Source organism: Phycodurus eques, chromosome 7, assembly GCF_024500275.1.
Source record: "Phycodurus eques isolate BA_2022a chromosome 7, UOR_Pequ_1.1, whole genome shotgun sequence".
Taxonomy (NCBI): domain Eukaryota; kingdom Metazoa; phylum Chordata; class Actinopteri; order Syngnathiformes; family Syngnathidae; genus Phycodurus; species Phycodurus eques.
This window is the reverse complement of record NC_084531.1, coordinates 6,862,304-6,914,047: the sequence shown is the minus strand read 5'-3', so window position 1 is coordinate 6,914,047 and position 51,744 is coordinate 6,862,304. Positions and strand designations below refer to the sequence as shown.

General features: G+C 42.2%; 1 protein-coding gene across 1 annotated transcript; it reads left to right on the top strand.

Annotated features, from left to right (window-relative positions):
* The first annotated feature begins 3,822 nt into the window (after positions 1–3,822).
* Positions 3,823–42,382, top strand: LOC133405012 (gap junction delta-2 protein). Its single transcript, XM_061681619.1, has 3 exons — positions 3,823–4,471; positions 4,591–4,800; positions 34,459–42,382. Exons 2-3 carry the CDS (start codon positions 4,730–4,732, stop codon positions 35,306–35,308), a joined length of 921 nt encoding a protein of 306 aa, XP_061537603.1. The 5' UTR covers positions 3,823–4,471; positions 4,591–4,729; the 3' UTR covers positions 35,309–42,382.
* The last annotated feature ends 9,362 nt before the right edge of the window (positions 42,383–51,744 follow it).

Below are 51,744 nucleotides of genomic sequence, written 5' to 3'. Positions count from 1 at the left end.
AAAAAGCGAGAAGTTAGGGGCACAAATCAATCAAAATATGGTACTTTCAAAACGATACCTTAATCTTCAATTCTTGGTTGGGAATCCCTTGGCTTGAATTACTGCCTGGATGCGCCGTGGCATTGAGGCAATCAGCCTGTGGCATTGTCTGAGAGTTATGGAAGCACAGATTTCCTTGATGTTTCCTGTCAGTTCTTTTGTTGTTGGGTTTGGTGCCCCTCATTTTCCTCTTGATAATTACCCCATAGATTCTCAATGGGGCTTAGACCTGGCGAGTTGGCTAGCCAGTCAAGCACTGTGATGGCATGGGCATCAAAGCGGGTTTTGGTGCTTCTGGCAGTATGGGCAGAGGCCAGGTCCTGCTTGAAGATGAAATCTGCATCTCCATACAGATCCTCAGTAGAAGGAATCATGAAGTCCTCAAAAACATTCTGGTAGATTGTTGTGGTTACCTTGGATTTAAGAAAGAGAATATACGGTTGCATTCGTACGTGAACAAAACAGCACCCCAAAATTATTAAATCACTAATTTAATAGGCTAAAAAAAATGCTTTTTTATTACGGTGTCATTAATTAAAATGCTACCACCAGAGCGCCATGCCTTGGCTTTCAAAGTCCACATAAGTCACACAATTCCAACACTAGAAAAAAACATTTAAATGCAAACGCCTGTCACATCATCCATCCAAACTCTGATCAAACATCTTAGCGGTATTAGTGATGCAAACAGTTTAACATTGAGTTTAAGAATTGCAGTGTAAAGGTGGAAATCTGCAGTTCCTTACCTCATGTCACTGTCTCCCCCCCCCCCCTGCAATGAGGCATTTCGATTGATTTTAACAAAGCAAGCCTACTGAAATGTATTACACGGGTTTTGTGATATTCTCATTCTTGTAAATCTTGTCATGCCTTGTGTTACAGGGTGCACTTCAGTGGAATGTGTGGTGAGGCTGTAAGAAATACAGGGCAGTCTGAAGATTGCAAAATTAGTATTCATCCTCCTCATTTGTACACACGGTCTCATGGCTTCTAATTTTGCAGCAGCTGTTCACTTTTAACGTGGAGCGGTGGTGCCAACCATTCAATTCTGCCATCACTACATTCCCTAAACCAGAAGCTAGTAATAAAAAAGAAAATCCACTGGAATTGGGACTTTGTAGGACAAAAAAAAAAAGTCATTAAATCCAAATGGTGGTGCTGCTGCGCACCTCACAAAGTTGTCTGATGGTTAGGGGCATATGTTTTTATTTATTTATTTATTTGTTTGGTTTTGTTTGCTCATGCCAGGCAGAAGCAGATGGGAGCTATGTTGTTTGTGTTTTTTTTCTCTTTTTATGTGAGCGGCACAGTGCTGCCAGATTGATTTTGCATAGTGTGTGTGTAGAGTCGTAGTTATTCATGACCAAATAGAATCAGATGCCTCTCTCACCTCCGGACTGTGCCGGGTTCACAGATGCTGTGCTGGAGTTGGGCACACTGGAGCACATCGCCACGCTCCAGATCTCCAGCTGAGGTCACGTATTGCAACACAGTCCATGTCAATTTAAACACACAAAACATTTGCTTGGAGAATACTACAAATAGTACTAACATCTTCTCATGGTCTTGATTACAATAATCATAATTCTGTTACGCTAAATCTGATATTACGCACAAAAATCGTTGAAGTTTAGGGTTCATCTGCAATTTGCTGACAGGAAGGGGAGAAAATTTCAATATCACTGCACATGCACAGTGTTTCAGAAAAAAAAAACACTCACAGGACAAGCTATTTGTTACATGAACTGTAATAAAATAGAATCTACCTTTACAGAACTAACTGCACAGTTTTGATGTGTTAATTTGACAGTGTGCTTATTCTTGTGGTTGTACTTTAACTGCACTGCATCCATGGAGTTGTTTGTAATATTTTGATTGCTTCATTTGAGAGTCAAGATAGCTGTCCGTGTGATGCAAGGCAGTACTTCAGCACTGCAAGTTGCAACCACAATAACATTTTAATTAATAGATCACTGACAGTGTCAATCACTGAGCATTGCTACCTTTTATGAGGGCACAATATTTGATCCAGCTCTTGTAATGGATATCATTTTAGTGGTTCTCATACTGCGGTCACTGGACACCCGGGGGTCCTCAAGCTGTAGCCTGGGGTCCACCAAATCATTTGCAATAAATTATCTTGTATTATTTAAAAAACAGTGTGGGTTTTCGCTGGGTGCTCCGGTTTCCTCCCACATCTGAAAAACATGCAGGGTGGGTTGATTAAAGACTCTAAATTGCCCGTAGGTGTCAATGTGAGTGCGAATGGTTGTTTGTTTATATGTGCCCTGCGATTGGCTGGGGTCCAGTTCAGGATGTACCCCACCTCTCGCCTGAAGATTGCTGGGATAGACTCCAGCACGCCCGCGACCCTTGTGAGGAGAAGCGGAACGGGCGATGGTCACATTCAAACCCACGTTAATTGGGAGTCAGCACACACCTGCCATTATTCAAAGTTCCTCTGATTAACCCCAAATAAATTTCAGGTGTTGTCAGCTTTTCCCCCAAAAAAATGTTTGCTTTCTAGCAGAAGACTACAGGAACACTGACTTCCATTTCAAACTATTAAGAATTCCTTCCATCATCCAAGGTTGAACGTTTGGCCATAATTCGAAATGGTATGTTTAAAGCAAACAAATCACTGCTTATAACCAAAATAACACCATGCCTACAGTGAAGCATGGTGGTGACAGCATCATGATTTGGGGCTGTTTTTTTTTCTTCTTCCACATTTAACTGAACTTAAAGAAGGTGGTAGGAATTGTGAGCAGTTCACAAATACCAGTCAGTGTCAACACTAAACAAAACAAAAAAGTCAGGCAAAGGCTAGGAGAACATCTGAACATTCTTTTGCACTTTAAATGGTGACAGGTCTGTGCTGAATTCCATTTAACTTCAGATTGAATGTGTCCATCCATCCATTTTCTATTCAATTTATCCTCATTGTGGTCACAGATGTGGGATTACGGTTAGTAGACTGTTCACCAGCCGATCGCAGAAGAGTTTGAATTTAATTTTGACCACAGCTACATCCCAGTTATAGAAGAGTGTGCACACTTGTGCAACCACATTATCTCAGTAGTCTATTTTTTTTTTTTAACTTTGCCTCTCCAATATATATATATATATATATATACATATTGAATTGGACAGTTTATAGGCTATATTAATGCTGGAAAAAAGTTTTAAAATTTATCTTGGTCTCATTTTCTTTTTTAAAATCACAAAAACATGGCATTTGAACATATGTTGACTTATAGCCACTGTATATTATATACTGTATGTATTTCCTTTATACACTATATCTTTGCATTTATTATTAAGCGAAATGTCTGTATTGTGTTAGAGAGCATGGGAACTTCAGTCACAGCCAAGCATCATTAATGTTTATGACTAAATCTTAATGAGTGCTTCTAATTTCATTGTCATTCCACACACAGTCAGTCATTTACTCACTCACATTTTCTCTCTCTCATGCTATTCCCCTGTGCCTGCTCAGTATCCTCGCATAGCCTCGTTGTGGCTCTGGAAGTGAGTAAACAGCAAGCGTTGCCTTTGCAGTGAAGCAACGATGCATGACACAGCGTGAGGGATGGTGATGAGAACTGTCAGAAAGCAATAAATAATTGTGATGAGGAGAGTGTTATTCGAGAAAGGAGTGGTGTAGCTGTACGAGATACTGTACATATATGTGTGTGTGTGGGGGGGGGGGTGCTTGGGGGATAAATACAGTGATGAAGAGTGAGCGAGAGGAGGGGGAGGAGCAGAGAGATGAATCCTTTCTGTAATCCTCTAGACACACGCTCGGTCTGGCTGCCTACTAGCTCTGAGAGAGAGAGAGGGAGAGTCAGGTGGAGGATGAAAACAGAGTAACCAAGTGAGAAGGACAAAAAGATGAGGTGAGGAAAAGAAAAGAGCAGCCTCTTGAGACAGAGAGCGAGAGAGAGGCAGTGAGGTTGGCAGAGGAGAGGAGAAACCATCAAAAGACTCGCACGACTTCAAGTGGAGGGAGCAGAAGCAGTGGAGACAGTGGTGGAGGGAGCAGGAGCGGAGGAGACTGTGGCGGAGGGAGCAGGAGTTGTGATGCTTCTCTCGAGCGCTGCCTAAACTACAACCAGCAGAGAGGGAGGGACTTACTCAAGCTTGGATGAGAGGAGAAGAAAATGAAGAGGATGGGCGAGATAGGCATATCTCGTTTAATTCAGGCTCACACGTGCGTATTGACATGACCCCGGTTTGGTGTGACAAGCTGCTCTTAATGAGTGTGAGGAGGCAGAGTGTCCATGTTTGGGAGATGAATGCACGCTGGCACTAATTGTGGCTGCTTCTTGAAAGTCATCAGGAGACGCGCACTGTTCTGAGTGTGTGCGTGTGCGACTGGACGCACACGGTTGCACTCCCAGGAAAGTGTGAAGAGCCTTGTGGGCAGCAGGTAAGGATGGATACGCACGCGCACGGATGCACAATTTTGATTAGAGAACATTCTCAGTCCAAGTGTTTCATTGAAAATCATATCTGATGTTTTGTGAATGGGTTTCTCTGTTTTTTCAGATTCACAACACCACCTTAAGCTCAGTTTCGCCTTCACCCTCAAGTGGACCTCGAACACCAACACCGCTGTCTTATCGAAAGGTCGTGGGGGGTCAGCCTTATCGTCCATTTCCCCGGTGGATGCCTCCAAACTGCAGCCATGGGAGAATGGACCATCCTGGAGCGCCTCTTGGAGGCCGCCGTGCAGCAGCACTCTACTATGATAGGAAGGTGAGTCTTTGCACAAATTAATATATGCACATTAAGAACAAGTCACTTCATGCGTTCATTGCGAGCATACTTGTTGCATGTCCTGAGCAGGAATCCAGTCCTGCTTCTTGTTAAGTGATTTCTGGTCCAGAGGGGCTGTTGGCAGAGCCAGGGGCGCTTTAGCTTCTTTAATCCTCCTGAGTGACATGATGGAAGATTTAGGCAAACAGGAGAGACACTATTAGCCCACGCAGAGGCTTTGGCTATTGCTGCTAGCTGGGCAGTGCGAGGACATCTCGCCTTTAAAGTCCACTGCCTTCATTCACATTCTCCACTGTTGTCATACTCCAATGCCTCTCCTTCTCTAAACACGTCGTCCGCCTTTTCCAGTCACTTGATTATGTCATTCCTAAATATAAATAAAAACGAGTCACTTTAGTAAGGTCATGGCGCTTTATGATTTATATATTCGTCTACATGCCGCGATGTCTTTGTTTTGAAATTATTTATGAGCGCTTAAGCCCCACAGGCACATCAGCTCAGTAGTCAGTATAAAACACTATTTTACAACTAGTCAGGGACTTGGAACATTCCTGACTTTGGGGTTTTCTTGGGACATATTTAAAAAAACATGCAGGTTCACCATGCATTCATTATTAGCATGTATGAATTAGCAGTTTAAATGAATTCCCCCCCATCCCGAAAGTGTACTGACTCACTGTGTTTAGTCCAAATTATTCAGTGAATACGTACGAGGCATTTTATGATGTAAATTATGTGTAAAAAATAAATGTTCTGCTCAGAGTGTAAAATGTTCTTGAGTCAATTCATGAAGCACATAACTTGACTTTACTCATGTAACCTGTGTTAGACATTCCTACCTGTCCCATTCAGTTGATTAAATTCAATGATGTAATGATTTCAGTCATTCACACTCTACGACTAACCTTGGCTTATTTCCAGTTGCGTTTCATTATTTCACTTAGGCATTGAAAGTCAAATATGATCTGTCAGCGGATTGTTTGGTTTTATTTTGCTGCTGTTGTTAGGTCAGGATTTGCTTGCCTTCCTTCACGAGAACTGGAAATCCAACAACTTGTCACACTGCTGTAGGCTCTCTGTGAGACTGATATGGGAAAAGAGAGTGAAAGGAGGTGTTGCTAAGCAGTACGAGCACCAAGTCAAACTGAGAAGAAACTCAAGGAAAGTTGAGACGCAAGAGAGAGGGAGAAGTCGAGCTGACAGGCTGCAGTATGTGTAAAAGACGGCGAGTAGCTGATGGAGAAATAGGCAAGGTTGAGGCAAAGGGAGCGAGGAGCAGTTATTCACAGACACGCAAGCAGACACATGGCTGCTGTCTGCAGGGCGTTGGGAACAAGCCAAGAGGACTGTCTCGTCACGAGATGGTGCTGTGTCGTGACCTCCGCGGGGCGCCCAGGACATCCAGAGGCAAAAATCCTCCCGTTATCTTTTGCGGTTTATTTTTGCTGCCCAGACAGCTGCAATGTTAGTATAGCGAGTGTGTAAGAGTGGAACCTTAAATATTGAATAGTGACATAATAAAATGGGCAATTGGACTTCTGAGGGAACAGAGTTACTGCAATTCCTTCACCTTTGGCTGTCTAGTTTGTAGAGCCATAGTTTTTTTTTTTTTTTGTCCAATAGTATGGTAAAACTGAATAATAATGTATCAGGAATAATTTTCAGAATAGATGAAGAGTTAAGAGAATGAATGAATTGGGTGCCACATTTGTGCCACAATATGACAATGAGTCACTTAATTATTGGTAATAGAACTCCAAATGCCCCAGTCTGCCATTTCTGCCAATCCGTCAGCCAATCACGTTCTACTAGCCACAGTGATACACGCTATATTTAAGGCTTTGCTGGGGATGCGATCAGTGTCAGAGTGTCCGGCAATCATACATGCAAGAGTTCTGCCTTATCACTTTTGCCTATTGCCCGGTGCTGTTGGGGATTCTGCTACAAGGTCAAGGTGTGAGTTTCCCCATTTCTGCTCTCTGCGAATCCATTACTGACCTGATATCTGTGGATTACGGAGCATTGTATCACTTTCGTCCAAGACAACTTCCCTAGCTTCTAAGCCTGACCCTCTCGACTCTGAAGTAAACTGCCTATATCCTGGCTTTGAATTGACCTGTCACAGTTGATCTTAAATTGATTATTAAAATCCTTTCCAACTTTTCCCGTGGTTTGGTGTTTTGCACTTACGCCCTTCACCGCCACCACCAAGGCCCTATATGTTAATAGAGAAGGAATCACTTAACTATTCCAGTATTATATTCAGTGTGGCGTTTCACAATAGGTGGAAACGCTAGGTAAAACCATTTAATCTCATCCATCAGTGCCTTTTTAAAAAAAAAAAAAAAAACGGTCACTTCATAATTCCTAAAATCTATTTCTCTATTTCACTCAATGCATTGGTCGTGCGGAAACATGTTTTGGGCAGGTGGTGTCATGTCACTGTGATCCATGACAATATCACAACAGGCACACACACATTATAATACGAGCTGATAAGGGAAAACTGTGTGTGTATGCGTGTGTGAGACTTCATCAGATTGTGTAAAACGTGTTTCAATGCATTTACTGAAACTAAAATAGGTTTCTGTGCAGGAGTTTCTTCAGAGTGTATTGTGTGTGTGTGTGTGTGTGTGTGTGTGTGTGTGTGTGTGTGTGTGTAAGAGAGCCCTTGTGTATTCACCTGTTACCCATGATTTATTTCTGCCATTATTGGCTGTGGTCCAGGTGTAAATCGACTTCCACGTGACAAACTATGGGACTCTGTACCCGTTGGTACACAGAGTCTTTGAGCATCAGCATTCTCTACCTAACCGCTGTCAACACATTACTCATGATGTATCTGTAGTCTTGCTCCTTCTGGTCTGAGTCTCATTTGTGAGCCACTATTGGTCAATGTGGCAGTACTAAATATACAAATCTGTCCTCCCACTCAACGAATATTGATCTTCAGTAATGGCATAGGGAGTGGAACTTGATAGAAGATGGGACACTTAATAAAATTGTATTTGGGTTTGCCCGTTTGCATTACAAATGTCCTTATGGGTCACTGCAAATGGAATGCTAAATGAATAATTAACGTTTTAAGAAGCTCAAGGAAGTTTAAGTCATCAGTGCTTTACAGAGCAGGTATTACCTGTATTAACGTTCTTATTCTGTGCTATCATGACGTGTGATTTTGTTAATTAATAGTATTAGTATAATAAGGTATCACCTTCACTTTCCAATATTAGATCAGATATACTTATACTAACAATAAACTTTGTTACAATTTGGTTTAATGAGCAACAACCACAAATCCTCACTTACTGTATTTCTACCAGGTTTGTTTTTGGGAGTGTGTTATGAGACTAACTTTATTTTTTCTTTTCTTGCATGCATGTCTGTGCAATTTTATGCATGCACATGGAACTTCACAAATGAAGTGAGGTTCCGGTTGCTGCAATAAAGACAAGTTCAAACATATTAAATTATCAAACATTTCTTTTTTCATTTTGCAGTACATTACTGCTGATTAAATTCACTTATAGGACATAATTTATTTTACAATAATAATATTCATAATTAAAAAAAAACATGGAGGACAAGCGTAACTTCCCGTGTTTGACCGATGATTTGAGCTTTGTGGTCTTATATACTGTATCTTTTCCTTTTACATAATTCTTGTATTCGAGCCACTATACTCATGAAGTACGATAATGCCTCAATGATCCCCTACAATAAAAATAAAAATAGGAATATCTAGTCACTGATGGTGTTGTGGTACACTCGCCTGACTTTGATGCGGGTAGCGTGGGTTCAGTTCCCACTCAGTGGCGGTGTGAATGTGAGTGCGAATGGTTGTCCGTGTCTATATGTGCCCTGCGACTGACTGGCGACCATTTCAGGGTGTAGTCCGCCTTTCACCCTGAAGTCAGCTGGGATAGGGCCCACGACTCTGAACAGGATAACAGGTGTTGAGAATGGCTGGATGGAATATCTAACTTTGTCAACAATCAGCAGTGGCCAAATGAGTGTTCTCAGAGAAAAAGTGGTGGAATTGTTTTTAAGCAAACTTGTGTGGGTGTTTGCTTGCAAATTGGGCATTATACTTTAATTAGGGCCTATATTTGTTTAAAACAGAAATTTATGATGTCATTAATCCCCATACCATATTACTGTCGATGATTTAAACCAAGGGCTAGAGGCTAGGACTAAAGTATGAAGTATAAATACATTTTGCCTGGGACAATTTTGAAGTCCTCCGTGATTTTTAGGAGATAGCATTTGATAAATTTAAATATGAAGCAGGAGGTAGAAGACATGAAAAAGAGACTCTGACGACAAATATCTGTTTGTGTCTTTTTTGGTACACTTCTGTGCAGGTGATCAAGAGCGTGTCTGTTGTTTCTTACATAAGATTCTTTTTTTAATCAGGACATAGACTGACCCCCACTGCATGCTGCGTGTCTGCATGACTGAATCAAATGGGCTTTGTCACTCAGGTATAATCGTCCATCGAGGAAAGCATGCATATACTCATGTGTGCGTGTTTGTGCCACATGTCCTCTTTCAGCAGTGCTGTGCCACACCGAACTAAGACTAATATTAATCAGTGAGTGGTATTTACACGCGCCTCTGTGTGTGTTTGTTGACCGGCACAGCTCTGTCGTCACATGACCTTTAGATCATTACGTGCTTTTGTTTTGCAAATCCCTCTGAAGCACTCACCCCCCCATTTAAGGTGATTGATGATTATGTTTGTATGACAGGAAGCTGATCTGGCGAATGTGTGGAGAGAAAAGGGGGGGGGGGAAAGGGACGACACCAGAAATAGGCTGTGCTGTTGGTTTGCTTGTGTCCAATTCCCTTGAGTGATTGTTAAAAAAAAAATGTGACACTTACAGAAGTAATAGACTTCTTTAATAGTAAAAGTAATAGAAATAATAGTCTATATAGTGTTTGTAGGCTATATCGATCGAAAGTAAAAATGTAATGGATAAAGGCAAAAGTGGGCGGTCAAAGTTCACCTTCCAGGAGGAGCTTTCTCCTTTAGGGTGACTCAGCAAAGCTTATTGGTTTAGCATTAGGACCTTGTAGGTCATTGTTCGAGTAATACTCAGATGTTATTTGAAGCTGGGATGTATTAATGCAGGAAAAAAAAAAACTTAGATGTGTGTGTATTTCACAAGGATTTTGAACTAGTTTGTCACATTAAATTGAGTGGTCAATGAGTTACAGTATATGTGGGACTCTACATTTGCTGGACTCTACATTGGACAGTCTACTGAACAATCTAATTAGAAGACAATTTTAGAAACTGTTACCAAGTGCCCAGAGTTCTGGTCCTTCGACCAGCATTCACACTCACACTTGAGGTGCTCTTGAGTAGCGTACATAACTTTCTTAAATGCACTCTGGTGCTGATGAGTAATGTTGTTTGTGATGATTTGCAGCAAAGGAAAAAGAAGTTGCAATGCTTGCAAATAAGTGCTCATGAAAATAAGGGGTCCTAGTCTTACTGGGGGGAAACACAGACATTGCCCACTTTTGAATAACAATGTCAGACAGGTATTAATTTAACAATACAATTTATTATTGTAATAGCAGTCTTTAGTGGTGTGAATGGCATTGTTTTATACTCAGTGTTTCTAATAGTTTGTCCTTCTCATGTAGCTAAATGAGGCACTATGAGGCATAAAAGGCGCAAGTTTGGTTTCTGAAGTGTGCAGCCAGCCCTTCATCCATCCATCCGCTACTTTCTTGATTGTTGTCGCTTCGAGTGATATTTGGGGAAAGATCTTTGATGACTGCAAGGGCACATTTGACATCAAGATGAAGAATCACCTGTCAGCATCTTCAGTGGGCTATCTGTAAATCCCTATTTGAACACGACACCATGAAAAACAATTCAAGCTGTCTTCTTTAAGGATGAAATGAGGCATTTCATGATTTAACAGGTTGACTATTTACCAGCTTGTGTTTCACTAAGAGGCCAACATACCAACAAAATGGGGTTTTATTGGACTTGGTGGAGATTTGCACTCTGCAGCAGCCTGTATGTATGGTCATTATTGCATTTCTAAATCTAATCTTATGCTGGCCTCTGAGTTTTGCACAGTATATACATTTTTGTGTGTTGATAATTATAAGATCTTTATTTTAAGTTTGTGCAAATGCTAAAAGTTTCTTAATATATATTTTCTTATCTAATATATTTTTTCTGGTATACAATTTCCCTTAAATTACTATAGATATGACAAAATGTAATTGAAGTGAATAAATACAAATGTTCGATGCACCAATGCTCAAAATGCATTTACAGTGTATTTTATTGCTTATTAGACTGCAGGCTCCCATGAAATCTTTCAAATTTCTGTTAGCAGAGCAGACACCAAATCTGCGATAACCTTGATGAATCGGAAACAACCGCAGATTTATGTCCATGTGGAAAGCACATCCAGAGCCACAACAGTGATTATATATTGTAGCTGCTGCTGACATGAGACACCCCCCCCCCCCCCCACCCCACCCCATCCCCCAGAAGCAATACATGAAACACAGGAATGATGATAGTTAACCAGTAATATGACGTGTAGCGCAACTAGATTAACAGTGGTGTTCATGCGCTGTATATATTTAGTTCGTCTTAATATTTAATGCCACAGAGCACACATCGTCCTCGTTTTCTGAATTTATTGTAAGCAATAGCAAAAACCATGCAGTCACCTGGCATTTCAGTAGGAACATTTTACTGAGATCATGAATTCCAAAGCCTTTATAAAGATAATGATGCCAAATTTATTTGACAACATCCTAGAGCTCAATATGGGCACCGTTGTAATTGTTTGCAGGGCAGAACATCATACTGACAGGCATTTCTAGATTTTGAATACCACATTTAGCTATATGAAAGAAGCAAAATACACCATGCAGTATTGAAAAAACTCAATATGATGCAATGCAGTTCTACACCACTGTAAACAACAACCACAATAATAAATTGATTGTTAATACTGATCCTTTTTTTTTTTTTTATATGTACAGGTGCATCTCAATAAATAAGAATATAGAGGAACTTGATTTCCATGTAGTTCAATGTACAGTATGCCTGTGTAAGGTTTGTAAAGCTTAACTTGTCATTCTACTGTATGCTTGTATGCCAAGCTGCAGCTGTTGTATAACGGCGCCTGTGCACATCTTCGTACATCGGTCAAACATTTGTTCAAATTCCCAACGCTGCCCCATTATAGTTCTACCTCGCCTTGATTTACAGTATTTTGCTTAACCTCACTCTGCTCAACTCCCATCATTAGCGGCATCTTCCCACTGGGGCCTCTAATGAACAAAGATTTATTTAGGCTATTAGAACACCAAACACATTGTCGTGTGCGTGTGTGTGTGTGTGTGTGTGTGTGTGTGTGTGTGAGTGTGAGACCACTTCCTCTAGGGCCGTGTCATCTTCTCCGCAGTGTGATTGACTGAACATGAATAAAAAATCCAGAGTAGGCCCTGAACACCTTACACCCTGCTAAAACACACACCATCTCGGCCAGGACCAGCATACTGAAACGAGTCATCTGATTCACTGCACCCTCCCTTCTCTCTCTCTCGCTCTTTTTTTTTCTCTCTTTCTCTCTTTCTTTCTCTCTGTCTCACACACACACACAAACAACCACATGGCCATCCAAATATATAAGTGTTGTTGTCGTGCACGTAAGCAAACTAACAGCGTGCTTACTATATTTGCTCATTACTTGGGGGCAAAACAGACAGACATGCTCTGACTGTCTGTCTCTCTGTTTCTCTGTCTGCCCGTCTCTCTCACTCTCTCTCTCACACTCTGTCTCTCTCTCTCACACACACACGCACACACAAAATCCCATTTGCTTGCTCTTCAATTAAGTAGCGAATTTGCAGGAGTGTGTTTGACTCCAGGCAATATGTTACATTAACACTCCCAGCCAATTATGGGGAGCTTTTTGGTGGGCGCTGCTATGATGAGACAAATATGTTTTGGTTTTCATAAATTTAGGTTTAACAGCAAAACTTGGATACCTTTTTAATTGGACATCCTGTCTGGCTGTCAGGCACAGTAGGTGTCACTGTAATCCATAAGTGTGAGCCAATCAGAATCCTAAAGAAAATATCTTTTTGAAAAAGGCACAGAGCAAGATATGACAAATTGTAGATATGGTAGGATACAATCATGTGTAGCGAAATAATTCTAAATATCACACTTTAGAAGGTTTGCGGGAAACGTTTAAGAAAAGTAAATACATTTTACTTCTGTGACATATCACAAACACTTTTGCATCACAACACACCCCTCACACAATCACCCCTTTACTTCACATGTTCTGATCTACTGTATACGTACATTGTAGTTCGATTCCTGCTCCTTGTACGCTAGCGTTTACATTCACATTCAGTAAGTAAGGGTGAATTAATAATAAAATGAGATGTCATGGTGATGCCAAAATGGACCATACAGTAAGTGCTAGTGGTAGATGAAGATCCAGTATTTGCTTTTGGGATGAATGTGTGTGTCATGGAGGCTCCCTGCATGTGCCAGAGCGGCTGATTTGGGTTGTAGCTTGGCACGGGAGATCCACAGTGGGTGGGGAGTTGGCATGAACGTGACACTCTTGACTCGGGATTGTCCAAAACCCAGTTTTAATCTGGATTACGCCCATCATTTCTCTCTATCTGTGTTTCCCTCCATCGACTCCCTCCGCATGCTTGCCTCCCAGGCTTTTGCTCTCTTCCTCTTTCCTGCTGCTCTTTCTCCTGCTCCTGCTTCTATCTCGACCTTACATGCAAAACGCTAAACCAAGAACCCACTGGCTGTCATGTTTCCATAGTGACGCATCATTTCACTTGTGCTTATCACGTGTGCCATTGATCTCCTGTGAATGAGCCCTCGGAAGTAGATTTTAGCAAGTCTATTTTGGGTGTCTATGTTTCTATTTTTATCACTACTTGATCCCCTAATCTGTTTCCAAGGTAACTGCAACAGTTTTTATCTTCACAGAGACCCGGTGTACAGTGTTACTAAATGTTCCTCAGAACAAAGCCTTTCACTATTAATCTGCCATCCATTCATCATTACACCAACCTCAGTTTATAGCCATTAGATAACTCATGTAAAACATTCTCCAAATAGCTCATTTCATTTTGCTGATACCGACACTGGTGGTATTTTCAGTGTTTAACTAAACTATCGATGTGAATGTGGCACATTCATATTACTCACAGTATTTGTCTGGATATGACACAGAAATAGAGATGTCCTTCATACAGTTATACATTAAATACGTAGCTGCAAACAGATAATGGGAATACAAACCCCAATTCCATTAAAGTTGGGACGTTGTGTAAAATGTAAATCAAAAGCAGTACAGTGATTTGCAAATCCTTTTCAACCTGCAGCATATTCAAGTGAAATCACTACCAAGACAATATCTTGTCTTTGACTTTAATGTTCAAACTGACAAACTTGCAAATATTCACTCATTTTGAATTTGTTGCCTGCAACACATTCCAAAATAGGTGGGACAGGGAAATGTTTACCACTGTGTTACATCACCTTTCCTTTTAAAACCACTCAATAAGCGTTTGGGAACTGATGACACTAATTGTTGAAGCTTTGTAGATGGAATTATTTCTCATTCTTGCAAAAAGATGTACACTTTTAGTGTTATATATTGTTGTATTTTCCATAATGCGCCACAAATTTTCAATGGGAGACAGGTCTGGACTGCTGGGAGTCAAGTCTAGCGCTTACACTCTCTTACTACGAAGTGAAATAAGCAGGGACGTCCCTGAAAAAGACGTTGCTTGGATGGCAGCATATATTGCTCCAAAACGTTTATGTAACTTTTAGCATTAATGGTGCCTTCACAGATGTGCAAGTTACCCATGCCATGGGCATTAATACACCCCCATACCGTCATAGATGCTGGATTTTGAACTTTGCACTGATAACAATCTGAAGGATATATGATCGATATTATCGACCGTAGATGATAAAAGCCCTACATTCCTTTGAATTGTGCATTGAGAAATTCTTAAACTGTTGGACTATTTCCTCACGCAGTTGCTCACAAAGTGGTGAACCTTGCTCCATCCTTGGTTGTGAACAACTGAACCTTTCAAGGATGCTCCTTTTACACCCAATCACGGCACTCACCTGTTACTAATTAACCTAGAATGTTCAAACAGGTGTTTTTTGAACATTCCTCAACTTTCCCAGTCTTTTGTTGCCCTTGTCCCAGTTTTTTTGGGAATGTGTTACAGGCATTAAATTCAAAATGAGAGAATATTTGCAAAAAGCAATACCGTTCATGAGTTTCAGCATGAAATACTTTGTAGTGTATTCAATTGAATGGAGGTTGAAAAGGATTTGCAAATCATTGGATTCTGTTTTGTTCTTTAAATTTTTACACAACATTCCAACTTGGATTGTTTGTAGAGGGGTTTGTTTGACAAGTTTGTAGAGTCAAATATATCATGATCAACAGCATTATGAGCTGTCATATCCACTGTGAAATTGGTAAAATTTTGTAATTTTTTTAAATGAGAATCCTGTAATTCAAGTAACAACCTTCCAAAACAAACAGTTAAATATACAGTACCTTATTTAGGACATCATATCTTGGGGAGTACACTGGAATGGTCGCCACTCTGGGCTCTATTAAATGAGCCCTATGAAATTTAGTTAGTCATGGATTTTATAGGATACAACAAATTGGATGGCGCCCAAGTATACATTTTATGTAATGTGTAAATGTGGTAATTTTCTGTCATTTGAATTATGGCTGGGTGATATAGCTTTCAATTTGTATCACGGTATAAATGTAATCCCTTCACGATAACGGTATCGTGACGTACATGAATTGTATAGGTTGTAATGGAAGCATTTCTGAATAGGTTAAATCAGTGGTGTCCAAACTTTGACACGGGGGCAATTTGCAGCCTACCATAAATTTTTCAACGGCTCGTGGCATATATTAAAAATGACATTTCACATGGCCCGTAATGCCTGTAAAAAAAACGGGTGGAATTGGGCAGCGTGAGAAGTGTGAAAGCCACATCCCTTGAGTGGGGGGGATGTGGTTGATGGGGACTACCACTATTAATAATAAATAGGTTTTCTATACTGTAGAGCTTTTCTACATAAGCAATGATGTATGGGGAGATATTTGTCTCAAAATGATTTACACAAATATATCCGTGATTGACACGTTTTTCAGTTCCACAATTACCGTATATCTGCGATTTACGTGTTTTTCAGATCCACAAATACATCCACGATTTACACGTATTTCAGTATTGCGTCCAAAATAATAAATATACAGTAACGGTGGCCGACTGGTTAGAGCGTCAGCCTCACAGTTCTGAGGACCCGGGTTCAATCCCCGGCCCCGCCTGTGTGGAGTTTGCATCTTCTCCCCATGCCTGCGTGGGTTTTCTCTGGGCACTCCGGTTTCCTCCCACATCCCAAAAACATGCATTAATTGAAGACTCTAAATTGCCCGTAGGTGTGAGTGTGAATGGTTGTTTGTTTGTTTGTGCCCTGCGATTGGCTGTCAACCAGTTCTGGGTGTACCCCGCCTCCTGCCCGATGATAGCTGGGATAGGCCCCAGCACGCCCGCGGACCCTAGTGAGGAGAAGCGGCTCAGAAAATGGATGGATGGATGATGTCAACTGAGCAAATGAGATTATTTGGAGCAACCTGATAGAAACCTCATTTGAATTAATGTTACCAGTATTATACCTGAATGAGTTCATTTCTGCCTGATGAATGTAACTGGGAACGCGCTCATTCTGGCGTCAAAGAACGGTTTTCGAGCGAAAGTAAATTTTCATTTAAAAATGGCAGGTTTTGTTAGGGACTTCTAGGAAAAACCTGTCCAAACACACTATGTACTACTATCCTTCATATGTCGGCGGATAAACGCTGTATTTGACAACCGATTCAGTGCGGCCACGGCCGCCATTCATGGCAGTCGCAGCTGCGTGAGAAAGCGAGGTGCGTTCAGGGACGCTGCGTAAATGGGAGCTAATGTGTTTTTTGGCTTGTTTTGTAATGCAGTACATCATTGTAAAAATGGATTACTAGAAGAATGATTACTTGTATCAGAATGCTTGAGTTAAAACACTGTAGGCAACTCGGGCACACAGGCTGCCATGAATGGCGTTTGCAAAATATGGCGTTCATCCCCGACATATGAAGGCTCGTATATAATATATGAAGACGAGATTGTCCTGGAAGTCCCGAGCAAAACCTGCCGCTCTTGAATGAAAATGAACGAATATTGCTCACGAACGCCAGATTGAGCGTGTTCTCAGTAACATTCCTCAGGCAGAAATTAACTAAGTTCAGTTCACCCAAATATAAACTAGTTAATGAACGTTCGCTCATTGAACTCATTCATGTACAACACTGCTTGTGTGCACATGTACAGGTAAATGAAGAGGTGTCCTTACCTTGTAACAGATATATATTCATTCTCTTTCACGCAAATATGCTGCATTCCTCTCGGGATTTGGTGTAATTGTGCCTGTGTGCGTTTGCGTGCCTACACATGCCGGTTAGGAAGGTGGCCATGCAGTTATGCACGTCTGTCAGCAGGAGAGAGTGCCCCCACCTCACTCCTTCCATCACTGGCCTCAAGCCCCGGAACATCCCTGTGGGTTTATGAGTGTGTGTGTATGTGTGTTTGCGTGACCATAGCTCGAAGCCAGATGACCTGCTGTGAACTATGAGCTATTGATAAACCACCCCAAAGGAATATACTGGAGTGTCTGAGAGAAGCTACGATGAGAGTCCATATTTGACGTGACTGGATGAGATGTATTGCTATTTTGTGTTTGAATGATGACCACCTGCATTCATTCAGGGGCTTAAATAAATTCATTTAAATGACAGTGCAGTGTATATTTGTTTGGATAAAAACACAATTAATTTAGGAGAAAAGAAGAAGCTGGAAGCGACGCCTGTGTTACTTCCGGTTTAGCGTGATTTTACATTTAAACGTTAGAATCAAATTATTTTATCTCGAAAAGGGGCACCAGGCCTCTTTTTAGATGTGTAAAACTTCAGGACAAAGTGAAGAAAATCTCTATGTCTAATAATCTGAAGGTTGTTACAGGAATTAGATAAGAGTTCTTGATAACCAGAGGTCTTTTATCGAACCCAAACACACACACAAATGATACAGATTGTGACTTGTAACAGAACATTTTATGAGATCTAAAAGGGGAATCTACAGGGGAAAGCAAAGCAAAGGACAGACAAACATTGGGAGAAGGATGCTGAACTTGGGTTGGTTTCCAGCTTTGCATTGTCACGCACACATCCTCTTTAATCCCTGTAATGAATGTTTCAATTGTATGTGGTTGTTGAGAACACTGTAATATTTGCAATGTGGCATTTTTGTTGTGTGAGGTGAAACATCCCATCTGGCCCAGGTGACAAACAGGTTTGGCATCAGACATTCAAATTTGCAGAAATACAATCACTCGTGGTGGTGTTGTGATGGTGAACAGTGGGAACGCTCATGCAACGTTCTTAAAATATCATGCAATATTCAAATTCAGTGAAGATTGTGATTAGTTCCCTGCAGCTCTCCGCCGCCTGTGGGTGTCGCTCGTGTCCCATCCATTGTCCCAGATGTCTTAACGAGTTGCAGAGGACAAATGGCCTTTTGAACTTTTATCTTGGCATGCCTGGGAGTCCAGGTTTCTGGGGTAGCTGCTAATTGATTTAAAGTGAGGAGTCAGAATTCCTAGTCTCCGCTCTGATGAGCTCCTTCGGACTGGCTGGTAATTCATTTAGCATCCGTGTGAGATAAACCAGGCATGCCCATGGCCGTCTGTCTTGGCGGGGGAGCGGAGACACGGAATGCAGTCCCAGTCCGAGGTTGGGGGTCATGGTGCCATGTGGTGAGAGCATGTCCGTTACATATCACAGAAATAAACTACAGTGGTCTGCGATCACAGCCAGCAAGGTTTTCTCTACTGGTATAAACTCTGTCAGCATTGACCTCCATTGAGAAACTGAATTCGAATACGTACAGTTTTTGTTCCATTTGGCTGCACTGTATATGTATGTGGTTGTTGTTATTTTTTTTGTCTGTTCAATCAGATCTCAGCCTCTTTGCGCCCCCATGTCAACGAAAAGCTACGCTTTAGTTGTTCCTGGCGACCACGGTGCCCTGAAACAGGGCTGGCAAGATGCTCATGAGACAACAGGTTGGGCAAACACGACAGGCCGTGACTTACGTGGATGCCCCGCAAAATGTTTTAATGAAAATACTAGTCGGCCGTTGTAAAACGGGGTGCATATAATGAAACCTGAAAGTACGTAATAGGGCGTAACACAACTTGGTGGCAGTCCATAGTGTGACAGAATCATATTTATTCGCCGGGAACTCAAACTGTCCGCAACTCTTTTCAAGCTAAGCCATGTGTTTAATTTACATACAACTGCAACAATAGAGAGAGCGCGAGAAACTCTCTCTTACAGCATAAGCACACTTTGCAGCGTGAGTATGAATAACTGTCTCTTTTGCATTATTTTTGTATAAGAGATGAATTAGTTGTTCACAGAAAATTTGTATTATCAAACATTTAGTACATAGTATGCGCCCTACACTGACACTGAATACGAAAACAGGCCTGGCAGGGGAGCTTCGGTCGACTCTTCCACAGCCACAAACGTGCTCCAACACTGCCCAATGACCACGTTTCAAACGTATAAACCTTGACAGAATGTAACAAACATGAGGGACCCTATCTGAAGGTGACGGGGCCGTGAATGAATGTACTGACATCCATGATAAACTGAAACATTTTGTACCTTTAAGCCTCTGGGAATCAGCAGTCCTGTCCTCCCGTGGCCCATCACGGATACAATGAAAGTTTGGCATGGACGTGTAGCATTACTGTGTGCAAATCTTGTTTGCTTGCCTTATGTGCGCATGAGCAAGATGGCGCCTACCAGTGTGGTCGCCTCGGTAACGCGCTCTGTAGTATTGTTTTTGTTTTTGTGTTTTTCGTCCGTCTTTGGAGACCTTACACGACTCACTTACACAAGGGGAGACCTGCTAACCATCAAGGAGGCTACTCCGGACTTTCTGTCACCAACTTTCGCAAATCCGCTCAGTTCTTTCTCCGAGTTACTCACCGGAGCGGCGTCCGCGGTTTTCGGCGCATGGAGACGGAAACGGCGCCACAGAGGGAAGCGTGGCGGCATTCAGGTGAAACTCCGCAAGAGAGGACACAGATTGGCGTTCCCGTCGATCCACCTCGTGAATGTACGCTCCCTACCCAACAAAATGGACGAGCTTCATCAGAATCAGAATCAGAATCATCTTTATTTGCCAAGTATGTCCAAAACACACAAGGAATTTGTCTCCGGTAGTTGGAGCCGCTCTAGTACAACAGACAGTCAATTTACAGAACAATTTGGAGACATGAAGACATTGACAAAAAACAATTGTGCAAAAAGATGCAGAGTCCTCTAGCACTTAGAGCAGTTCCGAATGACTAATATTGCAATAGTCCGGTGCAATGACCATTGTGCAAAGGGCGCTGAGACTTCAAGGGGTGTATGCAGTTTAAAGTAACGAGTAGTGCGATCATCTGGGACAATGTCGGTTGTGCAAATGTTACAGATACTCCTCAATCAGTGTGCAAATGGAGCAGTTGCTACTCTGGCATGAGTGGCCAGTATATGCAAATAGTGCAGCATGGCGAGACAACTACAGTGAGTGCACGAGTAATACATAATTGGCCCCACAGAAATGTGACAATGAACTCAAGTCAAAAAATTTCCAGCTTGTTGTAATGGAATTATAGGTTAGGTGTTTCAGAAGTTGATCACAAGAGGGAAGAAGCTGTTGGAATGTCTACTAGTTCTAGTTTGCGTTGATCGGTAGCGCCTACCTGAGGGAAGGAGCTGGAAGAGCTGGTGACCGGGGTGCAGACGGTCCGAGAGGATTTTGCACACCCTTGTCTTAGTTCTGGCAGCGTGCAAGTCCTCAATGGTGGGTAGGGGGGTACCGACAATCCTTTCAACAGTTTTGATTGTCCGTTGCAGTCGGAGTTTGTCCTTTTTTGTAGCAGCACCAAACCAGACTGTGATGGAAGAACACAGGACTGATTTGATGACCGCTGTGTAGAACTGTCTCAGCAGCTCCGGTGGCAGGCCATGCTTTCTCAGAAGCCGCAGGAAGTACATCCACTGCTGGGCCTTTTTGAGGACGGAGTTGATGTTGGTCGCCCACTTCAGGTCCTGAGAGATTGTAATTCCCAGGAACTTGAAGGTCTCGACGGTTGACACAAGGCAGCTGGACAACGTGAGGGGCATCTTCTGTTAAAGACCAGTAAAGACTTCGGACGTTCCGCGGCCATGTGCTTCACGGAGACCTGGCTTTGCGACGCTGTACCCGATGGCGCCGTCATGCTTCCCGGCTTCCACATTCATCGAGCGGACCGCGACATGGAATCATCGGGGAAAACAAAGGGCGGCGGGATATGCCTCTATATCAACGAAAAATGGTGTACGGACGTCACAGAGCTCAGCACACACTGCAGCCCGCATTTGGAGTCGCTGTTTTTGAACTGTAAACCATTCTACTCGCCACGTGAGTTCGCATCATTCATACTGGCTGGAGTCTACATTCCGCCTCAAGCTAACACGAACACCGCATTGCTAACGCTCGCCGAACAAGTCAACGAAATTGAAAAAAAACACCCGAACTCACCCCTCATTATTCTCGGGGACTTTAACAAAGCTAAACTCAAACACGAACTCCCTAAATACAACCAGCACATCGACTGTCCTACCAGGGAAAAAATATTTTAGACCACTGCTACACTACGGTAAAAAATGCATACCGTGCTATACCTCATGCAGCCCTGGGCTTGTCTGATCACTGCTTAATTCACTTAATACCGACGTACACGCAAGAACTTAAATGCGTGAAGCCTACAGTGAAAACAGTGAAAAAGTGGACCAATGAAGCAAAGATGGAACTTCAAAGCTGTTTAGACTGCACAGACTGGAGTGTCTTTGAAAATTCAGCTGGCAGCCTGGATGAATATACGGACACTGTCACATCCTATATCAGTTTCTGTGAAGAGGTTTGTGTACCAACAAAATCATTTTGCACATTCAACAACAACAAGCCGTGGTTCACTGCTAAACTTAAGCAGCTTCACCAAGTTAAGGAGAATGCATATCAGAGCGGGGCCAGGGCCCTGTATAATCGAGCTAGAAACCAGCTGACTAAAGAAATTAACATTGCAAAGAGGAACTATGCAGCAAAGTTGGAAAAACAGTTTAGCGCGAACGACTCAAAATCAGTCTGGCATGCATTTCAATCGCTGACTAATTACAAGCGACGATCCCCCCAAGCTGATAACAATAGCACACTAGCCAACGACTTGAATACCTTCGACTGCAGATTTGAAAAGGACAGTTTCAACAAAAACAAAAGATTAACAAAGCGGCAGGCCCAGACCATGTGTCCCCATCCTGCCTCAAAGTCTGCGCGGACCACCTCGCTCCAGTCTTCACTCAGATCTTCAATAGATCTCTGGAACTGTGCGAAGTTCCATCCTGTTTCAAACGCTCCACCATCATTCCAGTCCCCACGCAACCTGCAAGCTTGGGTCTAAATGGACTACAGGCCTGTCGCTTTGACATCTGTGGTCCTAAAGCCCTTTGAACGTCTTGTGCTGGACCACCTCAAGAGTGTCACAGGTCCCCTGCTGGACCCCCTGCAGTTTGCCTCCCAAACGAACAGGTCTGCGGATGATGCAGTCAACATGGGACTGCACTTCATCCTAGAACACCTCGACAGTGCAGGGACCTACGCGAGGATCCTGTTCGTGGACTTCAGCTCAGCATTCAACACCATCATCCCTGAACTCCTTTCATCCAAGCTTCTCCAGCTCAGCGTCTCACCTGCCATCTGCCAGTGGATTTACAGCTTTCTGCTTTATTAATTTATTTTTTATTTTTATTTCATTTTTTGTCAATGTCTTTCTGTCTCCAAAGTGTTCTGTAAATTGAATGTCTGTTGTCGTACTAGAGCGGCTCCAACTACCAGAGACAAATTCATTGTGTGTTTTTGGACATACTTGGCAAATAAAGATGATTCTGATGATAGACAGTGTTAAAACTTAGCAAGACCTTCCATCCATCCATCCATTTTCTGAGCCGCTTATCCTTACAAGGGTCGCGGGCGTGCTGGAGCCTATCCCAGCTATCATCGGGCAGGAGGCGGGGTACACCCTGAACTGGTTGCCAGCCAATCGCAGGGCACATACAAACAAACAACCATACACACTTACATCTATGGCGATAGTCACACATTAATACATAATTTACTGATGAGTATGACGTTTATTTAAATGTTATATTTTTGTCATGTTATTGATAAATATTGATTCTCAACTGCATTGCATAATGTACGTGGCATATAATGTGATTGTGTTTCCTACTACCCATTAGTCAGGAATGCAGTGCAACTTAAGACACTGAGAACCCGGGTCAAAACTTCCCCGAAAGGCAGTAACCTGACATTCACATCATAACGTCAGTCACCATTTTTTGAGGTTGGACCTTTTAAGCTCCAAGTGTGCTAAACCTCCACACTGCCAAAAAGGCGCCATTAAACGTTGACTCCAAACAACAAGCAACTGACTCTTGGTAACTGAAACACTGACGGAGGTTAAAAGTGGGAGTCCGAAATGGTTTAACAGTTCCCCCATAACACTGAAGAGGTTTAAATCAGTCAAGAGCCGCCAGCACAGAAAAATTGCAAATGATAGCACCTCCACTAAGTGAAATACTGTACCTGATTCAATTTCTTTTGAAAAGAGCATCACTATCTTGAAGTTGTCTCATCATTAAGTTTCCAGCAGGTTTTCTAAATATATTCTGTATAAAGTAAAATGAGGGCAATAGGGTCTGTTTTTTCCTCTCAAAATCTTCAAAGCATCTTCTACAACGCTGTCAACCAGTAGCGTGCAGCTGGTCCAATCGAACCTCAGCAAAAACAAACTGTTTTAGTTTACTTTGCTGCTCGGCGGCACACTTCTCTCTCCCCTCTCATGTCCTTTCTGCTCCTCGCCTGTTGCCGTGGTAACTAGCAGAAGGAAGTTGAGTGGAGAGGGGATTGAAGGGAGGAGAAACCAGGGTAAAGGGGTGGGGGGTTGTGATCGGGTTTCTGGGTAAGGAACCTCAGCTGCTCTTCTCCCCTTTCATCTCCACAGCCACATCTGATCTCTCATTGTTAATGACTTACTCTACTTTTCCCCACTTCTCATTTTTTCCCATATTATTGCATTGCCCTCTGTTCATTACTCACTTGAATTTAACCTTCATATAGAGCCAATATGGTGTGTAGGTTTTGTACTGTTTGCAGAACTGCACACCATCATAATAAGAGGTGTGTCTAATGTATTGACTATAGTGTAACAAAATAAAATAAATTGTACAAAATATTACCAAAGATTAGAAGCAACCCTCAGCGTGATGCAGTACAGACCACAATATTAAACCTACATCCAGCCATTCTCCAAACCGCTCATCCTCACTAGGGAAAGTAAAGTGTGCTTTTCATTCGGGAATCAAGGTCCAAGGGTTTGGAGGAAGACTGCTGAAGAATAGAACCCAAGCTGCTTCAGGTCCAGTGTGAAATATCCACAGTCAGTCATGACTTGGGGTGCAATGTCCAGTGCAGGTGTTGGTAAACGCTGCTTTCTTAAATCCAAGGTCACCTCAACGGTCTACCAGAATGTTTTAGAGAACTTCATGATTCCTTGTGCTGAGGATCTGTATGGAGATGCAGATTTCCTCTTCCAGCAGGACCTGGCCCCTGCCCATACCGCCAGAAGCACCAAAACCCGCTTTGATGCCCATGCCATCACAGTGCTTGACTGGCCAGCCAACTTGCCGGATCGAAACCCCATTGAGAATCTATGGGGTATTATCAAGGGGAAAAGGAGGGGCACCAGACCCAAAAACAAAGAAGAACTGACAGCAAGCATCAAGGAAATCCGGGCTTCCATAACTCCAAGGCAATGCCACAGGCTGATTGCCTCAATGCCACGGCGCAACGAGGCAGTAATTAAAGCAAAGGGATACCCAACCAAGTCGTGAAGATTAACATATTGTTTTGAAAGTACCATAATTGGATTGATTTAATGTGACCCTAATTTTCTTTTTTTTCTACAAAAACTGAGACGTAAATGGTGATTTCTTCACAGTATTCAAATTTTTTGAATTCCCGATTTCATTGATTTTATGAGCTAGAAGCCCAAATTAGGTCAAACTAAACAAATAAATACTTTAATTGTTAAATTGTTTAAATTGTGGACCCTGAATCTATATTCTATGAAAGTTTAACTTTTTGAATGGAATTATGGAAATAAATAAACTTTTCCATGGTATTCAATTTTTTGGAAAGGATCTGTATGTATGTGTGTGTGTGTGTGTGTGTGTATGTATATATATATATATATATATATATATATATATATATATATATATATATATATATATATATATATATATCCTGACAGAAACCCAATTGCTGCACTTTGTTTATTATGAGTTGTGTTGGTGTTATGCTTCTGCATAATCCCCAACGCCCGTGTTGTCACACAGGCAAAATATTATTCAAAGGGAACAACAAACAGCCTCTGCTGGGAGCAGAGGCTGTGAGCGTGTTGAAACATGCTAATACGAATACAATTGTGAGGAAAGTGCGTGCATGGAGGGGTGAAGCGCAAATGTTTCTTGATTATTTTTGGAAGCAAGAATTGTGTTTAATAATTTGATGTGTTCAAACAATAAAATGCATTTCTGCAACATGAACAAAGATAGGTTGCACAATTTGATTTGTAATGATTGGGTTCCCAAGTCTAGCATTTATTGAGAAGGAGCTTCCGGTGTAGATGAAAATGTTCATTCAGACCCCTCCTCTGACTGTTAGACAAAAGGGGTGACTGGGTAAGCGAGGGTTTAACTGCATGGGATATAATAATCTTAAGCTATTTGATGGCATTAACAATACAAAAAAATGCTAATGCAAGAATCCTCCCCTGGCGCAGTCACAGATTACATGCAGTGGGTTTGCGTGTTGAAACTGTTATATAATTCATTCTCTGTGATGAGATTTTCTTCCTTTGCTGGTTTCCTTACTACCGCCCTCGATCTCTCACATACTGCGCTGCCACTGGCACGTTACCTTTTTAATTTAAGGAGATGTCTCAGCCTCACTGGATTTTTTTGTGTGACTTTATAATCTTTTTATCCCTGTCTGGAACTAATTCACCCTAAAATGCAATTCCATGTCCTTTTTTTTGCTGCACCCGGCTAGTTGAAATAGTTTGTATTTGCTGTCGAGATGATGTTTTGATGCTAGATCTAAAATATGCTGTTAATGTTTATGTGCGTGCATATCTTTAGTGCCGCACTCTCTCACTCTGGTATTGTGAATTATCTGCTCACTAAGCTTCTTAACACTGTCCTTACAGGGGCAGACACATTTTTCATTTTTTATTTTTGTTTGTTTGTTTTTTTCAATCGAATTGTTCTGCAGTACCCTTACACATGGACTTGATAGCTCATCACAGGTGGGAGGATTGAAAAGCTGTCCTCATATTTTTCCTCTTTAGAAGTCATCATTATTCTGTCGTTTAGATGAGAGGCGCGTGTCAACTGCGTGCCCTCACGCTCTGGACAGGATTATCTCCACCCTGTGAATCCACATCTGTGCCACACAAGACTGGCAAAACGACTGTGATTGGTAGCTTTCCATTCACACTACTAAATGCTATCCAACTGTTATTCGGCAATGTCTCAGGTGCTGTGGCCAGGGCCTCTCCCTGGATTCACGTTTAACAAAGCTGCAATTCAATTGTATTCATTGAGGATCATCTTCCAACTACATAATGACTAAGAAAAGTACAGTGGTATCCTTTATAGTCTCATGTGCTTTTTTTACTTCCAGTTTCTTTTCCAGGGGCATTGTACTTGAGGGAATTGCACAATTGCACAAAATTCAACATTTTTACATGAATTATATCTTTCTATATCTTAAAGAGGTTATATATTTGTTAAGTCATATCAAGAGAGATCAACTGATTATTTCCAGATCATGCTCCATGTGCAGGCACTTGTTGGCAGGCAGAATGTATCCCAAGCATGATTTAAAAAAAAAAAAACTGGCATTCACCAGTCACGCTCACTATGTGGTTTGCTTGGCATCCTTTCCTTGGGTAGAGGGCTTAGCTGCCCCACTTAGAAGGGAAAGGACAGGGAAATCAACAGGAAAAGCCAGGCTAATTCAGCCACATTCATAAAGGAAACTATGTGTACACTGCAGGTCAGTTCCGATTTTTTTGCCCAGTGTGACATGATTTTGTCATGTCAATGTGAACAGTACAATTCCAATTTTTTTCAAATCCAGCCCAGGACTCTTTTGTGTGTGGCTATAAATCGGATCTAAATCAAATGCGAGTGCAGTATATACAGTACGCACATGTTGCGCTCATCTGACCGATACGTCATCAAAAGGCGATAAAAGGTCACAATTGATCGACAAAACAGACGCAACAAAAGCAACGGCGGACAAAGGAGCAGAAAAACAGCAAAGAAAAGAAGATATTTTAGAACTGATAAATATAAGAAAATGTTTGCTGCGGTTGCACAGTCTTTGAAATTGCCACAAATGTATCATGACGAGACCTACACGAAGGGCCATATTTACTTCCGTAAACATGGTGCCTCCTGTTTTATGTGCACACGTGTGATGTCATGGACACATTCCATTCACATTAGATGTCACATTTGTTTTTGTATTGTGAACGACTACATAAGAATGCGGTTTAACAAAAAAATCTGAATTGGGCATGATGCCCTACAGTGTGAACTTAGTACCACTTTATGGCTAAGGCTTAGATTACACAATGTCTGTCTCTTCAGACCCGTTTGCCCGATACTGGAGTGCGCCGTGGGATTGTGGCCATTTTTTTCTCCGTATTCAAGTCTTGCTAAATCTTCTCCCAGTCTATCACGCAGTGGTGTGCGGTGGGGGCCTTCAGTTCCTTCTCTGCTGGCCTAAACACTATCAAAGCACAGACCTACAATTGCAACTTAAATGAATTATTATTCATATTCATTATAATAGATATAAAATAATAGGGCTGCACGGTGGACAATTGGTTAACACAGCTGCCTCACAGTTCCGCCGACCCGGGTTCAAATGCAGTCTCCCCTGTGTGGCGTTTGCATGTTCTCCCCGTGCCTTTGTGGATTTTCTCCGGGTACTCCAGTGGTAGGTTGATTGAAATTTCTAAATTGTCCGTAGGTGTGAATGTGAGTGCGAATGGTTGTTTGTCTATATGTGCCCTGCAATTGGCTGGCAACCAGTTCTAGGTGTACCCTGCCTCTTGCCCAGATTGTCAGATGAGATAGGCCCCAGTACACCCACGACCCTAGTGAGGATAAGCAGTTAAAAAAATGGATGGATGGATATAAAATAATAAAAACATGTATGATAATATATATAATTTTTTTCCCAACAGTCTTTTGCCTTCATTTCATAGCTTGTGACATCAACAGCATATGTACACAGGTTAATCCCTGTGTTCTTGCTTTAGTTATAATGGTGCGAACCCTCCAAATCTGTGATCATGATCTCCAACTCTCATTGGAGCGGTTCACAGCCGAGTGTGAAGCGGCTGGGATGAGAATCAGCACCTCAAAATCTGAGACCATGGTCCTGAGTTGGAAAGGGGTGGCATGCCCTCTCCAGGTCGGGATGAGATCCTGCCCCAAGTGGAGGAGTTCAAGTATCTTGGGGTTTCGTTCACAAGTGAGGGAAGAATGGAACGGGAGATCGACAGGCGGATTGGTGCACCATCTGCAGTGATGCGGACTTTGTATCGGTCCGTTGTGGTAAAGCAGGAGCTAAGCTGAAAGGCGAAGCTCTCAATTTACCGGTCGATCTACGTTACTACCCTCACCTACGGTCACGAACTGTGGGTCATGACTGAAAGAACAAGATTTTCTGAGATTTTTTGAGTTTCCACCGCAGGGTGTCCGGACTCTTCCTTAGAGAGTCTTCTTCATTTTCAGTGGCACATTTTAAGAAAAAATCGACTTTATGAGGCCCTGTCAACCAACACAGTTACTGTGTGGCGTGTTTCAACCCGGAAAATGATTTTTCTGACACTTTCAGAGCAGCATGTATAAGAACGACAGCTAGCTTCCACAGACAGGGAGGACAAAAGATAGGAGGTCTGCTGCGTCTGTATCAGCATGTATTTTATTGAAAGTTTTTGTCATGTTATTAGATCAATATTGATTGTGAACTGCTATTTTGTACTATACACACCACAACCTCTACGGAGGTTTGGAGTTGTTTGGAGGTGATATATTAGAAGATAAAGGTAACCGTGTTCTTGCCCTAGTGATAATGGTACGTATTTGTCCTCAAACATGTGAAATGTCTCTTCTAGAATGCCACACATACTTACAGTATATAACGTTTTTGTCCATTATTTTGCGATGGAGTCACTGATAGTGTAGTGGTACACTCGCCTGACTTTGGTGCAGGCAGCGTGGGTTCAGTTTCCACTCAGTGACAGTGGGAATGTGAGTGCGAATGGTTGTCCGTGTCTATATGTGCCCTGCGACTGACTGGCGACCAGTTCAGGGTGTAGTCCGCCTTTCGCCCCAAGTCAGCTGGGATAGGCCCCAGCGCCCCGCGACCATGAACAGGATAAGCGGTGTTAGAATGGATGGGTGGATGAATTTTACAATGTGATAGTTTTATTAAGAGGCTGATGAGGTCACTGAATTCCCAGGTCTGAAACTCCTTGCCCGCTACTGCTATCACGGTTACCTGTGATGGGGGGGGGGGGGGGGGGGGGGGGGGAGTTGGAGAGGGGTAGTCGGGGCTGCGAAGTCCCGATGCCAGTACGTTCTGTCCCGCCCGTCATGGTCTGATGGGCTCCCTCACATTTTTCACGTTCCGTTAAGGCTTTCTATGGCTATAGCTTTGGAGCAAGTTTATGGCATGGTTGAATGAAGCTCCCCTGCTTGGTCCGGCTCCAGAGTAGGTTTCAGCGCGGGGGGAACATACTGCCGCTCAATGAATGTTTGGTAATGCAGTGATGCCTTGCGATACAAGTTGAATTAGTTTTAATTAGCAAACTTTAAAGGTGCAGCAATTTTTTTACCTCCTCACATGAACCCCGTTCAACAGAGATGCTGGCATATACCAATCATTTCTGTAAGTCTTCAGCTGACACTCTAGGATCCTTTTCTTTCTTCCTAAATGAGCATTCTGCGTTGTGCTCAAGCAGTAATCTTTACAGCATGGCCACTCCTTGGAAGAGAAGCAACAGTGATGAATTTTCACCGTTTATAGACAATTTGTCTAACCATAGACTTATAGACATTAAGACTTTCAGAGATACTTTTGGAACCTTTTCCAGCTCTATACAAATTCCATCCATCCATTTGCTTTACCGCTTCTCCTCACTGGGGTCGCGGGCTGCTGGACCCTATCCCAGCTATCTTCAGGCGGGAGGCGGGGTACACCCTGAGCCGGTCGCCAGCCAATCGCAGGGCACATAGAAACAAACAACTATTCGCACTCACATTCACACCTACGGGCAATTTTGAGTCTTCAATCAACCTACCATGCATGTATTTGGGATGTGGGAGGAAACTGGAGTGCCTGGGGAAACCCACGCAGGCACAGGGAGAACATGCAAACTCCACACAGGCGGGGCCGGGATTTGAAACCCGGTCCCCAGAACTGTGAGGTAGGTGTGCTTACCAGTCGTCCACTGTGCCCGTTTGTATGCTATTTTCCATACAAATATGAAAACATACAATTGTTTGTGTGGTATTAGCTTAAGCAGACTGTTTATTCTTGTGATTTACAGGAAGATCAGACGGAATTTGATGACCAATTAATGCAGAAAGTCCAAAGGGTTCGTCCCACTGTAATGCCCCACTCCTCCGTCACCCATTGAGATTTCTCAGGGCATTGAATTGATTGCAACTGGACTGTTCTGTTTGTCTTAGGAGACATTTCGCCTCTCATCCAAGCTGGCTTCATCAGTTCATGTAACAAGGCTTAGTTAGGATGCACTAGCCAATATTTGTTTGGAAAAGTCAGCTATTGATGGTCCAAGTTAGTTAATAGTTGAGTTTTCCACACAGACATTATCCTTACTAAGCTGGGCGGCCAAATGAAGGGTTGCGGAATGGGGAGCCAGTGGTCTTGAAGTAGGCGATACAGTGGACGACTGGTTAAAACATCTCCCTCAAAGTTTGGAGTTCGTGGGTTCAAATCATTTCCATGTTCTTCCCGCACTTGCGTGGGTTTTCTCTGGGTACTCCAGTTTCCGCCCACATTCCAAAAAACATGCTTGGTAGGTTAATTAAACACTCTAAAAAGCAGGAGTGTCCGAACGTTTTCCTTCGAGGGCCGCATACAGAAAAATCTAAGAATGCAAGGGCCACTTTGTCATTGTTCAACATTTCATAAACACGTTAAAACCAATCTGTCAAGCAATTATATATTATTGTTATTTTGAGAAACTGCAACACAGCAGCTTTCTCTGAAAGGTGATTAGGTAAGTAGTTTTATATTTTTCATGATTTGGCTAGGCCCACAGCCCTGTATCCCACTAGAATAGATCTGCCCCTGCCCTGAGGAGTTCTTCGTTTTCAGAACCAAAACTTTTAACAATCTGTAATAAGATAGTGTTTATCATTCATGTGATATGTTCACAAATCAGACCTTCACACAGAGCAGAGAAGAAGAAAACATGTTTGCTTCTGAAGCTGAATTATCTTTATTCACGAAGCATGAAGAGAAATTGAGTTACTGTTGTAGTATATTGTTAACGTCATCATTATTCCAAACGTGTGTGTATGTGCGCGTGTGTGTGTGTGTGTGTGTTTTTAGCATCAAGGAAGCACATGTGAAGGAACGCCAAGTCAACACTGGATGCAGGTGCTTAGAAAGACATCCACTATCTTATATATCACACAGCGATTCATTCATACTAAGAACATTGATTGTGTAATTTATGCCAATATGAACCACATAAACTGTACCATCATGTTTATTTTATCCATTTTATGATATTCATTGCGGTCGCCCTTTGTTGTATTCTGTTTACTTCTGGCAATACATAATACATATTCACAGCTAAACAGAAAACAAAACAAAAGAAAGAAAGACAAAGTATACGTGAGTCATGGGATTGCCCATGCGTGGAAATTTTGTGGCATTTTCTACCCTGCTGATGAATCTAATTTTTCTTCCCTGGTTCTCATCAGGATGAACAGTGCCCAAGGAGTGACACTGTGTCGCTCTCCATCATGAACACGTTGTTTTCCATTTTCTTGACCTAGCTCTTCTACTTTCTTCCTGGTGAAGGAGATCCACAAAGCCTCCTGGAGTTGCCTCCCCTGATTGTTTGACCTTTATTGAGTTTTTAAAAAAAATTTTTTTTAATTTGAGCTACTTTGCTCCGAAACAGTTTTGACAAAACAGCTGGAGAGGAGTTCACAAGTCAGTCAAGATTTGCTTTGTTGACTATCGTACACTGCCTTCCTCAGCAAGGTCACTGCAGTTTACAAAGTTTATTCAGACGTTGGATTCGCCAACAAGAAATTGCAATCCTAGAAATTGTGCTTGAATGCTGGACCTGTATGCACTTTTTTTTTTTTTCTAAAGAAGAAATCAATATACAATAGTTAGTGACCACTTCACAGTGTTGGCTACCCAATATTGCAGCATTATTTTTGTCTGAATTCATGTGAATGTGTCACTCTCAGCATTCATAGATCGCACTTAAGCCCCCCACCACCACCACCAAAAACAAATTATTTTCTTCTTTTCAGTTTTCAAGAGGCATATCAGGAAAACATGTAGTACATATGCCAAGCATGTATGTAGTGCTGTAAGGCTGCCACAGAAATAACTACAAAACTGAGAAGATAGTAAATGCACTGTGTGGAAACTTTTAATTGGCGAAAAAGATGACTGATGGCAACCATAACAAGAATTGTTTGCGTGTGAGTTAACCTAAAATTCATGCTCACAGTAAACACTGAATTGAAACAAGAATTTACAAAGTCAGCGATACAAGTACAGTGAATGAATATAAAACGATACATTAAAGAATAATAATTCTAATAATACTTCAGCAGCCACAGAGAAACAAACAATTAAAATACAACCAGAACAAGAAAGGAATATAAAACATGCACACCTGCATGCACGCATACATACACAGGAATTCACATCAAGGTCAAACAAGTACATCCATATTTTGGATATATTGAAAGGAATCACTTGTGCTGACCGATGATAAAGTCAAGCTTCTTCTGTGTGTTACTTTGTATTATTGGGTGTCAACTGGCTGTGCTATAGCATTTTTCTGTCAAGTCCCTGTAAAGTGACATAAAAATGACACACCACAGAGAAGAGTGTTGTTCACAACCATGTCAAATTTGAATTATTAATAAAATGAGGTATATAAAACGAGGCTTCAAAACTTTCACCATCATTCCTGTCATAATGTGTTGTTTTTGTTTGTACATTAAGGACTACAATCCTGTTTTTGTTTGAATTCTTCATTTTAAGAAATGATTCTTCATCTGAAAACTAAGGCTATAGAAAACAACAGACTCGGGCCAGTGTAAGGAAAAATATGTTTTAATCGGATTTACTTCGATGAGCTACAACATGAATTTAGTGAACGATTCTAAATGGAAATGGAGCATTGAAGTGTTTTTCAATGACAAGGTTGTTGTTTAATAAATGGGATGATAAAATGATTTGCACTGTAATGTACAGATACCTCATACCTTCTTTCATGTGTCCGGAGGTACTTGGCTGAAAATTGTTTAAAAGGGGGTGTATTTTTAAAAACATTTGAAAACCACTGATTTGTAATGAGTCGAAAGGTCTCTAGCAAATGTAGACCGAGAGAACTGGTGCAATCATTTTGTTTATTTTCACACAACAAAACCATCACAATGCTCTGAGAAACATGGAAAAGACACAGTAAGAAAATGATCAGTGTTTCTTGTTATGTATTTTGGACGACAAAGCCATTAGCAGTCTTCTGCAGCCTGGTTGCCCTTCTTGTTACTCCACAATGGATCTGGGAGCATCTGATCCTTTGTTACTCACCACAGTGGTAAAGAGCAGAAGATAGTACTTAGTATATTTGGTACCCATATTAAAATGCAGCAGAGATGTTTAGGGATGTATACACTCTGGTACCTGTTTTCAGAAATGCACACTGCACACACAGTGCAGTCTCTGTGTGGACACATCTAAAATGCTGAAGAAAAAAAACTTTCAGTGAATGAGCCCAAGGAGTGTTGAAGGTTGTAGCAGCACCGTGAACAGACTAATAACGCCAAACGCCAGTTGTTGGTCATGGCAAATAATGATCTGGCAGTGGAATATTTAAATTATTTTCCAGCGGTTTTCCATTTCCCAAGTAATCTAAGATCCAGATGATTGATCGTGCAAGAAAGGAATTTTAGTCACTGATTTCCTCATTTCTGTTTTTTTCTCCTCTAGGATCCTGCTGACGGTGGTTGTGATCTTTCGTATCCTGATCGTGGCTATTGTAGGCGAGACAGTGTATGAGGACGAGCAGACCATGTTCATCTGCAACACCCTGCAGCCGGGCTGCAACCAGGCATGCTATGACAAGGCCTTTCCTATTTCGCACATCCGCTACTGGGTATTCCAGATCATACTGGTGTGCACGCCCAGTCTCTGCTTCATTACTTACTCCGTCCACCAGTCGGCCAAACAGCGAGACAGACGCTACTCCTTTCTCTATCCCATAATGGAGCGGGACTACGGGGGAAGGGACGGGGCACGAAAGCTGCGCAACATTAATGGAATTTTAGTTCAGCATGGCGGCGACGGCGGCGGCGGGAAGGAAGAACCTGACTGCTTAGAAGTAAAGGAGATCCCCAATGCCCCACGAGGCCTCACGCACGGGAAGAGCTCCAAAGTACGTCGACAAGAAGGGATCTCACGTTTTTACATCATTCAAGTGGTGTTCCGAAACGCCCTCGAGATTGGATTTTTGGCGGGTCAATACTTCCTCTATGGCTTTAGCGTGCCTGGGATTTTCGAATGTGACCGCTACCCATGCCTGAAGGAGGTGGAGTGTTATGTCTCGCGTCCCACGGAAAAAACTGTATTCCTGGTATTCATGTTTGCGGTGAGCGGTATTTGCGTGGTGCTCAACCTGGCCGAGCTCAACCATCTGGGTTGGCGCAAGATTAAAGCGGCCATTAGGGGCGTCCAGGCCCGCAGGAAATCCATTTGTGAGATCAGGAAGAAAGACATGGCGCATCTGTCCCAACCACCCAACCTGGGGCGCACACAGTCCAGTGAGTCAGCCTACGTCTGATGATGAAGAGTAGAGGAAGATGAGTGGAGCGAATGTGTGAGTGCGAGAATGAAGTAATTATGATTTTAGTGCAATGAAGCTACCGCAGGGGTCAACCCAAATGATTTACTCTCTGTGATGATGGAATGACAACCAAGTGCCCGTCTTGGTCACTTAGAGCGTCAGGACAGAAATCTAAGACTCAAAAAGACGCATAAAGACATGATGAACACATTTTAATCTCATTTTCGAGAGCTATTCTAACTGTCGTTTTTTACTACAAACTCCTCAGCCCCCTTGTCTTTTAACTGGGAGAGACAAATCCTCGCAGGGCTGGACAGGGAACAACTAAATGGGGCTGTTTTTTGTTATTTTGGGATATTGGGGGAGATGATAGCAGGCCTTTGACGCATCCCATGGTGCTTTTCTGGACTGTGTCAGCTTCACCGAAAAAAGGAACGGGACAGGGAGAATGAGCAGCAACAGCACAAAAAGAAGGAACGGAAGACCTGTCAGAGGCACGGCAGGAGAAAGGAGGCAAGTTTGTGAGTGTGCGAGAATAGGAGGGGGACAGCACACTCTGGGAAAACATGTGAAAGTGGGCAAGCGAGGGAACGAGGCTCGGTCGCTTCCTCCCGCGGCTCAAAGTGAAGCCAAGCGAGAAAGAGCTGCTTCTGATCATCATCACCCCCCGTCCAAGCCAAAGCCAAGAGAAGTAGAGTGATGGTGTTTATGTTTTGTCTCTTGGCAAAATATTATTTTAACACAAACATAGCTAGTACCATGAACGCATTTTTTTCGCTCCTCTTCCCTATCTCTCGCTCGCTCTTCCACCAGAGTTGGCAGCTATGTAGATCCCAGGGGGCTTCGGGTGACAGTAATGACCCTCGCTGCTCTCCTTCTACGTAGATGTTGGAGAGGAACTAATGAACACATGGACGTGGTGTGTAAACGTTTGTCTCTCCCAAAGCACAAACCAAACGCTCCTCTAACAGCATTCCAGGGTGTTGAGGGCCGAGGGAGAGCCCGTACAGAAGGACGAGTGGGAAAAGGGAACAATAGCAGAGCCGAGGACTTCAAGATCATTCGATTTCATTATATCACAACTTGGTATAATTTTATTTTGAGAATGCAATGGTGCCATCATTGAGAGACTGATTTTGTTGTTGTTGAAAAGATGAATAGAGTATATGAGTGATATTTATCCATCAAGAGTATATCCAAATGGATTTATTTATCTTTATGGGTGGGGCGTTTGTGACATTTTCTTTTTTTTTTTCTTTTTCTAAATGTATGAACTGTTTGTCTTTTTTTAATTTTGTCTATCTTTTTCACTGAAACTGATTATCGGCACAGGGAGGGAAGAGTTACTCTTGCGAAGTTTGTTTGTTTGTCAAATTCTATGCTGATGTGCAACTGATTTTGTTAGATGCAATGCTTTTTTTGTTTAACTTTGCTCGTTTGCATTTAAGATGCAACAGTCAAACTGAATAGTTCTTTTTTTTTTTTCATAGAGAGCCTTGATTTGCTTTTTCAAAATCAGCTGCACAGCTTCAGGCAACTAAGGCCTGTGACCCATGTGAAAAAGGCATGTTTACACGATGCAATGTTATTGAATGATCAAGCTGTGTAACCCAATGAGTTTGAGATCTTTTATTTTGTATTTATTATTATTATTTTTTTAATTGTGCGTGATCTCCTGAGTGGATTTCAGCATGCATGCAATGTAAAAGACTAGTAAAAGAGAGCTATGAAAGTATGAGGGAAAAAAAACATTTGAAAGTGTTGCACCTTGATTTCTGAAGACAAGTGGGAGAGTGGTAGACTGAAGGATTTTTGGTTGTGAATTACAGAATATAGGGCAGCATGGTGGAGTAGTTGTTAAGACTTATGCGGCACAGTCGACAGGTTCTGGATTTGAGCCTGGATGAAGGAGTAAAAAATTCTGTTCAAGCTTCCTGTGCGGAGTTTTATATTGGCTTGCATTGGTTTTCTCCATTGGTTGCTCCGGCTTCCTCCAACATTCCAAAACATTCTAGTTCAGTTGAAAACTGTAAATGTCCTACAGGTGTGACTGTGAATGATTGTCTATATGTGCCCTGTGATTGGCAGGTGACCAGTCCAGGGTGTACTACGCCTCTCACCCAAAGTCAGCTGGGACATTTTCCAGCTCTCCCACAACCCTAATGGGGACAAGCAGAATAGAAAATGGATGGATGGATAGAATTATACGTTCCCAGACACACATACTCAGTTAACACACTGAGCCTACGAAACAAGATATACTGGAGGTATGGAAAATATCATTCTGATATAACGCAGTATATTGCACTTGTGGAAAAACATAAAATGGGCTTGGATAGATTTGACCTCTTCATCTGTTAGGAATAAGCTTCAAGAGGTGGCGCAAAAAAATGCCACAAATATCTTTTTACTGATTCTGGTGCAGTAACAAAGAAACCTCATCACCGTGGTGATATCACTTATGACCAGACAAATGACAAAACAAATCCCACATTGCAAACAACAACAAAGAGCAGCTGAGGCCAGGCATCAGTTTCAAGAACTGCATACTACAACTCAGCATACTATGGTATTGTCTGATGCTTTTACAGATAGGTGCTTTAACAGGTAGTTAGGTGTGGGCCACAAAGACATGACTGTTAATGTAATGATTTGGAATATTCCTAAACGTAAGGACACACACACAACAGATTAATAACTACTAGATGCAAGACCATATAACAAATATTTTGAGGACATGTTAGTTAGTGCTGTCAATCTCCCCATGCTGCATATCGATTTTATTTCCAATGAGACACAACTGATACAGTGGAACCTTTCATGTTGATCACCGATTCGTTTGGATTTGTGATAATATTTCCCATAGGAAATAACAGACATGGAAATAATTCAAGCCCTCCCCAAAAAACATAAAACACTGCCTTGAGTTTGGTAACAACTGATGATGTGTATGGAAAAGCTGGAGTGTGATTGTGTAAATTCTGGTATATATTCTTCTCCTATTGCGTTGAATTTGATTTAGGAATTTAGGAAGTGTTTCTAAAAAGGCCGGCACGGTGGACGACTGGTTAGCACATCTGCCTCACAGTTCTGAGGACCAGGGTTCAATCCCCGTCCCCGTCTGTGTGGAGTTTGCGTGTTCTCCCCGTGCCTGGGTGGGTTTTCTCCGGGCACTCCGGTTTCCTCCCACATCCCAAAAACATGCGTGGTAGGTTGATTAAAGACTCAAAATTGTCCGTAGGTGTGAATGTGAGTGTGAAAGGTTGTTTGTTTCTATGTGCCCTGCGATTGGCTGGCGACCGGTTCAGGGTGTACCCCGCCTCCTGCCCGAAGATAGCTGGGATAGGCTCCAGCAAGCCTGCGACCCGCGTGAGGAGAAGTGGTGAAGAAAATGCATGGATGGATGTTTCTAAAAAGCCAAAAAAAAAACTAAACGCGTACATACTTTCTTCTTTGATACTGATTGATCAGAGCAGTGTCATGCATAATGGGAGGTTGAACTCCAAAGTTCTGTGAGAATTTAGAGGGAAACAGCCTGTTATTTAGGTTCCACTGTATTTCCATTCGGTTTCAAGAGGGCTCCGATACAAGGCTGTCTGTCAAGCTCAAACCCTACAGGGTCATGAGGGCAGATACAGTAAATGACCAAGCTGAATTGGAGCCAAACTGATCCATTACTGTAGTGGTGACCTACATTGCATTACCTCTGAAAACTGAAGTGCTTTATTCCTGCCTTCTGCTTCTATTTTCACATCAAAACAATAAACTAACAATGTGAGTATATATTGGAAAGTATATTTCTTTTAGTTTCCTCTTTATTCTATTAGAATGGGAACATAAAAATGGTAAAATGTCCATTCTTGTACTTCTGTCAGCCACTGAAAATAGTTTTCATTATATTAATGGAACAAAAAAATCATTTTTGTAAAAAACAGAAACAAAAAAACCCAACAAATGATGAAGTCAACACCCATCAACCAACATCCATCAAATTTAAGACTGCGGGCTAAGAGCTCTTATTACAGTTTAAATCTGCGTCATAACATAAAATGGCTTTCACATGTCAACAAGCACAAGCTCCACTGTGTCTTGGAGCGACAAGAACAAAGGATGAAGCCGACAAAATCCCCATAAAATCTCTGTTCTCTACTCACTAATCTCTCTGATTCTTCCTGGTGATTATCCCCAGATTTAGACTCTTCCAAGCATCTTCAATGCTCCTCATTTGGGATTGATGTGTTCCACTGTATGCGCTGGGCAGATACACTGACACGACACTCCAGAATACCTAATAATAGAGTTGGAGTCTTGGCTTCTTCCTCAGTTAGCGCTTGCACTTGTAGAAAAAGGCTTATCACTGACCTTGAGCCTTAAGGCCAAGCCAATGTCCTGTACCATGCGCACTCGCTACCCAGAACTGATCTCAACTCCACCACAAGGGTCAGTGCGTGTGTTACACCTATTTTAGAGGATGGTGGACACACATGTTAAACTTGTTTGTCTAAAATCCCGTCAGTGTGTGGTTGTAGAAGGACATACAGGACAAATGGGTTCATTTAGAACACACGACTCCTCACAGGCAAACTACTGCAACACGACAGTCAGCAGTCCATCACGACCCAAGGCAGGCAAATTTCTTCCAACATTCCACTACTCTCCGCAGTCTCCACTTTTCTATTTGTCAATGTGAAATTATGCAGCTTTGTTTGTTCTCATTTGCTTATCTTTTTGACTTGTGGGTTCATTTTGTTGTCTGTTGCTCTTTTTGTGTGGTAAGATGTCAAAAAAAAAAAAAAAAGAAAGTTTTTGTATGTAAAAGATCAAAAGATACAAATATCAACAAGAGTAGCGAGCCTAAAAGAAAATATGTTATATTGCCTCCCATGCCAAAGTGATATGCAAAATTTGATTTGTTTTTTTAACTGCATGTGTAATGGATAGATTAAGCATGTTTCTGTTTTCTTCCACAATAACTTTGAAATACGTTTTTTAGCAAGCTGTTGCGTCTCAATGCCAAGTGTGTATATAAATGACCAAGGTTTTCAGACAGTACAGAGACACAATACCAACTCAGTGATTGTAGTTCAACAGACACCCAAAAGATTTTGATAACCTCAACACAGTCAACCTTTTTACCTTAGGATACAGATGAAAATACCTTTAAACATATTGTAGAAGAGGTTTTGCTTTATACGCCAATAAGTCCAGCAAAACACAGGGTATACAGGACTATGGGTATGCAAAGAAGATCAGACCATTCCAGGGTTAAGATCCCAGCACAACGTCTAATCAAAATACAATTTTAAAACTTTTAATGTGTTGAATACCGTGAAATTTCTGTGAAATAATTTTGCAAAATGATTGTTTCAGTCCAACAGACTCAGGAAATAAAGTATTTGTGATCTTTGAAAACGGAAATCACTTTTATAGAAATAATCAAGTAAGTAAGCGTACTTTCCGTTTGCCATCTTATACTTGGGAGTCTAGTAACGATAATGAAGAATGATTCATGGTCTACTGGTGCTACTGAGGTTAGACTTCACCAAAATTCGGACATCAATGTAGACCTAATCATTTGTTTTCCTATTTACAAGTGCAAAGTAGATGTCCATAAAATCATGCTCTTTGTCTTGACTGTTCCAAATTACTAACACCACAAACACTCATTTTATAGTACACTGACAAACAATCAGTTTCCTCAGGAAATCAGCATGTTTCATTAGGACAGAGGTGCACTCAGCTAACATATTCCTTTTTAAAACACTGCTAAAAGAACCTTAAAGCTGTGTTTCCACCAAGTAGTTCTGGAGGGTTGGAGGGTTAACCCTAACCCTCCGATTTGGGTGTGGTATCTAAAGTGTGTAGCTTGACACATTGCCGTCTGTGAGAGACTCAAGTAATAATTGGAGTTGTAAGGAACGGATGGGCTAGTCCCAAACAAACCTTTCTTCTTTTTGTCATAAACAGCTACTTCCCAAGAATAATGAACACAAAACGCTGGGTGTCCTCCATTGTTTTGCTGTGTCACATTCCTTTTTTATGTTGAATACACCGACAGGTTGCATGTGCCGCACTGTTGTTACGTAACAATATTTACTTCAAAATTGTACTGTGACAAGCAGAACTGAACTGCACTGATTGGTGGAAAGGTGGCTTTAGATGAATATAGGAACTAGATTGGCAGATCCCCACTTGTACATTGAAGGGCTTCTGACCTGATACAAACTTTAAAAAAAAAAAAAAAAAAAGCCATAACTTAATCAAATATATTTAACTTTGCAGCATTTAAGACGAATCACTTTCATATGTAAAACAAGATAGCTTATTAAAGATTTTGTTACCATAATGTGAAAAAAAGTAATTTAAAGTACTATACTGATGAGTCTGAACTGTGGGCCAGATTAGATCCATTTCAGCATTCACTGTTCACTAATCTATGAAAGTAACAATCGTGATTACTTCATCTAATTAGTGAGTGAAAGATTCCAGCACAGTGGATTTGATTGAGCACCTCTGTGCCACACTGACTCATGCTCATGAACTGGATGGTGACCTGCAGTCCTTTCAATTTCATGAAATGACTTGGCGATGTTCATTTGTACAATACACAAATCCAAGTGAAGAAATGAAACATTTTACCACAAGGCCACATACTCCAAGTCCATGTCGATTTTTGCTTGGACTATTACTGTGCATGCGAGCACTACTATGGGAGCGGCTTCTCTCGAGGGGTGTGAAAAGTACAGTATTAGCCAATATTTTGGCATCCCACAGGTCATCAATATTTAATATGACATGATGAAATGATTCAAACAAATCAAGCCCTTCAAATGTGAGCATAGGTTTTGTTACCATTATGTGCGACACATGTACCGAGTTTAAAAAGGTTCAAGAAAAAGTGTGACCATGAATCAAACGTACAAAAAAAACATTCTTTGTGCTCTCCGTAAAATTCTCCTGGACTGCAGATTCCAAGGTGTACTGTACCTGAAGAACCTTAAAGGTTTACTGTATATTTCTGACTGATGTTCTGTATGTAAAGACTGAATTAAACCTTGAATGTTAAATTATGCCTGGTGTTGATTTCTGACCGTGTCTCTGTGTTATTTAATCTAATGCGTGGATGTATGTGTGTGTGTGACCAAAGTAGCAATGTGGATATCCATCATATATCATTTTAAAGGCAAAATTGTTGATGCAGCTCTTGTATTGGTCCCAGTGAGTGATGAAACGTTCTGCGCTTTAGCGCATACTATATTTCCTATATGTCTGAACTGAATAGGTGACATTAAAACCTTTCAGAAGGATTAAACTCCTACACTCTGAAACTGATCAGACCAGAGGAAATGTGTGTTTGTTTGATGTCCCTGCAACATTCATCACATGTACTTCACATACTTTATATGCCACAAGTCCGGGTGACCTCCTGAATCATTTACATACGTACTCTACACATTGTACGACATTAACTGTGCTATAGTGTATTTGTTTGTGTGTGTGCCGAGTCCAACACCAACCCACTCTTCCCTGCAAGGTCACATGGTGGCTGTGCTGGACTGGGATTGAAGGCTCGTTGCCACGGCGATAAGCCAGCCGGTAATATCTCTAAGCACAGGCAGGATTAATCTGTTGACAGATGGCTAGCTGCTCAACGTCACTTCCTGAAAACACACACACACACATGCACACACACACACGTGAGTCATATTCAACATTACTGTCCTCATAGTCCTCACACATTTTACTTTTACCATCACCTTCAGCTTCCACTCAAGCAAAGTGCAACTGTCTGTGACTGCCAGTATGTCTTCTGATGGGATCCTGTCGTCATTAGCGGCATTATCTATAGCCTCATTAGCATCGTCCTCTCTCTCTTCGACCCGTTACCACCACCTCAAGCACCATGGTTATGACCGAAAACTGCAATGGGGATCAATAAGACTCTCAGCCTTGATAAAAGATCTGAACCTATCCATCCATCCATCAATCTCTTTTCTGAGCCGCTTATCCTCACATGGGTCGCTGGCGTGCTGGAGCCGATCCAAGCTATCATCGGGCAGGAGGCGGGGTACACCCTGAACTGGTTGCCAGCCGATCGCAGGGCACACATAGACAAACAACCATACGCGCTCACATTCACACCTATGGGCAATGTAGAGTCTTCAATTGACCTACCATACATGTTTTTGGGATGGGGAGGAAACCGGAGTGCCCGAAGAAACCCGCGCAGGGACGGGGAGAACATGCAAACTCCACACAGGCGGGGCCGGGGATTGGTGGCCTGGTGGATCCGAGTCAATGAACGCGGCTCCTCTCATTCCCCTTAAATGTGGCGCAATGACAGTCTCGACAGAGACATCTCTGAGTGGAAGAGGACGAAGCGTAATTGCAGGGATCCGTGCATGAGTCGAGCATTGTCACTGCGCTTGCCCATTGTGACAACAGACAATGTAAGCAGGTACCCTTATTAAATACAGAATGAGCTGGTGACTTAAATTCTGTATATTTTGGGACCACAGTGCCACTCCGCCAGGCGCATCTCCAAAGACACACCTCGCTGTGCCAAGCTTGGCACAGACCGGTCTGCCAAATTGGCAAAAAGGCACAGCGAGCAGTGCCCTTAGATGAAAATCAGAATATGCTGACATTTGTGCCCCACTTCAGATGCGCTGTGTACGAAAATAGAGCACTATGTCTCAAACTATAAAGGTCAGCATGTGAGACCTCAACATAGAGAAAGTGCAGGCAAAGAGATAAAAAGTGTCTTTGTCCAGGGTGTTGAGTTCACCAAAAGTTGAGAAATAACAAGAATGTTCACTGGAGCTGTATTTTGTCTTTACATTAAGAGACTTACCTCCCAAACAGTCCTTCTGCGTGTTAATAACGGAGGCCGCATCTGTCACGCATCATCATAGTTAAGGGTAAGTTGTTGCCAATAGTTGTCTTAATCAAGACATTGTCGCCCGTCTTGTTTGTATAATGTCCAGCGCATTGGATGAAGCATTATAGTCTAAATAAGATACATGTTAATTGTCTCTTCTGTGGCAGGAATATTTATTTATTTACAGCAATAATGGTGGAGTGAAACTAATTCATCCATGAGAGAGTCAGCCATAGCCAATTTAGGCTAGCGTCTCCACAAGCAGGCTAATGAGCAGAGAATTCCAGGGACAAATATAAACTGTGCGGGTCAGATCTCATTTTCGCTATTTTTCCATGGTGTAACTATGTGCATTCATTTCAGAATAACCTGAAAATGCAGTTCCATATCAGACGAATTCAGTTTTTTTTGTGGGAGACTTGACAAACGTGGATGAATGGTGTGCAGAAATTTTAGGTGACATCAACAATGTATTTCATTATGTGTATCTTTAATAACCTTCTTTTTTCTAAATGTTAAATATCTGAAACAGCTCTCAGAGTGCCGTGATACATCCATCCATTTTCTGAACCGCTTCTCCTCACGCGGGTCGCGGGCGTGCTGGAGCCTATCCCAGCTGTCATCGGGCAGGAGACGGGGTACACCCTGAACTGGTTGCCAGCCAATCGCAGGGCACACATGAAAAAACAACCATTCGCACACACATTCACACCTACGGGCAATTTAGAGTTTTCAATTAACCTACCATGCATGTTTTTGGGATGTGGGAGGAAACCGGTTTGCGCGGTGAAAACCCACGCAGGCACGGGTAGAACATGCAAACTCCACACAGGCGGGGCCGGGGGTTGAACCCAGGTCCTCAGAACTGTGAGGCTGACGCTCTAACCAGTCGACCACCGTGCTGCCTGCCGTGATACAGTATGAAGAAAATATCAATCATACTGTGTAATGAATTCTTCTGTATCAATCTAAATAGAAAAAGATTATATTTGTCAGAATAAGATTGTGCAGGTGTATCCGTGAGTTCACGTCTGCTAAATATATGGTAAAAAGCAAAACAAAAACAAAAACAAAACTACCCATGACCAAACCAGGCTATTCAAAAATTATTATTTACCCTCAAAGGCCAATGATGAGCACAAGTTGTTGGCATATAGAGGCAATGACCAGAGGTGAGTAAAAATTAAGTACCAACAGCTTTACACTACAATCGTAAATTCGAAGCATGTTTGGTTATGTTTGCCCCTTTTTCTGTGTCTCAAGTGATCCACTGGCTCTCAAAATGCTGCTGAACATGATGTGACAGGGCCGTGGGCAAAATAAGGTCGCAAGGAAGACATTACCATATACATGAGCTAATATGTGACACTGCATGTGAGAGGGAGAAGAGAGTCACTAAGGACTTAGTAAAAATAAAACGTGGTGGATCGTTGGTCCGATGCTCTGCGGGAGTTGTGAAGTCGTAACAAGAGGTGATAGAAAATCTTGAGGAGGAGGGAGACAAGGATGGCCTTGAGTAATGTTTAGCAGTGGAGTGGGAGTGGGGGGTGCAAACACTAAGGATGAAGCCACTGGCCAAGAAATGCAAAGGAGGAGGAGGTGGAGGCATGTGGCACAAGAAAAATAAGAAAGGGACGATGGCAACTATGGATATGAAAGGAAAGTGGAGAAATATAATGAAGTGGTGTTGCTGTCTTACAGCACTCTTAAATGTATTATACTGTATATAGATATTCAAATGGGATATAATTGGACTTGGTGAAATACGTCGGAAAGTATGTTGACTCTCCATAATGGCCATCTATTTTATTACAGAGGATCAGAAAGTGGACGCAATGGTGGAGTTGGTTTCATTTTTAATAAAAGTATCGCCAATTACGTGACCAGCGTCAAAAGTGTTTCAGATAGAATCGCCACATGTACCATCTCTAGTAGAAAGCGTAACTCGCTTCAATTGATACAAATAAATGCGCCAATCATCAGCCACACCGATGATGAGGTGGAAGCATTTTACGAGGATTTATCCCGTCTTTATAGTCAATTGAAGCACACATTTTGAATAGTCATGGGTGACTTTAATGCCAGGATTGGCCTTAACTCTGGCGAGAAATCAACTGGAATAGGATTCCTACGGAATAGGATCAAGAGACGAAAGAGGAGAATGCTTAATAGAATTTGCTGAACAAAAAGGCTTATATTTGATCAATTTATTAATTCGTTCTTTAACCGGAAATGGAACAGTAAGTGGACATGGATAAGCCCCAAAGATAACACTAGCATCATAGACTACTTCCTGTCCAATGACAAAGGGGTATTTAGGGATTGCACCACCCTAAACAAATCTGATATTGGAAGTGACCACAGATTGGTTCGGGGCAAAGTGCAAATAAACTGCCAATTTGAACGAAAGAAACTTCTAAAGAGCAAGCTTACCAAATTAAACTTAATTCAAGAAAGAAGCGACGAGTTTCAAATACGTTTGGCTAATCGCTTTAAAGCTCTTCTCACGCTGGAAAACACAGATCTGTCAACACACAACGACAAAATTGTAAACGGGATTGTTCAAACTGCACACAAAGTCGCGCCATCAACGAGAAAGACGACAACATCCAGAATATATAAAACTACTCTCGACTTAATGAAAAAGCGACGGGAAGTTAAGAAAAGGGGCCGCATTATCAACAAAATTGAACATTGTGCAAGACGATTCGGAAAAAGATACGAGAAGAATTGAGAACTTACGTTCGGCTTGTTCAGAAAATGCTTGAAGTGGGACATGGAATAAAAAAGGTAAAACATGCATTAATTCGCCACAAGAATATAATTTTTGGTTTGAAAATGGAAGATGGAACGATATGTCACAGCCACCAAGAAATCGTACGAGTTAAAGAATTTTATACAAACCTATACAGTGACCCTCACCGAATGATTACTGGAAAGCTAGAAGCAGACCCAGTTCCATGTATCCTGAATGAAGAGGTTGAAAATGCTATTAGTTCACTTAAGGCCGGAAAAGCTTGTGGTCTGGATGAAATTTCTTTTGAAATGCTTACAGCAGGTTGACGTCGCCGGTGGCGGACGTTGTTAACCCGGGTCACGACCGATCCGGTATGGAATTCTTTGGATGAACGCTCATATTTGTTTGGCAAGGTTTTAAGCCGGATTCCCTTCCTTACGCAACCCTCTGCATTTATCCGGGCTTGGCACCGGCCTACAGTTTGCACTGACTTGTGCCCCCCATAGGGCTGCATTAAATATTTAAAAAGCTCAATTGGGAAAAAGAAGGACTAAAAATTAATGCCGCTTATTTGAGCCATCTTCGTTTTGCAGACGACATCATTTTATTCTCCTACAATGCTGAACAACTACAGTGTCGTATTCAGGAATTAGAGTTAGAAAGCTGTCGCTCAGGTCTGAAAATGAACAAAAGCAAAACGAAGGTCATGTTCAATCATTACTGTCCACAAAAGGATATCAAAATGGAGGACTATGTCCGAGACGCCCTCGACAACTATTTAGGCCAACTTGTAACAATGGATGGAAATACAGGCACCGAAGTTTAACGCCGCATACAGCATGCCAGGCAAGCTTTTTTTTTTTTTGGAAGGCTTAGTTTTATCTTCAAGAACAATCTTCCCATTTGCTTGAAAATAAAAATGTTTTCGATCGATGTATTTTACCAGTCCTCGCCTACGGTAGTGAAACTTGGACTATGAATGCCAAAGTTAAAAGACTACGTGTAACCCAAAGGAACATGGAACGCCAAATGTTGAAAATAAGCATTCGCGACAAGAAAAGATGCAGTTTGATAAGACAGCAGATGCGTGTTATCGACAGCATTAAAAAAATTAAAAGCCTTAAATGGATATGGTCATAAAACCTACGAAATCAGGAATTCAACAAATTAGAATACTGTGAAGAAATCACCATTTACTTCTCAGTTATTAAGAAAACAAAAAGAGAAATTAGGGTCACATTGAATCAATCAAAATATGGTACTTTCAAAACGATATGTTAATCTTCAATAATTGGTTGGGAATCCCGTTGCTTTAATCACTGCCTCGCTGCGCCATGCCGTTGAGGCAATCAGCTTGTGGCATTGCCTGGGAGTTATGGAAGCCCAGATTTCGTTGATGCTTGCGGTCAGTTCTTCTTTGTTTTTGGGTCTGGTGCCCCTCATTTTCCTCTTGATAATAACCCATAGATTCTCAATGGGGTTTAGATCCGGCGATTTGGCTGGCCAGTCAAGCACTTTGATGGCATGGGCATCAAAGCAGGTTTTGGTACTTATGGCGGTATGGGTAGGGGTCAGGTCCTGCTGGGAGATGAAATCTGCCTCTCCATACAGATCCTCAGCAGAAGGAATTATTAAGTCATCTAAAAAAAAAACTTTTTACCAACACCTGCACTGGACATTGCACCCCAAATCATGACTGACTGTGGATATTTCACACTGACCTCAAGCAGCTTGGCTTCTGTTCTTCACCCGTCTTCCTCCCAACCCTTGGACCTTGATTCCCGAATGAAAGGCAAACTTTGCTTTCATCAGAAAAGAGGACCTTGGACCACTGGCCAACAGTCCAGTCCTTCTTCTCCTTGGCCCAGGTGAGACGCTTCCTACGTCGGCTCAGGCGCAGAATTGGCTTGACCCAAGGAACCCAACAGTTGTAGCCCATCTCCCAGATGCGTCTGAATGTCGTGTTTTTGAAAGCTGTGACTCCTGCCTCATTTCACTCTTTCTGGATCTCTGCTAGATTCTTGAATCTTGTCTGTTTGATGATCCGCTGAAGCCCACAGTCAGCGCTTTTGCTGGTTTATCTTCTCCTGCCACATTTTGTCCCTCCACTAGAATTTCCATTCATATGCTTGGACACAGCACTCTGTGAACAGCCAGCCTCCTTAACTATGAACCTTTGTGGCTTACCCACCCTAAGGAGGGTATCAGTGATGGTCTTCTGGCCAGTTGTCACGTCTGCAGTCTTCCCCATATTGAACCCAACTGAAACAATTGAACCAAAGTGAAGCAATTTAATGACACCTGGGGAAACCTGTACAGGTGCTTTAAGTTTAGTAGATGATTAGTGTGTGACACTCAGTTTAAACCATTTATGGCCTGCAAAATTTGGGCTGATTTCTTCACAGTCATCTTATTTTTTGAATTCCTGGTTTCATGCGTTTTATGAGCTGGAAGCCCAAATTATGTAAAAATAAACAAATAAATACTTGAAATTGTTTAAATTGTGGGCCCTGAATCTATAATCTATGAAAGTTTAACTTTTTGAATGGAATTATGGAAATAAATCAACTTTTCCATGATTTTCTTTTTTTTTTGTGTGTTTATATATATCCATCCATTTCCTGTACCGCTTGTCCTCACTAGGGTCCAAGCTATCTTCGGGCGGGATGCGGGGTAGACCCTGAACTGGTCGCCGGTTAATCGCAGGGCACATATAAGCAAACAACCATTCACACTCGCATTCACACCTACAGGCAATTTATAGTCTTGAATCAACCTACCATGCATGTTTTTGGGATGTGGGAGGAAACCGGAGAACCTGGAGAAAAGCCACGCAGACACGAGGAAAACGTGCAAACTCCACACAGGCGAAGCCGGGATTGAAAAACAGAGCAATTAAATGCTCTTCCAGTAGATGGCAGAAGGTATAATAAACCTGGGCATCTACCTGTCACCATTCATAGCACAGAATATGTCATTGCTTCCTGTGAGTATATCAGCTTTGTGTTACACTGGACATATTGTATTTCCCACTGAGTAAGTCAATTTCGGAGAAAATTGAGATGAGATTGTCATTTTTCAGTATTCATACTTTTTTGTGAGGTTTTGTGAGGTTTCTGTGTGTTGTGAGGTTTTTCTTATGTAAAATGGTTGCCTTGCTTCAATAATAGTTGGAAAACATTGTTCTATACCACAAGTTGGGGTCTCAGGTGAGCTGGAACTGACTTTGGGCGAGAGGTGGGATACACCCCAGACTGGATGGCAATCAATCGCAGGGCAAATACAGGATAAGCAATCAACTACTCACAGTCCACACCTATAGACAATTTAGAATCTTCCCTGAACCAAAAATTTATGTTTTTGGAATGAGGGAGGAAGTTGGAGTACCCAGAGAAAGATCACACAAACATGGGGAGAACATCCAAACCCCTCAAAGGAAGACCTGAGCTGAGATTTGAACCCGGCGCCTCTCAGCTGTGAGACAGATGTGCTACCACTATCTCACCCTGCTGTCACACCAAAACCAGCTTAGCACTCACAAATGCAGACGAAAAGTCGTGATGAGTACAGGCGGTTTAGTAAGACTTGTAGCACCGCAGCAGAGACAATGGGGGGAAACATGCTGGCCGTTCTGCCTGGCTGCGTCTCCTCTGTCTTCAGGGAGAACAGCTGAGCAGGAGGAGAGAGAGAAGAAGAGTGAAGTAGGAGGGGGTGAGAGATAAAGACACTGGACAGGCAGTGAAGTGAATTGGGGAGGTCGAAAGGGGAGAGAAATAAGTAGTGAAAGATGATGAGGTTCTTCATCGAGGATGATGAAGTGGCTGTCAAGCTGTTAAGTCCAAAGTGCCCTTCTGAGAGAAAAGTGAAGCGATACAAATGGATGGCGGCTGTGGAGAAAGCATCATCAAACTGGAACTAAAAGGGAAAGACAGAGAAATAAGGAAGCATGGAGGTCAAATGTTATTTCAAAGGCAAGCATAAGAGTCACTGTATGACAGAGAGGATTTCGGAAGAGGCACAGAGAAAGAGCGAGAAACGAGGAAAAGAAGGAGAAGGGAAGAGGATCGTGCGAGAGTGATTGTGAGATGGCGAGGCAGTAGCTCAGGGCAGGGTGAGAGGAAGTGATGTGTACACTGAGAGGAAGGAGCAGATCTCGGCGGCACGAGCCAATCAAACACCAGCCTTCCTCTCGTTGACCGCCAGCACAAGCACACTTCGTTACCAGCATGCACATTATGAATCAGGCAAGGGTAACCTCCAACACACATCCATCACATGAACACACACACACACACAGGTCACTTGGCAGCCTCTCCATGGCATGACACTGCGTCCATGTCTGGTCTCGTCTGGGAGTGCACTGAAACACAACCGCTGTCACTGGAGCCTTGCACGCACTACATAATATACAAGTCTGAAGTGAGACGTACATGTGGGAGTTCAGAGTTTCACATGAAGTTTACAAGTGGATACAAGTGTCCGAAAAGAGCTTCCTTCGCAGGGCTCTGCCTTCGAGATAGAGTGAGAAGAAGAGAAAGTCGGAGAACCCAGAAAAAATCCACACGAGCACCGAGAGAAGATGGAAACTCCACACAGAAACACCTTATTCGGTCAAGAAAAAAATATTTTCTAACATGAGATTATAACTACCTCATGCCCCATGCCCCATTGGAGCATTCCATCACCAATGTAAGATAATGATCCATCCATCCATTTTCTGTACCTCTTACCCTCACTAGGGCCACGGGCGTGCTGGAGCCTATCAAAGCTATCTTCGGGCGAGAGGCAGGGTACACCCTGAATTGGTCGCCAGCC

Excerpts from the sequence above, each read along its gene's own strand:
- LOC133405012 (XM_061681619.1), top strand. The coding sequence starts at position 4,730 with ATGGGAGAATGGACCATCCTGGAGCGCCTCTTGGAGGCCGCCGTGCAG. Across the intron at positions 4,801-34,458 it reads CACTCTACTATGATAGGAAG|GATCCTGCTGACGGTGGTTG; the intron begins GTGAGTCTTTGC and ends TTTCTCCTCTAG.